A 70,151-nucleotide genomic window follows, 5' to 3' on the forward strand; every position below is an offset into this window, starting at 1 on the left:
CTGTGCTGGTGTCCTCCCTGTGCCATCTCATTTTGGTCATGGACAAGGCAAGATTTGGGTTGAAATCCTTCAAATTCTTCTTGTAACCAGATCCCTGAGCTAATCCAGCCCTTATCTCCAAGGAATCCTCTCCATCTCCACACTGGGGAGGGACGGCCACTTGCAGATCTGTGCAAACCCCGGGTGAGGACAAACCAGCCCCCAAGTGATTCCTCTCAGCTTTTCTTGTGTGGTTAAACAAGTTTGAATCACAACCCAAACTGTTTATTAAACCAATTTCACTAAAATGTGCCAGTCCTGGAAGCAGCCTGTGCTCCAGTTCCCCCCTCTCCCACAACCCTGAAGCTCACTGAGGGGGAATCTAGCACTGCAGCCACTGACATTTCTAAATCCACACACCAAACCTGGATTTGTTCTGTTTCTGTTTGTCATTTCCGTAAGCCATCCCAATAGGAATTGCACATTCCTCATTGCTAATTTTATCGGAGAAGGACTGCACAGATCCCGGGCTGATATCAGGAATGCTCCTATGGAAAGAGCATCGTGTTTTTCTGCCAGCCTTGTGCCTACACGGAGTGGCTCTTCCTGAGAGGAATTGCAAACAGATTTTTGTTGTTTGGTTTGTTTGGAGTTTTTCCCTCCTTGCTGGTGGCTGAGCAAGCAGCTGGCACAGCCTCACCACAGATGATTCACCGTGACCAGGCAAAGGCGGCTCCAGCTCTTCCTGGCCTGTCTGCTTGTGACGGGAATTTTGGGTTCAGGTTGGGAGGTTTTGGGGATGGGCACCAGCTTTGGGTTGGGTTGATGCAGCACGAGGTGGATGGGAAGGGGAACATGCAAAATCCCATTTTGCTACTGCTATAACGTGGTGATCTTGGGATTAGGGAGGGATCATGGGATCAGAGTGGTTTGGGTTGGAAGGGACCTTAAAGCTCAGCTCGTTCCAGTGGGGCACCTCCCACTGTCCCAGGCTGCTCCAAGCCCCATCCAGCCTGGCCTTGGGCACTGCCAGGGATCCAGGGGCAGCCACAGCTGCTCTGGGCACCCTGTGCCAGGGCTTCCCCACCCTCACAGGGAACAATTCCCAATTCCCAAGATCCCATCCATCCCTGCCCTCTGGCAGTGGAAGCCATTCCCTGTGTCCTGTCCCTCCATGCCTTGTCCCCAGTCCCTCTCCAGCTCTCCTGGAGCCCCTTCAGGCCCTGGAAGGGACTCTGAGCTCTCCCTGGAGCCTTCTCCTCTCCAGGTGAGCACCCCCAGCTCTCCCAGCCTGGCTCCAGAGGGGCTCCAGCCCTTGGAGAATCTCTGTGGCCTCCTGTGGACTGGCTCCAGCAGCTCCACTTCTGATGTTGGACTCCCAAGCTGGACACAGCGCTCCAGGATGGATTTGCCATTGGCACTGAGGTACATTTCCAGCTCAAAATAAGGTTCAGTTGCAGAAACTCCCAAAACTTGTGTGAAAATCCCAGGTTTGTCATCAGCACCTCAGCCAGATGGGATCCCTGCAAGGAGCTGCTGTGTCCTGCTGCAAGGAATGATTTCTTTGAGCTACAGAACATATTTGGTGGATGAGGTACAAAAATGAGCCTCAGGCTCCAGATAAGCCACAGCAAATCCTTCCAGAGCTTAATGAACCTCACCAATTAACACCTTCCTCACTGCCACTCTATTTCTTCCTCACTGCACTCTATTTGTTCACTGATCAGTTTTTGCCTCCCAACCCTTCATGGCCAAATTTCCTTTCCCCGTGGAGGAAGGGAGCCTGTGAGCTGGATAAATCCTTTCCAACACACAGGGAGAGAAATGGAGCTCCCAGTGCTTCATTCCAATAATTTTCCTCGCTTTCTCCTGAACTGCTGCCAATTTTGCAGCTCCTCCACTTGGGCTGTAAATATTGGTGCTGTTGGAGCCCAAAAGCTGTCACAGCTCTGGGATGCTCCTGCTGCTCCCGGTTCACTATCCCTGATTTTCACCCCAAAATCAGAATTATATTAGCAGAGCCGTGAGACCAGGCACCATTTTTTGGTTGTTATCCTTGTTTTACTGGGGAGATAAGGATGTGTACACATTAAACCCCTGGAAGTGACCAAGGCCAGGCTGGAGGGGGCTGGCAAACCTGGCATAATGGAAGGTGTCCCTGCCCATGGCAGGGGATGGAATGGGATGAGCTTTAAGGCCCCTTCCAACCCAAACTCTAAAGGATTCCATGACAGATCTTCCCAAAACCTGGCAAACTCCAGGGCAGCACCAAACAGAGCCTCACACATCTCATCCTAACAGAACCATCACATCTCATCCGCCCTTTGGAAAGGCACCGTGGGTGCTGGGGGTCCCAGGGGGCCTTGGGAAGCTGCTGGCATCCCACAGAACCCACATCAGCCTGGACACCGTGGGATCCAAACCCTTTGGCACATCCCAGACCAACGTTTGGCACGGCCTTTAAATAGGTCAGCAGTGACAGAGATTTCCAAATCCAGCTGGGAAAGGAGCTGGAGGGTTTGGATTCACACTGAAGGGCATAAATCCATTGCTTCACACCAGCAAAGTGGTTTTCCCCTGTGTCACCCAAGGGTGGTGACAAAATCGCTCCATTTGATCCCTTTTCCTGTGTTGATCCCACCCAGCCAGAAGGTCCTTGGATCCTCAAATCCTCCTGCAGCTCTGTGAGTGCCACTCTGTCACTTTTACTCATTTATTTGGCATTTCATCCCCCTTTCTCCTCTTTCCCTTGCTGGCAGGAAGCCCCTGCCTTCTATTTTTATCATCGGGAATTGGCTCTGCCATGAAAGTGGGACCTCACAAGAGCAACCCCAGGATCCAGAAAAGGGGAGAGGGAAAAATAAACATCCATCTCACCCTGTGCCAGCAGCTGAGCCAGAGCTGGATTTCATGGAGGAGGGAAAAGTCAAACCAGGGCTGTGCCAGCTTTGTGCTGAGAATGAGATTTCCCTCACTTGCTATTTTTTGGGGGGGTTTCGTGATGAAAACCCAGCATGATGATGCAGATCCCAGTGATTTATGGGGAGTTCTCCTCCAAGGAGGACTTTCCACTTGGCCAGACTGGGCAGTGCTGAGGAGAAGAGTTTGGAGGGGTGGAAACAGCAGCTGGCAGGGAATTGGGAACAGGTGCTGCAAAACACCTTCAGTCCAGGCCCCAAAGGGTCATCTTATCCCAGGGTTTGGGGCACAGGATGGGGACACGGTGCCTCCAGGTGCCTTTACTGTCCCCAAAGTGCAGCCACTGTCACCAACCCCATTTCCAGTGTCCTGACCCCAAAAGAGCAGGATAGATCCAGCTGGATGAGGCTCTGCAGAGCTTTTGCACATCATTAAGATCCAAAATGACCCAGGGTAACTTTTGATCCTCCATGTTGATGTTCCCCATGTTCCGAGGAAAGTGTTTGGGATGCGTTGGGGAACCGCTTGCAAGGGCTGCTCACAGGAAGCAAATGCCCTGAGCTGTTTGGGCAGGGCATCCCACCAGGCTTCCCACAGGATCCTGATGGTCCCAGCTCCCATCTTTTGGGTGTGGTGTCTCCAGGGAAACCCCAAATACCATCCCCAGTGTCCCCCATCCCACTTTCCTGGGAAATGTCTGGGAAACAGGTGGGGAAAGGTGGCAGCAATGTGGGAAGGGGTTTATTCTGCCGTGCTGGGTTGATCCTGGCTGAGGACTCAGGGGATTGGAAAAATGAAACATCACAGTGGCGGTGGGGCTGGAAGGAGCAGTCATCCCATCCCATCCCATCCCATCCCATCCCATCCCATCCCATCCCATCCCATCCCATCCCATCCCCAAACAGGGACCCCCAATGTGTTTAAGGCAGGCTGGGAAGGTTTGGGATCTGGGATTGCACTTGGGGAAATTGAGGCAAAGATGGTGAAAGAGGCCAAACTTGCCAAGAGCTCCCCAAATCACAGATCCCGAATCCCAAACCTCCACTGGGAGATCCCTGCCAGCTCCTTGTGCCCTTCAGACAGGGAGCAAAGCCTTTTCCTGCTGCCAGATCCCCCAGCTTGGCTTTCTGGATTAATTCAGCCAAGGATTCTGCCCCTGGAGCAGAGCCCCCAGCACGAGGACAGAGATGCCAGCACCAGCTGGGAATTTTACAGGAGCAACCAGGACAGGGAAGAGGAAAAACATAAAAACCCCCCAAAAAATCTCAATGTGGGGAATTTTAGTTTTATTTTTTCTTGCAGAGGATGATTCCCCGCTCCAAAAGAAACCCTTCTCTGGCAGGGTTGTAGCTGAGCAGACTTTGGTCTCCCCTCCAGCCTTCCCAGCCTGCTCCCAGCTCCCTCCAGGCCCCTGGATTTGGGCTGGGAGCCGTGGGCTCGCTGGAGGTCTGTGGTGGGCACGTTGGTGGTCTGCCCAGAGCCAAGGCCAATGGCTCTGGCTTCACCTCGTGCTTTCCAGCTGGGAAATGTCATTAATGGGGGCTGAAAATCCACAGCACCGCTCCTGCTGTGCCTTTTCCACTGTGCCGGAGCTGGAGTGGCAGGATGGGGGATGGAGGATGCCAGGGATGAGCCCGGGAGGAGGGTGGAGAGTTTGGGATGGTGGGAGGGCTGGAGGAGAAGGGGAATGTGGGAAGGCAGTTAAGGAATGATTGTGGAAGAGGAGGGAGAGGCTGTCCTGGGTCCATCAAGGGAAAGTCAAGCTCAGGGAATGGGAAACTGGGAAATTTACCCCATGGAAAGGTAATCCTGTCTTAAGGAAAAGATAAGCTCAGTTCAGCATGGGCAGGCTGGGAGTGTCCTCCTCCCTTCCCAAAATGATGCTGAAGGCAGGAGGGAGATGCAGCATCTGAGGAGCATCCCCACCTCAGGGATGGAGAATTTTGGGGAGTACCTGCACTCCAGTGATGAAGTTTTTGGGGAGCATCCTTCTTTGATGGGTGCAGAATTTTGGGGAGTATCCCTACCCCAGGGATGCAGGATTTTGGGGAGTATCCTGGCCCAGGGACACATCAGCTATGGGAGTGTCCTGACCCCAGGGATGAAGACCTTTGGGGAGCATCCTCACCCCAAGGATGAAGCATTGAGGGCAGTACCCCCACCCCAGGGATGCAGAATTTTAGGAAGCATCATTCTTTGATGGATGGGGAATTCTGGGGAACATCCCTGTGCAGGGATTCTTGGTGAGCATCCTCTTGCCAGAGACGCTGCGCTTTTGGGGACCATCCTTTCTGCAGGGATGCAGCAACCTCAGAAGCATCCCTACCCCAGGGATGCAGAATTCTGGGGAGCATCCCAGGGATTCTTGGGAACCGTCCCCTTTCCAGGGATGCCACACTTTGGGGAGCATCCCTACCCAGGGATGCAGAATTTGGGGCAGCACCCCTGCCCCGGTCTCCCCACGAGGCCCTCAGGCTGTTTGGCCTCGTGTCCCTCAGTCCCGAATCCCTGCCCTCCGGAGCAGCCTGGCACAAAGGCTCATTGTGGGAGCGCCTTTCAAGCGAGGCCAGGGAACGGCCGCGCTCCCGGGAGCGGGGAAAGGCCGCTGGAAGAGACGAAAGTTGCTGTTGGACGAGGTTCAGAGGCCGGGGCTTGGCGGGAGGGAGCCGGGGGAGGAAAGCAAACAGCGGAAAGTGCTGACTCCGAAAGGCAACCCCGGCATCCCACGGCAGCACCCCCGGCACGGCCAGCCCGGGAGGGGAAACGGGCACCAAAGGTGTCCCAGTGCTCCCAGGAGCCCTAAATCTCCGTTCAGGAGGGGGAATGGGCACCAAAAGTGTCCCAGTGCTCCCAGCAGCCCTAAATCCCCATTTGCCTGGTGTGACGTGCTCGCTGTGCCCGGGATCCACCAGCGGGATGTGTGGAAGGGTGTGCACACCCCACAGGGAATCGCAGAATGGTTTGGCTTGCAAGGGATCTTGAAGATCATCCAGAAACCATCACCCAGGAAGGAGCCAGGCTCATCCCCTGCTGCTCAGCACCCCATTATTCTCCTTCCCCCTCTCCCTCTGCATCTCTCTACTGCCCCCCCATAAATTCTTGCTTCTCCTCTTTCACCGCCTCCTTCCACCGCCCTGGGATCTCAGGGATTTCCACAGAGCCCTTCCCTCACTTCAGCCTTCAGCAATTCCTGTTCCTGCTTCCATCTCAGTGTCCCTCAAACACCGATTTCAATGTCTCATTTCAAGACACCAACCTGAAAATGTCCCTTTTCCTCGCTGGTCTCCCCATGGAGCAGCAGCTCAGGGTGTTTCCAGCCCAGAAATCCCCTCCATCCCACAAGGATCCCTCGGGATACGCTGCCTCCTGCTCCACTGCACTGCTGGATGTGTGCATCCCTGGATAATCACATGCTGGAGTCTGGGGAAACCCTTCTGCCCGCTCTGGCTCTGTTCAGTCCCACACCTGAGCAGCCACACAGCAGCCAACACACCAGAAAAATCCTCCTCCAGGTGCAATTCCCCACACAGGCAGGATTTTCTTGCTGGGGAGGGCATCACTCCCAGCAAACCCCTTCCTCTCAGCTCAATTCTATCATGAAGCTGATTTATTCCATGATTCTACAAAATGATTTGACTTGAAGGTCTTGGAGCAGCCTGAATTGCAACTTGAGTAATTCTATTCTATTCTATTCTATTCTATTCTATTCTATTCTATTCTATTCTCTGAATAATTATATTCTATAATATTATATTCCATTTTTCCAAATTCCCATGTTTTTTTCTGAAAACCCTGGTTGGAGGATGCTGCAAAGGGGACAGATTTGGGGGGAGCAGAGCTGTGGCTGTGATGTTTTTTTCCATGGGAAATGCTCCGGCTCCCTCCCCAAACTCCACTTCCCCATCCCAAATCTCACTGCAGCCGGCGGTGGCATGGAGACCCTTGGGAAAAGGAGGGGTGGGGACAGGGCAGGGGCATCGGGGGGGCACATTTGCTCCGTGTGCCCCCCCTTCCCACCCCCCGTGCTTCCTCTGGGGGAGCAGGGGGCGGTTAATGGGGTTAATAATTAACGCGGGGCCGTTAATGGGCGCGGGGGCTGCCCCGGCCCGGGCGTGTTTTTGATAGGAGCGTTCCACAGGCTGCAATCCCTGCGGAATGCGGAATTCGGGCTGCGGGGGGCGACCTGCGGCATCCCCAGGTTCTGCAAGGAGGAAAAATCCCCGAGAGCTGGGGCACCTTCACCCTTCCGGGGTTTGGCTGCTCCCCCAGCCGGAGTCTCCGCAGCGGCTGGGAAAGGAGCGGAAAGGAGCGGAAGGGAGCCGAAAGGAGCCGAAAGGAGCCGCTGGATGTTTATTTTCCCGGGACAGCCGGGCACGAGCCCCGGCGGCTCCCGCTGCGATGAAAAAGCCGCGCCGGGATCAAGGGCCCGCGACCGCCCCAGCGATCCCGCTTGGAGCTCCGCGGCTGCAGGGAAAGGATGGAGCGGGCCGGGCGCTGTCCCAGGGCTGTCCCCGCTTCGGGTCCGTCCCCTCCGAGGTCGGGGATCGGCTGAGCCTCGGGAATGCAGCGATGTCCCGGGAGCACGCCCCGGCTGCCTTGAGGATCATCAGGATTCTCCATGCTCATCCTTCGGTATCCCGGGATTGTTCCCTGCATGGCTGCAAGTTGTTTTAGAGAGAGTTCCTTATCCTGGATCTGCATCCCCACCCGTGACTTGCCCACTGTTCCTGGTATCCAACAAACCCGAGCATCACATTCCTGAGCAATGGCTCTGACCCGATCCGTGCTGATTCAGCCAATCCAGCGTCACTGGCGTCCCTTGGGAACTTCCCATCACGCAGACTTTCATGGATCAGCATCAGCTCCTGGCCCGTGGACGTCTCCCAGATGCCTGATTCATTAATCACCACTTCCAGAGGTCAGGCTCCAATCCAGCCCCGTCCAACTGGGCACAGCACAGTTTTCCTCCTGGCTTGATGAGGGCAAGGAAACATCAGAGCCAGCATAAAATTCCCTGGAAAAAGCATCCCAACTCCTGTGCAGGCTTGGGAGCTGGAATCGTGAGTCCTTAAGGAGCTGGAACAGAGGCTAGATGGAGTTCAGAGGAATAAAGTAATAAAGTGGATATTTATTGAAGTGCCTTCAAAGGCCACACCCTGGCAGGACCAGAGCCACAGTCCTGGCAGTGCCCAGATGGCTCCAAGATGGAAGCACAAGAGGGCTTGGCCACGAGATTTCACATTTTCATAAGTTTTAGTCCATTTGCATACAGGAGTTAACTGCCCAATTAACAGCTTCAAATGATGAAGTTTCATCCTCCTTGCTTGCTTGCCCACCCTCCTCTTTTCACGTTGTTTATGCTTTGGGCCTGAAGTTTGAAGAGATTGGCCTTGAGTCTCCAGCTAGAACAGGATTGTTTTGTCTTCACCACCCTGTGAAAAGATCCTGGTAACACTGAATATAAAGCTAAAGCTGCACACCAAAACAGAACAGAAAAACTCAAAATCCAAGGTATCATTCCAACCCAGGATATTCCATAATGGATCCAAACGTGTTTTTTTCCAGGATCTGAAGCACAGTGTGAAGGACTTGGAGAAGGCCAAGGTGGATTTCTTCTCCCCATGGGCCACAGCCCAAAGTCTCCAGGAGGAAAGCAGATTCCCAGCACATCTTCCCGTTGGTGGCCATACCCATTCCCCGAGATCCTGCTGAGGAAAATTCCCCTCTCAAAGCTCATTTGGACGGGTGAACCACAGATATCCCATGCTCCCAGTGAGGACTTGGGATGAAAGAGGGTTTGGAAAGTCTGGGATGGGATCCACGATCCTAAAGTGAGAGGGGCCGTGTGGAGCATCGCCCCACCATGATGTGAGCCAGGCCCTTCTTTCCCATAAAACCCCAATTTCAATAATGGGGAAAACAGAGAAATTGCTGGATTTTCTACATTTCTTGTTTTCCCTCTTTCCGCCCCAGACCTAAAGAGGAAAGGCAAGGAATAATCACACGGACACCAAGGGTTAGGAATTATTCTTCTTTTAATTCACATGGTTTAAAATACGATATGAAATAAGGCTACAGTATATAAAAAACTCTCCAGCAAAATGATGTGCCAGCATCAGCAATTAAAACAAAACCAATTCCCTCCTTCTCTAGGAATTCAGTGGAGGAGGGATTTTTTTTTTTTTGAATCCTTTAAAAAAAACCAAACGGAATCAGACACAACACACGGACACACACACACATCGCTACATCTCTAAGCTACCTCAGCTCAGGTTTTTTTAAAAAAGCACCTGCTTTTTCCTTGTTTTTTAATTTTTTTTAAATCTCGCTTTTAAACTTTTTTCCCCCACTTTTAAAAAATATAAATTATATGAAAATACACGTTGGAAAATAGTCAAACAGCACAATATAACAATCTCTTTTTTTTTACTTCTTCTAAGTTTATCAGCTTAAAAATGTGTAAAACCAAAATAAAACAAAAAAAGACTTCCTTTTTTTTTTTTTTTTGTTGTTGTTGGTTTTTTTTTTGTTTTTGTTTTTGTTTTTTTTTACTGAGGCAGTTAATTCCTGGAGATATTCCATTATAACATATATGTATACATAGATTTATCCTTTATTTAAACCTCTTTGGAATGTAGACAACAGCTCCTGGGTGTTACACAGACCCTACCAGGGAGCAGAGCACACCAAGGCATCCCAGTTTTCCAATGTTCACAAGGAACCAGCAATTGAATCCTAAAACCTCAGCGAAAACCCCTCCAAAAACTCAAAACTCAGAATGTGAAGATGTTTCCTGCAGCACCTGGATTTACTGCTGCTTTCTGGGACTGTTTTTTGGAGGAGGTGTTGCTTTGGGAAGACAGGAGAAAGTGAAATTTTACATGACTCTTTATTTGTTGCCCTGTTTTGTTATTTCTCCCCTCAAACAATCCCATCTGGACGGGATGGTGGGAGTGTGGGAGTGACATGGATCTCCACTTGGACACACCCCAGGGTCCAAGGATTCTGGTGATCCCACCCATGGAGATGAAGAGGGACCGGCAGCAGGAAAGTGCTTATGGCTTTTGTCATTATTGGTGTGGGGTTTATCATTATTGGGGTGGTTTTATCATTATTGGGGTTTTTCCCTTTATTTTTGAGGTCCTAAGTATCAACTGTTAAGGCTCCCAAAGCTGTTTGCAAGCAGTGCTCAGGCTCTGCCAGAGGGGCCAAGGGAACATCAACCCACCTGGAAACAGCAGAGACACAGGACACAGAAAATATCCCAAAATCTCACCCAAAGCACCTGAGACATTCTGAACCAAGACAAGATGACCCCATTTCCAGTATCAGCAAGGGGGAAATTCACTCCTGTGTGGAGGAAACAGCACAGGAGGGAGTCCCAGCCCTGGCAGATCTCCATCATCCCTCTCAAATCCATCCTTCTGGGCCAGCAGGTGGGAATTAACCAAATTTTCATGCACTTGAAGGAGCTCAGAGGGCTCAGAGGGTTGAGCTCGTCCAGCTCAGCACAGCCCTCGCCAAAGGCCAGCAATGAAAAGCAGAAGGAAAAAGGAACCAATGCAAAAGAAACAAAGAGAAATCTGCACATTTCCAGTGTATAAACAGCACCCATCTCTGGGATGGCCTCTAGAACGGGAATAAAAGCAAAGGAAAATAAGAAATGATGGAGTTGATGTGTCTGGGACTGTTCACAGGCTGTGAGCTGGGAGGGCAAAGGGCTGGGAGAAACGATGGGGAAACTCCAGCCAGAGGCTTCTTCCAAAAATCCAGAGCTGCTTCCCATGGCTCACCCTTCCTTACCTTTAACCATCTCCCTAAAATCACTGGGAACACACAGGCTCAGCTTGGAAACCTGGAATAAACAGTGCATGAGGGACTTAGCCTGGCAGGGGCATGGGGTTGTAGCCAAACCTGCAATTCCTCCTATTGGAGGGAAATTTTGTCCCATTCTTTTCCTTTTTCAGCTGGAGCGTCCAAGCACAGCAGGAGGGATGTCCTGGGACACGGCCCATGCCAGGGGCAGGAGCTGGGATGTCTGGGAGTCCCTTTCTAAGGGTGGAAGGGGAACTGAAGTGACCCATGATGGGCAAGCTCAGGGCACTTTGCAGCAACCCTGAACATCCCAAAAACCCCTCTGATTGCTGTTGGGATGCTCGTTACCCTGTGTACTCTGTGCCCTCACACCTCTCCTGGCTCCCTGTCCAGCTGCCCAGCTGTGGCTCAGGCTGGATCTGTCCCAGAGCCTCACCTCTGGGGGTCTCATCCATGATATCCCAATTTTCCTTTCCTCCCTCCAGCTTGGCCAGGCTGCCTCCATCCTCCTTCCTCCCTGCCCAAGGAGATAAGCCCAGGTTCCATTTCCCAGTGGGCAGCATCCCTTTCCTCCTTTGGGGTTCCCTTCACCTTCCTTCCATGCCCTCGTCCCTCCTTTCCCTCCATCCCACCCTTTCCTTTGGACAACCCGCAGCTCTCGAGTGTAACAACCTCCCTTCCTGGACCCCCTCTGCTTCCACCCCCTCGGCAGGAGCTCCCTCCTGGCCTTCCCATTTCCCTCCAACTCCACCTTTTATAAGGACACAGCAATTCTGGGGCTGACTTTCCCTAAAATGCCCAGTTTTAGGATACAGAGGTGCTGGGTCCCCCCGCTCCGGAGGCAAAGGAGAGCCCAGCACCTCTGGGCATCACTTTGGGGTTGGGCTCCCCTCCAGCTCTGCCCCTGTGAGGAGGGGCTGTGCCTGAATCTTCTGGGTATTTTACACAGATTCCTGTCCTGTCCATTGGGATCAGGCAGGAATCACTCTGCAGCACCTCTGGAAAGGCTCTGACCCCCTGACTCCCAGAGCTGTCCCACAGTGCCTCTGGAATGAACTCTGTGCCCCGACACACAGACAAAGCACACTCAGAGGAGGGATTTTGGTAAAGTACAAAATGCTGCCTTTAAATGCAAACACCCAGGGCAGTGAAAGATTCCCTTGGGAGGCCAAATCTGTGGGGATCTGGCTCTGGGGTTGTACTGGGATATGGGAACAACCTCTGACCCTCCCAGTCCCACCACTGCACCCGAGGGTGGTGGGACCTTGTCCTCAGGCCCAGAGCATCCCAGGGAGCACGGGGAACAGCAGGAGTGACCCCCCCAGAGAAAACCAGCTGCAGGAAGGGCTTGGAGGCCAGAGGGAGCAGCTTCCCTGGGCCTGATCCCACAGCCACCCCTGGTGACACCGTGCTCCGTGCCACTCGCACCCTGAGAGGATTGCTGGCAGCAGCAGCCCAAGAGCCATAAAGAGCCCATTTGCAGGGACAATTTCCTTTCTGCTGTGCCCACACATGGCCATAAAGACAGAGGTGCTTGAAACAGGAAGGAAAAAACATTTCCCTTTGGGTTTTGAACTTTTCCCTGATTTTTCCCCTCAATTAACTTACATATTTTCCATTTACCACATTGAAAACATGGGAATTTCTCTCCTTTCCCCCCTCCCAAAAAAAAAAAAAAAAAAAAAAAAAAAAAATCTGTAAGCACCAAAGTGTTCCTTGAGCAAAAGAAGTGATTTGGAAAATGCCAAAAAGACATTTTCCATGGAAATTTTGAGAGGATTTGTGTAGCCAGACATCAGACATAAAAAAAAAAAAAAAAAAAAAAAAGGCAGGGATTTCAACCAGCATTATCAGCACAGCATGTGGGGCTGGAAACAGGAGTGGCACCCCCAGCCAACATCAACAGGAGCCACTCTGGAGTTCACCTTCCTTCCCATCCCAGTCCCAGCATTCCAATTCTCCAGTGGGGTCTACATAAACTAATTCCTCTTTTTCTCTTTTTCCTCCCTGGGATAAAACTCTCTGCTGGCAGAACAGAAACAAACACACACAATATTGCAATACTGAGACCATCTTAGAGCTTAAGACTATTTAGAAAAAAAAAAAAAAAAAAAAAAAAAAAAACAAATACTGGCACAAAATTTAATAAAATAAAACTTTAAAAAAAATAAAAAGTCTTGATCCCTCCTAGGAAAAATTCTCTTGTAGAAAAGAAGACAATGGACAGAAAGGTGATAGAATAAGAACAACAGTTCTTGGTTTTTTTTCCTATATTGCCCCTCCCCAAAGCAAGAATATTCACCCATTTTGGTTTTCCAAAAGAAAAATGTTTAAGATTCATCAAATCCTCAGGAATATTGTCATTCCTGACCTGTCAGTTTGTGTATGAGCAACCAAAGGGATCCATTCTGTCACATTTTTTTCTAAACAGCCAAGGGTGGGGAGGGGACTGTTGGTTTTTTAAGTGAGCTACATTTTCCTGGCTTTCTCAAAACTCAGAATTTTCCCCCAGAAAAGCCTTTCTTGGAACTTTCAGGAAATCAACAAAAAGCCCATCCTTCCCCAAAGTTTTCCTCTTCCTCCCCCCTCTCCCCCGACATCCTCAAAGCCTCGAATCTGAGCGGCCCTCAGAAAAAAACGAGCAGAAGAACAGCGAAAATCAATAAGAAAAGAACCACCAAACAAGTCCCGTGGGCTCTCCCAGAGGACAGCGCTGTCCCTGTGTCCCCGTCACTCGTCGGCGTCAGGTTTGACGTCGAGCATGGCGTGCAGCTCCTCGGGGGTGTAGCCCAGCAGGCTCTGCAGGTCGCACACGAAGCGGTACACGTAGCGCTTCCCGGCCGTCTTGTGGATGATGTTCTTGTCGTAGTAATAGCGCAGCCCGCGGCTCAGCTTCTCGTAGTTCATCTTGGGCTTGTTTTTCCTCTTGCCCCATCGCCGGGCCACCTGCAGGCAGCAGGGACAGGGAGGAAAGGTCAGCCTGCCTCAGTTGGTATATCTGTGGGGACGTTCCCTTCCCACCAGGAAGGGGGAGGATTTTCACAGAATTCACAGAATTCCTCATCGTTAAGAACTGATGCTTGGGAAAATCAACCTCTGTGCAATGGCAGAACATGGCGGAGCATCCCATGAGGATTTATCTGGGTAGTTTCATGTGGTGTCTCAGATATATCCTCATATCCCAAGTCCTTCATCCCTTTCCCAAGGCTCCTCCTCCACCTTCTGCCAGTTCCAAACCAGATGACACCGACATGCAGTGGCCCAGTGCCAGTCACTTTTGCACTTAGGCAGGCTCCAGTCACTCATGGAATTACTTAGGCTGGAAAAGCCCTCTAAGATCATGGAGTCCAACCTTTGCCCAGCACTGATCCATGTCTCCCATGCCCCATCCACAGAGCTTTTAAATCCCTCCAGGGTGGGGACTACATGGGCAGCTGTGCCAGGAGAAATGGAAGAAATTTCCATTTGGAAAGATGGAATTTCCTCCAGTGGAAGAAATTTCCATTTCTTCGTTTCCATGAAGAAATGTTCCCTAATATCCAACCTGAACCTCCCCTAGTACAACTTGAGGCCACTTCCTCTTGTTCTGTCACTGGTACTTGGCAGAAGAGACCAACTCCCACCTTCAGTCAGGGGAGGGGACAAAGATCCCATCTGTTCCCCAAAGCAGGGGACAGTCACCCCTCACCTGTACCCAGCCTATCTGAAGAGCTTTGCCACTGCTCCTCTTCCTAAGGTGTTCCAGCTACTGCCCACCAACTTTGGGCACAAACCCCTGCTTCCAAAAGGTGACTGCATCCCAGTTTTCAACAAACTTTCAGTTAGACTCCGATTCCTTGGTTCCCCACAGCATACCCATGACCGGAACAAAGTGGCTGCCCAAAGGGAGGAGGAGAGGCTTATCCACACCAATATTTCTGAGGAATTTGGGTTGTGCACTTAATTCCAGGGCACTTTACCTCATCTGGGTCTGAAAGTTTGAATTCCCAGCCATCGCCCGTCCAGCTGATGAAGGATTGACAGGACTTGTCAGTGAGCAGTTCCAGCAGGAATTGCCACAGTTGGATGGGTCCACTGCCTAGAAAGACAAAGGAAACACAGGATATTAATGCCAGGAAAACACAGTTTGTTCTATCACAGAGGGGGGAAAATTCCCATACAAAAGGTGCTCACTGAATCAAATAAAGCCTTCCCCTGTCAAAAAGAGCCACCAGGAGCCACAGGGCAGGAGCTGAGCTGGGAGTTAATCCCTACAGGTAACAGAGCTTCCTATTTGCAGGAAGAGCTGAATATTCATGCCCTGGAATGCTTCATGTGGAGTTACATAAATAGGATTATTTTTCTGGCACACAAACAGGAGGAGTCACTGCCTTGGCACAGGAGCAGTGCCAATCCCTCAGTGCCAAAGAGCCGCCGGCCACGGCTGAACTCCAGCAGACTCCGCTTCCCGACCGTGACTCTTTGCTCTGTGCTGCTGATCCAGATAAGGGGGACCCAGGTATGAGAATTCCTTGGCCTCTTTCCAGGGCGTGTTGCTGCAGGAATGGGCTCTGCAGGCTCATGGGGAGGGCGGGGCACACAGAGCTCCCCAGCCCAGGACCTCCTCATTGGCACAGCCTCAGCAAACTCATAAGGAACCTCCCTGGGGCTGCTGCTCCCCTGGCCCAGCTGGAGAGGCACGAGGTGATGCGGAGCATCCCATGCCATGGGCATTCCACCTCTCCTTCCTCACCTGGTCTCCACCTCCCCTCCAATCACTCACTCTGGCCATCACCAATTTGTCCCAGTGCACCCAGTGAGAGCCTGAGGTGGGGTTTGGCTGGAGTCATGGAGGAGTTTTGAAATATTTATTTCTTCCTTGGGCTTGTGTCCCAGTCCAAGGTAGAGGAGAAGCCCTGGAGCTAAAATCTCTTTGATGAGCAACTTCCAAATGTGGCCACACCCCAAGTATTGCACTTAGCTGTGGGTAAGGTGTTTTGGGAGAGACCCTGCCATGGTTTAAACCTGGCTTGGAATAGATCATTAATAATGACAATAATTATAATGAGACAGACAGAGGAGAGAGGAAATTATTTATCCCACAGAGAATTGCACAGGCTGGATTAGCTGGGGTAATCCCAGTGCTGACAGCACTGAGCAAAGCTTCAAGCAGGGAAAAAATGAGTTGTGGGCTCAGAAAAAGGGATGGAGCCCAGCCTGTTTCCAGGAATGACAATGGATGCTGTCCGAGCTGTGGCTGTGGGATAACCCACAGGGGGAAGGGAGGGCTGCTCCCCTTGTCCACAAAGTTTGAAATGAGACAAAAGCTGCTGGGGAGGAGGAAATGAGAGAGCTGGCTCCAGGACACGGGAATGGCCGTGTCCCATCCAGCCCTTCCCAAATTGTTTCCCTCCTGTTATCCCTGTGGAGCTGCTCCAGGGCTTTGTCAGCGCCAGGCCTGGGGTTATCACAGGCACAGGCAGGGCAGGGCAGGGAGCTCCCAGCTCACTCTGCTGGAAATGGGAAGGGACTCGGCGGGGAAAGGCTCCAGCTCGCTGCTCCTCTGGAGCTTGCCAAGATGTTGACTCCACAATGGCGCTCTCCAATAGGGATGGAGCTGGATTATGCATGCCAAAATGAGGGAGGAAATTCAGATGATGCCTTCACCTCTTGTTGAAAGGGAGGAGTGAAAAGCCTGGCCTGAAGTGCCACCACATCTCCAGGCTCAGGCCTATTTATAGCAGTGAGCTCCAAATGCAGAGAAAACACTAGAAAAAGGTTTAGTAGCTGCCTGAGGTCTTCCACAGGTGAATTCCCAAGGGGGTGAGTTCTCTTGGCCCATCTGGCCTTACACCAAGTCCCCCCACACAGCCAGGAAGCATCCAACACCTAAATCGAGTTAACAGAGACACAGCCCAAGTGTCCAAGGCCAGGTCCATCCCCTCCCATTGATTTCTCTCCTGCCAACTGAAGAATAAGGATTTTTAGTTGATTCCTTCCCCAAAATAAGAGGGATGGAAATTCATCACCTGAGTATCAGGTTCTTGGGTTCTGCCCTCAAAACATGCCTGGGCCATCCTGGCCCTGCAGGATATTTGGAGGTTCCAGCCTCACTAACCCTGAGCCAATAGCCAGTGCCATTCCTGTTTGGTTGCCAGCTGGCATGAAGAGGTGCTGGGAAACCCAGGAATTCTTGCCCTCTCTGCAGCAAGCAAGGTAGGGCTCCTGCCACCGCCCCCAGTGCCACCCTGCTGGGTATTTTGGGATTTCCAAGGAAGTGGTGTCATCTTTGGAACAGGGATTCCCAAGGTCTGTTCTGAGCTGCCTGCAGGACAGGTGTAAAACCCCAAATTCATCTCGCTGGACAGGCAATTATGTGAGGAATGTGTTTGTGCAGGGCTCCAGGCATGTCCCAGCTCCTGTAAACACCCCCTCCCTGCCCGAGGGGGAGGCAGTCGAGCCTGGCAGATGTGGCACCGCTCCGAGAAGGTAGCGAGATGGCAGCGAGGTGGCAGGAGCCAAACCCCGGCACATGCCCAGGCCTGTGCCCCAAATCTGCACTGGCAGGGAGGAGAACAGAGCAGGGAGCAGTGCTGGAGGTCAGGGCATCATCTGCTGCAGCTGTAATTAGTGCTGGGAGGGGGATCTCCACAAATGAGCCACTCTGCAGCCAGCAAGGAGCAGGGAATATCTTCCCACAGGATTTCCAGGTGTCTCATGCAGCAGTGCCTCCCCTCAATGTCACAGGGCAAGCAGGGCTTGTCCCTGCACCCCAAACCTCCTCATCCACAGGAGCTGGGAGCAGCGCCCATTTTCCATCCCTCGTGCTCCAACCCTTCCCCTCATCCCAGCCAGGGCTGGAAATCCCCATCAGCTTGCCAGGCTGGGATCACTCCATGGGATCCCATGGGTTGGGATCACTCCACACAGCAGGGCTGTCCCAAGGTCAGGGGGTGCATCCCACCACGAGATCTGCTGCCTTGGTTATCCCAAAACAACCACCTGTTCCCACAGCCTGGATTGGGACGCAGCTCCAAGTGTGAGGTGGAGGGGCACAAGGCAGCTTTTATGACATTGCTCCCTCCACACACATCCAGGGGCTTCCCCTGGCTGGGAATCAGGGGCAGCCCCTGCTCCACAGACGACAAGGGGAGGACTCAGAGGGGTGGGGGTGTCCTCCCACCCCGCTGTGACCTCCTGCCCCCACGGGGCTGCTGAAAATAGCACCCACAATGGGGGCCCTGTCTGGCCTTCGTGGCACTTAACAGGGTCCTTCAGCAGGGACTGTCACACCACAGGAATTCTGCAGCGTCAGGGGGAAAATATTCCTCTTGGGCCGGGTGTCAGTTGGAATTGTGGGAACTGGGAGCCGCTGCCCGAGAGGGGCTCCCTCAGCACCAAGCCCTGATGGTGTCCCCAGAGCGAAGGGTTTGGTGCCACACCATCCCTGTGCCACCCTTCCTTGGTCAGGGCAGGTCCCTTCCCAACCACGGGGATACCAAACTCTGCCGGGTGGGGCCGTTCCAGTGGCACAGTGACGGTGGCACCGCCCGGCTGGGGCAGACGGGCACCGAACAGGGAGGGCACAAACCCAGCCGTGTCATGTCTCTGGGGACGGTTTTACACATCCACCCCTCCCAACGGCCTCTGTTTTGTTTCCCTTGGTTCAAACAAGACAAGAAGACAGAAAAACCCCACCCACCACCCCCCAGCGAGGCACCTTTGCCCGGCGCTCTGCGGTTTGTGGTTCCAACCCCACAAAACAATCGGCCCTGGCAACGGCTCCAAAACATCTCCTGCCCCACTCACCTGCCCACCCTGCCCTCCCCCTTGGATGGCATCACGGTCCCCAAATCCCCCAGAGTGTTGGGAGTGCTGGTCCCCATCACTCCCTCATCAGACCAGTTCCCACAACTCCTGCCCAGCTCCTGCCCAGGCTGGTGCAGGCATCAGCCACTGCAAAGTGGTGGAGCTTGGATGGAACACCTCCAAAGAACAGGTGTGAAAAAGCAGGGAAGGACCCAGGAGGCTCCTTCCTCCTTCCGTAGGGAGCAACATGGCCATGGCTGCAGGCAGGAGAGCAGCCAGGGGGCCAGTCCAGGCCAGAGCTGCTTCCCTGCTGCAGCTCCTCTGCTCTCAGGAAGGGAGTGCTGGGAGGACTGATCTCATAGAATCTCACGAGTGGGAAGAGACCCACATACACCATCAACTCCAACTCCTGGCCCTGCATGGGACTCCCTTTGCCCAAGAGTGTTGTCCCAGAACTCAGAGGCTGACTCCAGAGGCACCTGGCAGAGCTCAAGGGGTTTTGTGAGCTCCACATCCCCCTGACGGTGGTCCTGCAGGCCACGAGCTGCTAAGCAGCACCAGCTGGGTGTCCGGAGGAGACCCAGCCAGAGCTGCTGCCCCCCTTCACCCCCCGGGCTGGAGGAGCCCTGGGGAGAGCTGAGCTCTGCCACGGTTGGGCAGCGGCGCGTGGGGCTGCGTTTGCTCTCGTTTGCACGTTTGGCAGGTGGGGCAGGAGCCACTGAACCGGCCCTGGGCCCACCCTGAGTCCCACCCTGGGGAAGCCAGAAGGGATCTGAGCCCACTGGGCCCTGCCTGAGGCAAGAGGGGGCAGGAGCTGCTGGGCGGTCACCCTGAAGTCACCTGCAAGGGCAAGTGAAGGACATGAGCCAGGAGGGGCAGGACACGAAGGACATGAGCCAGGAGGGGCAGGGTGACACCATGCATCCGGGGAGGGCCAGAGGAGCTGTTGTGCTGCTGTGCACAGGAAGGGGGTGCCTGCATTCCCAAACTCCTGTGCCGTGGCTGCAGATGCCCACATGGACACTCTGCTCCAGCAGTGCAGGCAGAGAAGGTGCTGGAATCCAGGAATGCTGCAGCACAGGCTGGGGGAGGGAAGGCAAGGACAGCCAGAGCACTGGAGCGTGGCAGGAAAAGGGGACAGGAAGGCAGCTGCTGGCAGACTTTTGGGTGCTGATGGGCACAGCACAGGGGGGATCTCGCCTGTGGAGGCTCCAGAGCAGCAGCACAGCAGCAGGGGGAGGGGCAGCAGCACCTGAGCTGTCCTGAAAGAGACCCACTTTCCTTGGCATCACCTCGACTTTCTTGCAAAACAGCAGCTGTGCTTTCACTGCTGGGTCACAGATAAGCATCACTCTCAAACAGAGCCTGGGGAGGCTCCAGGCTCTGCAGCACAGCCAGCTCACACACTACATGGTGCTGAGGCGCATTTGGGCCCCGTGGCACAGCCCTGTGGGTGCTGATAGTGAGGCTCAGCCAGGTCTGGCCTGGGCAGGTCCAGCTCAGCAGAGAGAGCACTCAGGGTGGGATAACATCTGTGAAGGAGGCTGTTCCTGCACTGCCTCCTGAATTCCTACTGCCCAGCAGGATAATGGGGATGCTCGAGGGACATTCAGGGCATGGGTGACATCAGCTGGAAGGGGCATTAATTCTTTAAGTGCTGGGACTGGCTTTAAAGGATCAGCACTTCCCTAACCAGGCCCAGAGCAGAGGACAGGCAGCAGCAGCCATACAACCCCAGCCTTGCATCTGTGGGATCAGGGCTTGCTGTGATCACTTCGGCTCTCCCATCCCTCTCCCCTCCCCTCTGGAACATGAGGGATGTCCCTGCTGTGTGCTCAGTGATGTGGAGCAGCAGTTCTGGGCCATGGCAGCGCCGCCACCATGGATGGAAAGCCCCGGGCTGTCAGTCCTGCCCACCACAGAGCAAACAAACCCCATAACTTGGCTGCCAAACCACACAGCTGCTCAAGGGAACCCAAAACCAGCTCAGTGCTGAACGGCCATGGCGAACCAGCAAGGTCCAAGCCTCCTGTGGCCCTGCAGCACCGGGGGAGCGGCAGCACGGGCTGCAAACACCAACACAGGGCACAAAGATCCAGCTGAGTTTATCTGCCTGCCAGGGCTCCTGCAGGATGCTGGTGGCCATGGGAATCACCAGAGGCTGCAGGATCCAGCTAGGGCACAGCCCCAGGAGATGTGGAGGCAGAGCTGAGCTGGCTTTGGCCCAGCTGGGCTCAGGTACTGGAGGGATCTCTGCCCACTCACAGCAAACATGGCTCTGCTGCTGAGCCACGGAGCTTAGACTGAGCTCAGCTGAGCCAGTGGGAGGTTTAACAGTGAACACATATCCTGAGCCACCCCTTGCCTGGATTTCATGGATGCACTGTGTCATGGCAAAGAAAATAAAATCTGGCTCAATGTAGAATCGCAGAATGAGAGAATCTCCTGAGCTGGGAGGGACCCACAGGAATCCATTCCAGCCCCTGGCCCTGCACAGACCCCCAACAACCCCACCCTGGGCATCCCTGGCAGCGCTGTCCAAAGGCTCCTGGAGCTCTGGCAGCCTCGGGGCCGTGCCCATTCCCTGGGGAGCCTGGGCAGTGCCAGCACCCTGTGGGGGAAGAACCTTTCCTGATCTCCAGCCTGACCTGCCCTGGCCCAGCTCCAGCTGTTCCCTCAAGTAAAATTCAAGCTGTCCAAGCTTTGAGCCAGCTCCAAACCCAGGTGTCCAGGGCTGGCCCTCCCTGCAGAGATGGAAACTGAAGTTCACCAACTCCTGAGCAATTACATTTCTCCTTCAAAAAAAAAGATAAGAAAATTGCATCAACTTCTCTGTGAGCAACCATGGCAACTTGTTAAAATAGGTCAAGATGTGGGGGCAGATAAGGCAGCTCTGAAAGGCTGCTCAGAGCTGTGTGAAGAACACATCAAACGCAAACGGAGCTTCCGCCAAAATGCACCTTCTCACCCCAAAAGGCGCCTCTGGGGCAGATACCATCAGAGATGTGCTGGGGCCACCTCCCTGGGCACCTCAGAAACGGGCCCTGCTAACAGAACCTGAACAAGATTGCCGGGTCCTTAAAGTCAGGACAGAAAGCTCTGGGGATGAGGGATGCAATGTCCCTCTTCACCCTGCCAGGTCTGGCAGGGCCACCACGAGGAGGGGGCTGGGTGCTGGGTGTGTCCTCAAGTGGGAAATGGAAAGCCAAGGTCTCGGTGTCTGGGGGTCCCGGGCTGGCAGAGCCCTGCTCTGCTCCTTGGGAGGCTCCACCTCCTCAGCAGAGCCACAAGCAGAGCTCCTCTGCTCTGGCTGCCAGACAGCACTTCCTCCCCTGAGTAAAGTAAGAGTAAAGCATAGCAATACACAAAGAGGCCTGAGCTCTGCCTGAGTCCCCACTCTGAGCTCTGCCTGAGTCCCCACTCTGAGCTCGGCTGGCCCAGGCCAGACCTCCAGCACTTCTCAGTGGGCAGCCTGAGCGGGGTTTTCCTCACTGACACAGACCCAGAGAGTGGGGAGTGCCCAGTTCTCCTCCAGTTTGAAACCCAATATGTTCTACTCATTCTCCCCAAGCCCTGATCTCACAGCAACCCAGCTCCGGCTCCCTTTGCTTGGAAAACCCAGAGCTGAAGTTCTGGAGCTTTAAAATGGCTCAGAGGACATCTCTGGAGCCACTGCCTGCCAGGATCACCTGTCCAGGGACCTTTCCCAATGGCAAAAGCTGGCTCTGCTTGCTTGAGCACTGAATATTGCTCAGCAGCCTTCAGAGCAGGCAAACAGAGCTCCAGCTCAAGAATTCCCAGTGATTCCAGATTTTCCTCTCCACATTTAAAGCCTATCAAGTGAAGCAATGCAAAAATAAATTTAAAAAACAGGCATTCCCACTTACTGATCCCACCAAAATGCCTGGGCCGAGGGATTCTATTCCCAGCTCCAAGAGGGGCTGGAAATGAGAGGAGGGAAAATGTTACACAGAGCAAAGCGTTTGGAATTGTGCTCTGGCATTGCATGAACCTGAGTCTCCCCTTCCCGAAGACACTGCTTCAAGGACAGCCTTTGGGGTGCTGATATTGCTTGGAAAAAACACAGGGCCCAGCCACTGACTTCAGCTCCTCGCCTCTCTCCAGGGGTGGTTCTTCTGCGCTCTTTTCCATGAGCAACAGCAAACATGGAGGGAAATACCCAGCTTGGAAAAGAATGCTCCTGGTTTTGCCAGCACCTTGGTGCCTCAGTTTCCCCAGCTGTTCAAACACATCCTGGGCTGCTGCATACCCAAAGCACTTCCAGGTGCCACAGGGAAAGGCATTGTCAGGAGAAAACAGGAATAAAAATAGGAACAAAAAGAGCAACTTGTGCTCAGTGGTGTCTTTTGTCAGGAACATCAATTTCCATGGCACAGCAGAGAATGAGCCCCAGGTTCCAGTCCCTCCTCTCCCTCCCCAGCACAGCCCCAAGCCCCAGTCCATTCAGGAATGCAGAGCACTCTCATATTTTGCATGGACTTGGTAGAGTCTCATTCAGCAGGCAGGGTTCAGCTCTCTAACTAAAGCTACAGCAACAAACCACTTCCTTTTTTACACTCCTAAAATTATCTGCCCACCTTTCCTCCCTGCTGCACCTCTCCCCACCCTCACAAAGACTCACAAAGGTGTCAGCCCCAGATGAGCCGTGCGTGGGAGGACGCTCGGGGACAGCCGCACCTCAGGATCTGCTCTGAACCTGGTGATGATCTTTATCGGCACAAACTCTTTCCACCAGCTGCTCCCAGCTGGGGCACGACAGATCTGAAGGTGCAGAGCCAGGGGAACTGGCAGGAGGCAGCCCCAGAGTTTTCCTCAGAGCACAGGGAAAAGCCATGGCACAGAAGGGCTGGAAAGGATTAGCTCAGCTTTAGCTGGAACTCCCATCCCACCAAGTTTCTTTCCTTGGAGATGCCAGATTGCTGAAGGGCTGTCATAAAGAGGCAGAGTTTCCATGGCCTATCACCTTCTCATCTCTCCCAGCTCAGGGAATGGAAAATGTTTGGGATGGCTCTGGCAGCGCCCCATTCCTGCCTCACCCCTGCTACAGCGGGGCCTCCTCTGTGCCAGAGGGAGAGGATCTGTCCCCACACACAGAGCAGTGCTGGAGATGAGGCTGCTCCTGCCCCGGGGGAAACCACAACCAAGAGCCCACCAGTCACAGCATGGGGGCTGGAGGCTCTGCAGCACCTCCTGTTCAGGAACCAGCCCCAGCTCCTCCACAGCCAGCAAGGGGCAAATGGAGAACAAGGCACTGAGTGCCCCATGCCCAGCCAGGTGCCACATCCCCCATGAGCTGTGGGATGTGTAGGATGCCCATGCTCGAAGGAGATGCAGCCCTGGGCTGAGCCCAGACACCCCAAAACCCTCCCTCACACCCCTGCACCAGCCACAGCGAGCTGGGGCAGCCCAGAGTGCCCTGAGACTCTGGCCCTGGGGACGGGGAGGTGTTCCCTAAGGTGCTGGGGGGCACAGAGGGGTTCCCAGGATTCCCAGGACGGTGCCCTACCTGTGTAGCCAGCCAGGGCAGCAGCAGGAATGACAGGCTTGTCCTTGTTCATGTCGGCCCGGTCCCGCACATAGTCCTTGAAGGTGCCCTTGGGCTTGTGGCTGGGCAGGGTGGCAGGGTAGTCCTCGGAGTCAAAGCTGTCATAGGAGGGGACGCGCTGCAGGCTCTGGAAGGAGGACTGGCTGCTCCAGGACTGCGTCAGGCGGTCACAGCTGTCGTAGCTCTCTATGCTCTCGAAGGAGTCCTGGCCTCCCAGCTTACCTGGGGGAGGCACAGCAGGTGAGACAGGCCTGGCAGCACAGCGTGCCTCACCTGGCCAGCACAGGCTGCCTCACCTGGGCACTGTGCAGGCACAGGGCAACTGATGCTGTTCCTTTACATCCCGTCTCCAAAGTAAGCACAGCCCAGAGCTGCAATATTTTTACCTTTGCCATTCAGAGCAGGGCTGAGCCCTGGAAGACTTCAGGCAGAAGAGCAAGGCAGAGAGAGACAGGGGGAAAACCCAAATCTGGCCTCTCTACCCAAGACTGGTGCCTGGGGCTGACTGGAAAAAGTCCCTCAATTCCAATTTCAGAGACATAATTCATTTTAGATACTCAAGGCTGAGCTCAGGAGCCTAAAAATGGGCACTCCAAGTCCTCTTTATTCAGAGGGTGGGGAGGCCCTGGCACAGGCTGCCCAGAGCAGCTGTGGCTGCCCCTGAATCCCTGAGAGTGTCCAAGGCCAGGTTGGACATTGAGGCTTGGAGCAGCCTGGGACAGTGGAAGGTGTCCCTGCCCATGGCAGGGGTGGAATCAACTTTAAGGTCCCTCCCAAGTCAAACCTTTCTATGATTTCTGTGATTCTCTTGCTGCTGAAGGATATTGGAGGTCTCCAATAAATCCCCCACTACATCTGCCAGCCCTATTCAAACACTGCTCAGGCACACCCAGCTCCTTGAATGTCTGTGTTTCTTCCCAAACTACACAGCAGCCTTTTGCTGCCATCTGTTCCAGCCAGCCCCAAATCCCCAGCCAGCAGCAGGTTTGATGGAGGAGGAGAGCCAATGGCTGAGAGCTCCAACAGCTTTTTCCAGCTCTGGTAAGGTGAGCACAGCTGGTTTGTGTCAAAGTCACTCTCTGGGGTATTTTTAGTTGAAGCCAGAACATGAGAGCCAGATCCTCAGCAGTGCTGATTTACATCCCCAGAGCCAGCCCTGTACTGAAACAGAGCTAAAAAAGGCCCCAAAGAACAAACTGAAATTGCAGCCTCTGATCTCCCTACTCTACTGATTGCTCAACATCTTTCCTGACAAGCTACAAGCGTAACAGGATCATTCAAGTTCACTAATTTCCCAAACCCAGCTAAAAACAGCTGCTGGTATTGTGCAAGAGCTCCTGGAGAAATTTCCATTGGCAGAGCTACCCCACAGCCTGGGCCCAGAGAGCAAATCCCGGGGGACAGGGAACGTGGAAGGGCGCTGGCACACGCCCCCAGATATTTGTTGTGTTGTAGTTTGAAGAGCACTTGCTGTGAAAAAAGACTCAACTACTGCAGGCCTGCCCTGATTGCTGGCCTGGAATCACTGGGAGCTGGGATCCATTGGCTTCATTCTGCTGGGACAGCCCTGGTCCAAACTCTTTTCTATTTTCTTTTTGGTTTTTGAGGATTTTCACGCTCCAATCCTTCCCTGAATCCTGCTAAGGAGAACACAACACTGCTCTGTGTGTGTACATTAATTGGCATAACCAATTCCCTGAGCAGTCCTGCAGCACAGGCTCGTTTAGAAAAGGAATTAAAATCTGACAGAGATGTGATTTGTGTCAATCCAGTGAAAATTCACCTAAATTCCACCTAGCTGGAACAATCACGCCCTGCACTTACTCAGGACAAGCTTAAATGAGTTTGGCAGCTCCACTCCTGAACCAGCCGCCCTCGCTGACAGGGCAGAGAGAAACAACTCCTGTGGGACCCCAAAATTTCCTCCTAAAGGCCCCACAGAAGGAGAGTGTCTGCAAAACCTTCACCCTGAGGTGATGCTGAAGGGCTTGACTTTGTGTCAGACTAACCTTGTAAGACAGTGCAAGGTAAAGAGGGACATAAATATGAATTAACTGGGCTCTGCTTTGTATTAAGGCTTTCCCCCGGCCCTGGGAGGATTTGTGTGCCCCAAAGGCCCTTCCATGGCTGAAATGCAGCACTGGTGTGAGCATAGCCTCTTGCAATCAGCGTTCAAGTCTTTGCTAACAGCAGCAGCCAGGGCTCTCTGTTCCCTCCCCTGAAACCATTAGGTTTGCCCCTGAGAACAGGCTCGAGGTACAGTTGCAAAAGCCTTCCTGAACCATTGCACTGTGAGAATGATGAAATCACCTGTGTTAAAGAAAAGGTCAAGAAAAGGGAAAGACATTACTGAAATTTAGGCAGAAAAACAACCCCAAAAAGAGAAGTTTACCCTAAATTAAAACCCTGCTGCCCTTCTGGCTCAGGTCACCTCTCTCAGAAGGAGAGGCAACAGCACGAAAAACAACTTCCCTCTAATTGGCTCTCCCAGCTTGGAAAAAGAGTGAGAAAGTTCAAATGAGCTGCACGTGCCATGCACCCTGGAAAGCAGCTCTGCCTTTCCTGGGAAGGCAGCTCATCCTCAGCTCTCTGGATAAATGGGTTTAACTGCTGCACGTCAAACCTGGCTCACAGCACCACGTCACTGGAACGAATTCTGGGGCTGAGGACGCCTGGCTTCCATTTTAGGGGATGGCAGGGTCACATCTCTTCCCTGTGCCTCAGGTTCCCTACCTGGAATCTGGAGATAATGATCCCACTTGTGAGGGACTTTGAGCTCGATGGATTCAGCTTTTTGCTTTGAATGGAGACAGAGCCACATGCCCAGCCTGGCATCACTGATGTGATCACAAAGCAATCAGACATGTGGGCCCTACGTGTTCCCAGTCTCACAGCATTAATTGGGAAGGTATTTGGGCTCAGATCCTCCCAAGTGCTCAGGTGTTTAAATCCCACCATCTCAAATATGAATCGTGTACCTATCACTCTTGGAGAGGAGCATTTGGGGGTCCTTAGCTCTGCTGCTGCCCCAGCCCCTGACATCTGCACCTCGTATCCAAGCTCAGGAATTGGCTACAGCAAATATTTCAAACAAGCAGCCATCAAATCCCTGGACATAATGGACAAAGACTTCGGATCACAGAGTGCAAAACTCTTCAGAGCCTTCAACAGCAATTCCTGATGAGAAGTTGTGAAGAATCTGGGGGGATTTGCCTGGGCTCCTAAAAATGGGATTTCTACAAGCACCCAGCAGTTTGTCCTCCCTCATAACATAAAAGCTCAGTTCAATTTCACAGCACCAGAAACATGGTGTTTCTGCAGAGGATGTAAAAGCAGGGAGGAGAGGAGAGGAGAGGAGAGGAGAGGAGAGGAGAGGAGAGGAGAGGAGAGGAGAGGAGAGGAGAGGAGAGGAGAGGAGAGGAGAGGAGAGGAGAGGAGAGGAGAGGAGAGGAGAGGAGAGGAGAGGAGAGGAGAGGAGAGGAGAGGAGAGGAGAGGAGAGGAGAGGAGAGGAGAGGAGAGGAGAGGAGAGGAGAGGAGAGGAGAGGAGAGGAGAGGAGAGGAGAGGAGAGGAGAGGAGAGGAGAGGAGAGGAGAGGAGAGGAGAGGAGAGGAGAGGAGAGGAGAGGAGAGGAGAGGAGAGGAGAGGAGAGGAGAGACCTTCCTCGAGTTTTCCCTGGAGAGAAGGGCAGGGAGGACTCAAAGCCACCAGGGAAGCCAGCATGTGTTGGGAGAGGGCTGTGTCGGCACTGCACAGCTCCCTCAGTGCTCCCAGAGCCATTCCCTCGGGAGGGAAGGGGAGAACAGCAGGAATCCAAGCCAGCCCCTGTCAGACAATACCCTTTTCTAGAACTTTCATACTTCTATTTCTCCAAAGTACCTAGTTTTATTTACAAAACTATCCTTCAAAACGTTTTTCCTAACTCCATTTCTCTCTCAACAATATCTGTCCTATTCCACGATGTTTCTAAGTCAGCATTTCTCATCTCCAAGTTCACCTACAAACACATACCGTGTAAGCCTTACGCCCTAAACACTCTCTCCAAATTCATTTCCCACAAGGCCCGGGTTTAAGCCCAGCTTTACCTCGGCTGGCACGGCCCATGCACATGTTGTCTGGAGTCACCACCTCCTGCTTGATGGAGAAGTAGTCGGTCTGCAGCGAGTCCTGGGGCGGCTCGCGCAGCAGCACCGCGGGGTAGTCGTTCTCGTACTTGAGGGACAGCAGCTCCTCCGAGCTGATGGGGTGCAGGGTCTGGTAGGACTCGGTGATGAAGCTGGGCTCGGAGAACTCGGAGGGGGGCACGCACTGGGCGTGCTCAATGCCGTAACCTAGGGGCACAGCAGGAGTCAAAGCCCACCCAAAACCAGCCCCAAGGACCCAGAGCATCGCCCACCCCCACCCTGAGGCACTGCTTTGGGTGAGGGGTCCAGAAGCTACAGAGATGGGGTCTAAAAATGCAGCAATTTAGCAAAATGAGGCACCCCCGACCATCCTCAATGTTCTTTGCACCAAACTCCTCCCAGGGGAGTTGCCAGAAGGAAAAAGCTGGAAAATCCTGGGGAGTGGAGTCTCAGCAGAGGAGCAACAGGGTAAAAATGTTTCATTGCTGATTGGGAAAGGTGAGTCCCTTGCACAGCCACCTCTCCCCAGTGCCAGAGCCTGGAATCCCAATTCACAGAGTCATGGAATCCCAGAATCTCAGACGGTTTTGGATTGGAAGGGAACTTAAAGTTCATCCAATCCCACACCTGCCAGGGGCAGGGACACCTTCCACTATCCTAGGTTGCTCCAAGCCTGGAGCAACCAGCCTGGCCTGGGACAATTCCAGGGATGGAGAGTCCACAGCCTCTCTGGGCACCCTGTGCCAGGGCCTCCCCACCCTCACAGTGAAGGATTTCTCCCTCACACCTCATCCAAATCTCTCCTCTTCAGGTCAGTTAGGCTTTTTGCTGGGTCATGAAATATCTCCCAGATTTCCAATGCCCTTAAAGAACATCCCCAAAGCAATGGCAATGGGAAGCGCAGGAGTGCAGGTGGAGATTAATCCCTTTCCTTGCTAGGCCTCCCCCGGCAATCCAGAATTAAGCCTTCTCCTCCCATTCCCTCCCTTCTTTAACAGGCTTTTTACAATTCCCAAACTCAAGTGTGCTGAGGCTGCTTTCAAAGTCGGCTGAGTTACAGCTTCAGACAAATAGTGCTTGAAAAAAAATCAGATGTTGGCACACAAGGCAGCCACCAAAAAAGTACAGGAGGCTTCCAAATCAACCCTGAACCCTTGGGAAAACAACTTCCCCCTTTGCATGGTGCAGTCCTCTTGTGGTGCAGACAAACCTCTGCTCAAAGGTGCTTCCAGGCATGATAATGGTGATAATTGACACTGCTAATTGAGACTTACTAATGAAGTAGTCGGAGGTGTAGCGGGACTCGGGGTATGTGGTGTTCACTCCGTTTGCTGGGTACGGTTTCACCTCTTCTGCAAAGAGGAAAGGAAGGAAATGTCACCAGTTGGAGGCACATGGAGCTGTGCATGACTTTCTGTGACACAGAGAGCCCTGAACTTCCCAAAATGTCCTCCCCAGGTTAAACTGGGACGTTCTGAGCAACAGAAATTAATTCAGAGCTGAAATCCCACAGAAACCTGGGGCACGTGGGGTTCTTTGGGAATTCCTGCTGCAGGTATAGCCAAACTTAAACAAAACCAGCCCAACCCAAACAGCAACAACTTTCTCAGCCAGGGCTCCAGGAGGCTCTGAGCTCGCAGCTGCATCATTTCCTTGCTTGCCTCAGGCTTTGTCACCTCTCCTTCTCCTGAGGGTTGTTGAGCACACTTCCATGTGTGAGTTCCTGGAAAAACTCCCCACACAAGGACAGTTGTTTTCCTGGAAAAGTCTTATTTTTAGACCAGCAGTAGGTGTATATGAGGGAGTGGGTGACCCATCCCAAACCCAAACCCAGCTCCTCTTACCCCAAATCTGTGTGAATTCCCAGCCTGTGCAGCGCCTGATGCAGGCACAGCATTCCATTTGAAAACTGCTTTGTCTCACTGTCCCCGACCCCACTCCTGACACAGACTCCTCCATGTATGTATGGTCAAAATGCCAAATTTCAGCTTTCCATAGGCATAACTCACTGCGAGGGAGCATGGAGCACGTCAAAGCATGGATTCCCTGTTTCCTGTGGCTTTTCCCAAGCATTTTGCTCCTCCTGGGCTGTGCTGAATTTGCTTTCCCATGTAAAAGCCACCCTGCCCCTACCCTGAAATTTTTTTCCATGAACACCTGACTCATTCCAGCGTGGCATTCTGAGCAGGGGTACTGGGATGGGAGATTTTCTTTCCTTTAACCAAAGCAAGGCCCCTGGGCAGATCTGGGCTGGGTTTGTTTCTGCCCTGGCTCTGGAGAAGCCAAGCACAGATAACGCACGTTCGCCTGTGAGGAGCCTAAATTTGGCCCTCTCCCCTGGGGACTGCAGGCTGGAAAATATTCCCTAACAGAAGGAGGGGTTGTGCAAACACAGAGGACTAATGAGAAATGCTCTGTTCCTCTCTCCACAGTGTCTGCCAAGGGGCAGGGGGTGACCACAGAGCAGGGGAGAACCTTCGGCTGTGCTTAGAGTCAAGTGCAGGGCACTGCTGACTGCTGGTAACTGAGGAGGTTATTTTAGGAAGAATTATGAAAAAGTGAGCCTGAAAATACCCAAATCCATGCAGAGAAAAGGTACCCATGTGCTGTTTTTAAACCCTGAGCAGCCTGTGGTATGTGAGTCATGCAGTGCTCACAGGGGACAGTGTCAGCTCAGGGGACAGCAGGGTCACAGCCTGGCCCAGCACAACCCCAGGCCAGCAGCACAGGTAAAGCCAGGCATTTCGGGGTTAAGAACAACTCCCAGCACCAACACCCCCAGTGATGATGGTGGGGAAGATGGAGAGACAAGCTGGAGCCCTGGCTGAGCCCGGAGACACCTGGACACCTGTGACACCTGTCCCACGTCACATCCAGGCGCAGAGGGAGAGCCCCAGCTCCTCCTGCGTGGGCAGTGACGTGGCAGGGACAGCTCTGTTCTGTCTGTACAGCACCAGCACAGCTCTGGTCAGGGCTGCAGATGAGCCCCAGCACCCACAGGGAACAGAAAGCAGTCCTGGGGGGAGGCTGGTTATTTCTTGGGACCCACCAAATACCTCACTGGAAATGTGTTCAGAGCCCACCAGAGGAGCAAGGGCCCTGCTTGTGCAAGAGTGACAAAGCCACCAGCAAAACCAAACAGGCAACGGAGATTTCTGGGTTCCCAGGGCAACACTAACAGTGTGAAGACAGAAATTCAGCTTTATTCATTTTCAGCCTTTCAAAAGAAGAGTTGCAGCAGGCACAAAGATTTTCAGCCTCTTTGAAAAACTCCTCCCTATCCTAGGCCTTTGTACCATCAATACTGCAGTGTCTGAATACCCACATGTGTCAGTGCTGTCTGAAATTATGATTCCCCTCTGCCATAAATGTACAGCATCACGTCCATCTCCATGTGTGGGGAATCTGCAGGAAGGAGGTGCAAACCCAGCCCTGGTGCCTCAGTCAGCACCTGCAGCACATCCCACCCTCTCCAGTGGGCACAGCCCAAAAAATCACAGACTTACAGAATCCTAGGAGGGTTGGGTTGGAAAGGACCTCGAAGACCAGCTACTCCCAACCATGGGCAGGGACAGCAGGGAAAGAAGGGCTGTGGGAAGGTGCAAGCAATGGCTCATTGCAAGGAGAAATTGGGCTGACCACAAGGTTTGGCTTTGTTTGGTTAAACTGCTCGGTGTTGATCCAAGCACTCCATTAAAAATATGCAAAACAAAAGGGACAGACCAGATTTAGAGCCCAAGAGCAGGAAAACAGCCTGGCCTGCCCAGAGCCCGGGAAGGGCCATGTTTACCCTCTGCAAACCACAGGTAGCAGTAAAATTAGTAATGGGCAATTAACATCCATTTGTCAATGGTTTCCTGGAAGGAATAACTGGGCTCCCCCTCCCCTTCCTGCCACCAGGGTCAGTAGGACAGCACAGGGGACATTCCAGGAAAGCAAACAGCTCTCCAGAGAAGGGAGCTGGAAAAAGAGCCCAGGTGTGCTGCAGCTTCTGCTTGTGGCTCAGGTAGAGGTATTCAGCTCCTCACCTGCTCCTTAGAAACCATCCCAGTGCTCCTGGGCATCCAGACATGGAAAATCAACACCCTAAATCAAAGTGTGTGTCCCCAGCCACTGAAAGTTAATGCCCTTGGATGTTGTCATGCAGGGAATGCCACAGATGGCTTCTCCTCACAGAAATGTTGGTTTTGGGGATATGGAACACCCTTTTTTTGGAACATGGAACAAAGCAAAGCAGCTTCCAATTGCCACTGGGAGATTTGGGTAGGATTTTGGCTGTATTCCTGTACCCAGTTCCAGTGGAGGAAATAGTAAAATTCACAACAGAAGCTGAACAGGCTGAGGAAAAATGCTTTGGAAAATCCCACCATGGATTCCAGGCAGGCAGAGTGTCCCTGCCCACTGGGGATCCCTGCCAAGCAGCCGGCACAAACACTCTGCCTCTTTGAGGCACTGCCAGGATTCGCCTAGCCCGCTGCCGTTGGGATGCCCATTTGGAATCCTGCTGAAAAGCTGGGCTTTGGAAGACATTTTTCCCAGGATTAAAGCTCAAGGTGAACACTTCCTGGTCTATGGAAAGCCCCAGAACCAGGCTGGCCAGGCTGCCATGAATTGTTCACCCAGGACACCCCAGGACTGACCTTTCTGCAGGATCTCCAGATGTTCCCAAAGGATATCTCCCACAAAGTCAGGCGCCAGCTCCAGGAAGCACTCCTTGCCCAGGGCACAGAGGGCAGCCCCATTCATGCAGAACTTCTGGAAATCCACTTCCTTCAGGCTGAACTCGTTCACTGCCCACATCACCCAGTCCCGCACGTGCGTCTCCGTCCACTGCTGGGGGTCTGCAGAGGGATCCAGCAGTGAGCACTCACAGGCAGTTCTCCCAGGAAAACAGGACACAGACAGTGCTGCAGCTGCCCTGCACTAGCACAGCCTCAGCCCTGCAGACTGGCAGCCCACTGGCAGCAGGGTGTGAGGAGCACCGTGCCCAGTCTGGCTCCTCCTTAACGTGGAAACATTTCGTCCAAGGAACAAGCTTTGGATTTGTTTGGGATTTCTAAAAATTCCATCACTTTCCTGACCCCCTTCTCCCACCCATTGCTCCAATTTTCTTGGTTTCTCCCTGTCACCAGCCTCTGGTAAAGGGTCCCTGCTGCTTCTCTGTTTAGTTGTCCACGTTTTTCCAGCTGAAGCTTCCAAGAACCAGCAGGGGAGATGTCAGACAGGGAATTCTGGGCAGCCTGGCAGAAGGACACAACCCCTGTGGGTACTGTGGTCGTTCATGGGAAGCCATGTCTTACCTTTGGGAATTCCCAGCCGCTGCTGCTCCTTGGCAAAGCCACTGAACGTGGCTTTCAGTGCCTGGGACATCATTTCTTTGCTGCTGGGTGTTAGTAAAGGCACATCTGCACATTCCATGTCTGAAAGAAGCAGGAGAGAAACACAGCCATGAGCACATGGGGCTGGGAAAGATGTCAGGGAGTGCTAGCCATGTGCACATGGTGTCCCTATACTTCTGGAATGTGTTACTGGATGATGATATCAAGGCCTTTCCAGGCATTAGCCTGCTGGGCTTCAGCATTCCAGGTGCATCTGGAGCCTGGGAAGTGGCTCAGCAGCTCCAGGCACTGAGGAAGGCAAAGAGTCCCACAGCAGGGTGAGCAAGAAAGAGGGAGAAAAGCATCCCTGAATTACCACTCTGTCATCCCAGTGCAAAGAGAAGCAAGGAGAAAATTAAAGAATCCTAGAAAATTCTTTATCCTAGGAAATTTTTCCCAGTGGGGGTGGAGAGGCCCTGGCACAGGTTGCTCCGAGAAGCTGTGGCTGTCCTTTCCCTGGAAGAGTCCAAGGCAGGAGGTGGAGTGGGATGGGCTTTAAGGTCCCTTCCATCCCAAACCATTCCATGATTCTGAGACTCCATGAAAAAGTGAGCTGACAGCAGGCTGAGACAGGATGGAGGAGTGGCAGAATACTCATTTGAGGGGGGAAGGGAAACAAAGAGCTGGAAAATCCCACATTAGCCCAGAGTTATGTCATAGCACAGAGCCACGGGTGAGTCATGGACAACGCCAGCCATCCCATGGGACAGCGGGGCCAAGCCAAGAGCCAGGCCTGGAGTCAATCCTGACAAGGACCAAACCTCTTCCTTTCCTTTTTTAAATCCCTTTTTCTAATTTATTTGGAAGGAGATGAAGCTTTGTAGCCAAAGAGTCTCACAAATAAAAGCAACTATTTGAGGCAAAATATCTGAATAGAGGTTTGGCTCTTTTCCCTGGACTTTCAGTATTCCTGAAAAACATCTTTGATGGAGAAGGAAAGTCTTGAACAACCACCACCCTAGAAACTGCACTTGGTCAGCAGAGATGGAAATCTTCCACCTGAGGTTGGTTTAGCTCTGCAGTCTAGTAGAAATTTTCCATGAAAACTCAGTGGAAAAATGACACCATGGGCGAAGTCTTTGGTGTTCTCATGAATATCTGGACGCAGACATTGAAAATCAAAGAATTTTGTGTCTTGTGGAAACTCAACCACCACAGTTTTCCATCGCTCCAAGCTTATTAAACTCCTGATTTAATAAACCTTTACGCCTGCAAAACGCTGCTGAGGGCCTGCTACAGGTAGTGTTGGTGTATTCCTGATAAAACACGGAGTCAGGGATGGAAGCAGCGCTGCAGCCACTGGGAAGAGCCAGCCCAGCTGCCCCAGTCTGGAATTCCTGCTCCACTCAACTCCTCCCCAGCCAAACTCATGGGCATCACTTAAAGGCCAAACAACCCAACATTGGGTTTTTTTCCAAGTGGGAATCTGGGGGTTGGGTCAACAGAATTCCAGGGCAGTGGTGGAGTCACCACCCCTGGAAATGTTTTAAAAAGCTGTGGATGTGGCTCTTGGGGACATGGGTTGGTGGTCGCCTAGCAGTGCTGGGGAATGGTTGGACCCCATGATCTTGGAAGGCTTTTCCAACCTAAACAATCCTGTTTTTCCATGGAAAAACCTCCACATGCAGCTCTGTAACACAGGGTGAGGGTGACAATGCTGCAAAGCATCCCCAGATCATCCCCTGGATGCTCCCAATGCAATTCCACTGCCAAGCCGAGCAACTTCTCTGTCCCCACTTCTGCCCCTTCCATCTCTCAGCCCCAGTACAAAAAATCCCCCTTCCCTTTGCACATCCTCCAGCCAAGCCCCCAAGGCTCTCCAGAAATTATTTGCAGACTCTTGGCTCAGGTAGGAACAGTGAAACTCCCGACACGGTGAACACAGGACACAATTCCTGCCCTCAGCCCACCACACAAATCTGGGATTGCCTCTACAGTGTCAGGATCAGGACCTTTGAAAGCAAATCCCACATCCAAAGGCTATTTGGCAAATTACACTTCATTATTTGGCTGGAGAGGGCACAGAAAATGAGCAGCCACCATCGCTATCTCTGTTCCCCATCTGCTGCTTGAGATAACACTGGGAGAAAGTGGCTCGGTGCCCCTTTCCCTTCATCCTCAAGTTACATTTGAATGCTCTGCTCTCCCTGCTCTGTGGTCACAGGGACCACCCAGGAATCTGCTGCCTCCGCCTGCCTCAACAGCAGCTCCTGCCTGCCCTGGGAAGATGAGTCAGAGCCAGGCTGAGAAAACGGTTCTAACCCCAAGTTTAACACTGAATCACCATGAAGACCTGTGTGGAGGTGAGCTGCTCAGGCCAGACACCAAGAGCAGGGTGAAAAATGGTATTTTTATCTCTGCAGTATCAAGGGCCCATCCCTGATCCTGCTGTTTGGTCGTGCAGGATCCATGGGGTTGGCTTTGCACAAACCCAGCAAATCAATTTTTCAGTAGCGGGAGGATAAGATTTCGGTTTAGGAAGGTGAATGCTGATCTCTGCACAAACAACCTGTCAAAACAGGGGAGACTTAAAAGTGATTCACAGGGAGAGGTCACAGGGAAGCAAACAATCTGTTCCCAAATGAAAAAAAAAACATGCCAGAGGACAGTTTCTATTTAAACACCCAAATCAACCCAAATGTGCATTTCAAGGCTTCTGCAAAATATATTGTGCTCGGCAGATGCAGGACTAAAACATCATCTGCTTTTTTCCTGTGAGGTTGCAGCCACTTGTTTGAATTTCTGCTGAGGACAGAGCAGCCCCAAAGCCCTGAGCCTGCAGAAGCCTTGGTTGGGTCAGCAGTGTCCCAGAGCTGGGGAAAACTCACCCAGGGGAACCACACGTGTGTGTGAAGCTCTGCAGACGTGTTTGGAGACAAGGCTTGGCTAGGTTGCTTGAGAAGGATGGGGTGGATGGACAGTTCTAACTCTAAATTCTGGTTCTGCTGCTTTGGGGGTACTGAATTTATTTAAACAATTCAGTATTTATTTTAAAACAGAGTGGTTTATGTGCAAGGAGCATGGTGGGCTTCACCTAGCTCTGTGCAGGGCCAGGACTTGGACTTAGTGAATCCCTGCCACCCTGGAATATCCTATAACTCTATGAACTTTGCTGGTGGAGGGAAATTCCTTCCCGTGGAGGCAAACCCTGGCAATGTCCTCCAGCCCTTTGCCTCCAGTCTGGGATGCCTAAAGGTCAGAGTTGAGCAGAATTTCAGGAACAAAAGCAACAAGCCTGGCTTAGCTGCCCCAGTATCAGCTTTCAGTGCCATCTGAAACCTGTTTGCAAGATTTTAATCAAACCTTGCACCAATAAAACCTCTTCTTTAGTGCTGCCCACAGAGCACAGGGCTGCGTGCAGGGGCCGGGGCGGGAGCCAGCACCAGGCCCAGCTGTTCCACCTAAACCCAGTTTAGGAATGCCGGGGCTTTAATCCCAAAAGCAAGCTCAGCAGCAGGGGCCAGACTGGGATTTCTGGCTGGTTTTTACAAGCCCATCAAAGCCCCCCTGACACAGCTGCCACGTGCACCCGGCTGTGTGGATGCCATGTCCTTGTCCTGTGCCGACAGAGCCGCCTCTGATTTCCCTCCTGGGAGAGCAGGCAGGGAGCTATGGTTTGATTTTTAAACAGTGCCAGGAGTTGCAGTCGCCCTGGAGAGTTATGTCAACAGCATCTGCAGCATCTGTGGAGCAGAGATGCAGGATTTGCCTTGCATGGGGACAGCTTTTATCTGGCTGCAGCTTTCCAAGGCAAAGAGGGATCTGGAGGCTCCGTGGCTTCTCCAAACCAGGACCCTTCAGCTCCCTGACATCCCTGGGGATGGGACTCAGAGACACAAGGATAAAACACCCTGACATGGCCCTGGATGGGTTCTGTGCTAATGGGGACATGCCCAGACCCCCCAGCCAGGGACACGTGGAGCCTGAGAGAAAACCAGGAGCAAAGAGGCCAACACCACCAAGTTCATCTCCCAGCCAAATTCCCACTCTGCTCCCACCAGGCCCTGCATGTCTAAACTATTTCCACACATCTGATCTTTTTAAAGGACTCGGATTTACAAACTTTAGGGATTTTGACCTTCAAATGCACAGAACTCCTCTGCACGCCAAAGCCATTTACAGCTGATTGCAGAAGGAAAATAAATGGCAGACAGGGGGGAAAAGGGATGCTCCGAGCAGAAGGATGGGAGCAAAGTCATTTTTCAGCCGAGTTTCCACTCGGGGTCAGTGACTCCTCCAAGCTCCCCTCGGCCACTCACTGTTTTTTCCAGAGCCCCAGTGTGTCCCCGTGTGGGGTTTCACTGAGTAGCTGCTGGAAATGGATGTGGAGAGGGTCAGAGCGGAGGCACCTGACCCCACAGCACCTCCTGTCCCTGCCCGGATGGATGGATGATGGATGGATGGATGGATGGATGGATGGATGGATGGATGGATGGATGGATGATGGATGGATGGATGGATGGATGGATGGATGGATGGATGGATGGATGATGGATGGATGGACACCAAAGGGCAGGAACCCAAGCTCTTCTCAGCCTCCCCTCCCCAGGCCTGGAGCACATGGATGTCATGGAGATTCCAGCCCTTGTGTGGCTTGGCAGAGGCAGGGGGACAAGGGGGAAAGGCTTTAAAATGAAACAAGGTAGGTTTAGATTTAGATTTAGGTTAGATTTAGATTTAGACTACATTTTAGGAGGAAATTCCTCCCTGTGAGGATGGGGAGGCCTTGGCTCAGGGTGCCCAGAGCAGCTGAGGCTGACCCTGGATCCCTGGGATTGTCCAAGGCCAGGCTGGACAGGGCTTGGGGCAGCCTGGGACAGTGGAAGGTGTCCCTGCCCATGGCAGAGGGGTGGAATCAGATGGGCTTTAAGGTCCCTTCCAACCCAAACCATTCCAGGATTCCATGATTAAATTAGGGGGAAGATGCATGTTGGTTTCACACAAGATCATTTGAAGGGACTGTGCATCCAAGGGCTCCATTAATTCCTGCCTGTGTCCCTCAGAAACCTTAATCCTTGAGCCCTGAGGCAGCTGAGATCCCTCTGGGGCCCCCATCCCATCTTTCTGGAGCTGGCCACGGTCCAGGATGTCCCCCCACTGCTGGATGATGATGGAGCAGGAGTTTCCCAGAGGGGTGACAGGGGTTCACTCTCCCACCCTCCTCCCATGTGCCCACAGTGACTCCGTGGCCACCAAGCCCACAGTTCCCCCCCGCAGCCCACCCCGAGCTCATCTCCCTGAGCCCCTCTGTCCCAGCTTTCCCCAGGATCCAAAGCAGGGCAGAGCTGGAGCTGGGGGAAGCTGGAGCTCAGATTTCCCAAGGTTCCCCAGCTGGGAGGGTTCAGCAGCCCAGAACCTTTCTCAGGATCAGAGGAGGCTGAGGAGAGGGGGGCTGGGAGCTGAGACCCTTCCCACGCTCCCCAGCAAGGACGTCGGGCACCACAGAGCCACCACGTCCCCACCAGGTCCCCCCCACGTCCCCAGCTCGGGTTTCCAGCACCCCTAGGCACCTCCAGCCCCTTGGGCAGCTCTGCCTTTCCCAGGTGCCCCCGCCCTGGAGCAGGGACACCCAGGCTAACAACCCTGGCTGAGCCCCCTGTTATTTAGGCAGGATTAGGCAAAAATTTGTGTGCACTTTTGAACTGTTTTCACAAGCGTTGCCTCTCACTCCCACGCAGGAAGCAGGAGAGGAGCCGGCCTGTTCCAATTAGGGCTCCTCGGACCCAAAGGGCAGTGAGATTCGAGGGGGGGAAAGGGAAAGTGGCTCAGAAAGCTGGAAAAAAGGACCAGAAGGAAATCTGGATGTGGAGCAGGGATAAGCACAGCAGGGGTGTTTGCTGGGGCTGTGGGGATGGGATGGGATGGGATGGGAGCAGATGGGGGAGATTTGGCTGTCCTTCCTGCAGCAACGTGCCAGAGACCGGCCCTGCTTCCCTCTGCAAGGATGGCACAAAAGGTGCAGACATTTGCTATTTTAATTTAAAATAAATACATTTCTTAAACAAAAAAATAAAAAAAAAAGAGAAGAAAAATAAGTCTTTTTTTTTCCCTCCTTCAAGCAGTGAAAAATAAATACTGTGAGATGAAAGCTGGGCTTCAAGAGAAAAACAAGAGAGGAAACCGAAAGCCCACAGTGCTTAGCACTGCAGAAAGCCCAACAAAGCCGGCTTTTTTCCGGCCCTCAGCAGTTTTCTTAAGGAGATGTGGTGTGCCATGGGGGCCAGCTCTTCCCCTAAAAAAGGGGCCTGAACACTGTCCTCCCTAAATGCAGATAAAAGCATTTTGTCCCAGGTTTGGGCTCTCAGCACTTGGAGCACCAGAGGGGAAGGTTCAGCTGTGGGTGAGGGCTTGGGGTGCTTTGCTCTGCTCAGCCCTGTGTGCCATGGACAGCCTGGCCTGGCAGAGACATGTCCATGAGGAAAAGTGGACACAGAGCAGCCACCAGGTGAGGAAGGGCTGGTTTGGCTCTGGGGGTCTGGCAGCTGTGAGGAACCAGGCCCAGGGAAGGGATTCTGCAGCCACCATCAGTCACAGCCTGCCCTGCTCAGGCTGCAGCTCCCTCTCCTCCCTCGCTCTCCCTGCTTTGTAACGTGGGCGTTGGATGGCAATGCTGGGAAAGCAGCATCCTTGAGCGTCCCAGGAACTCGCAGGGGAGCAGCCTGGTGGGCAGCTCACTCCGTCCTTGGCTTTTGTGGGAGAGATGAGGGAATGAAGTGCTAGAGAAAGGCCAGGGCTGAAGCTGAGCTAAACCACAGCCCTGAGTCAACGCTTACTGCGATTATGGGAAAGCTCCCCCAGCTCAGCAGGGCCAGGGCCCACAGCTCCTCTTCCTTCAGCAGCTCAGGGGCTTCCCTCAGCTGGGGATTAAGCCCATCCTCCCCACTTCAGCTGCTGCAAGGAGCACAGATGGATAAAGCAAACCCTGGGGGGATTCAGCCACCTCTGAGGTTGGGGAATGTGGCCATGGTTTAACAGCACTCGTTGGAACCACCAAAGAAATCAGAAACAAGGTTGGTCATCAATCAAATTCTATCAGCTTTGCTCAGAGCAGCTGTGGCTGCCCCTGGATCCCTGGAAGTGTCCAAGGCCAGGCTGGACAGGGCTTGGAGCACCTTGGGGTAGTGGAAGGTGCCTGTGGATGAAATAATGAGATGAGCTTTAAGGTCCCTCCAGACCCAACCCACCCGAGGGTTCTAGAATGAGATGCTACAAGGCTGGAGTTCAGCTCCAGCAGCACCAGCAGCTCAGCATAAGACCCTCCCGCTTTTGAATCAGCTCTAAGTGGCCTCTGCAGTCCCTTCAGATTTAACAGCATGACAACATAAAACTTCCACCCGCCTTTTCCGAGCCTGCTGGCCTGAGAGCAGAGGCCAGCTTAATTAAACCCCTGTGGAGGCTCCAGGCTGGAAACAGCCAGGCCAGGAGGTTGGAGACAGCGAGGAGCAACCTCCACCTGCCCAAACCCCTCCTACTCAGGAGGCAAAGCCTCTTCCAGCAGGCATCGGGCCCTAAGAGCCCTTCCCTGCCTCTTTCCCAATGGAATATCCCAGGAGCGGCGTCCCCTCTGGAGCCAGGATTAACACCTCACCTCCGGGCTGGGATCGCTGCTCAGCAGGGCTGGGAGGACCCTCCCAGGCTGGCGCAAACCTGTGAGCCAGGCTTCCCCCGATAATCACCCTAATCCCTGCTAACCGCGCCTCTAAAGAGCTCTAATCCTGGGGCAGGGCACACACGCGCCTGGAAAAGCCTGTAATGGACACCCAGCCCGGCTGGAAGCAGGTCAGGTGGAACCAGGAGCCCAGGTCATGCCCCACCTCCGGGAGATGCTCCTTTCAAGCAAACCCTGCTGCTCACACCCCACAGAGCTTGGGTTGCTCACAGCAATGGGGAAAAAAGGGAAAAGTCCCTGCGGAGCCCCAGCACTTGGCACCAAGCAGGTGAGCACAGCTATTGCCCTGCTGCTGGCACAGAGCCGGGGTGCTCACGGGGCTCACGCCTGCGAACAGAAGCTGTTTGAAGTTCCTCACTCTCCCCAGGCTGGGCTGGGAGCCCTCAGTGCCAGCCGTGCCCCCGGAGCCTTGCAGGGCTGCAGGAGCCCAGCCTGAGCCTTCCAGAGCAATCCCATGCTGGGCTCCAGCCCTTAGGGAGCTCCAGGTCATCCACACCCACCGTCCCTGGGAGCTCACATTCCCTTCCAGCCAGGTCAAACTCAGGAATTCTGCTGTTCTCTCCTCAGCTCCCTGGCTGATGTTGCCATTTCTGGCATCTTTGATGAAGAAGGGATGGGACTGGATGATTTGTCCCTAGGGAAGGAGGAACCCATCCCAGAACCCTGCCATGGATTTTTTCTGGATTGCAGAAGAACCCCTGGGATGCTCCCAAGGTACTCCCCGGGCAGTTCAGATGGAACATTTCTCCATCCATCCAAAAAAACCCTCAGACTCTTCTGCAGATATTCATCTCTCTCTCCTTCATCATCAACCAGGAACAGGGACAGACACAAAGGGGATTCAGCTCCAACACCTCCAGCTGCTGCTGCTGGCTGGGGCTGCCAAAGCATGCACCAGAGTCTCCCAGCAAGGGAGAGCAGGGATGTAGCAAGGCCAGGTTGAGGATAACTGGCAGAACATCATGTGGGGAAGATGCTGTCAGGATGGGAAGTGTGAAAAGGGAAGGCTGAAATCTCTTGGCAGGGCTGTCCCTTCGCAGCAGGAGGAAGGCCAAGGAACCTTCACTCAAGCTGAGCTCTTTCATCACTCACAAAGGATCCCAGCCCTCCGAGCCGGCTCAGATACTCCTGAAGAACAAACTGTGCCAGCACACTTTGTGAGCAGCCATGCATGACCTCACAGCTCGGGATGTTTTCATCCCACAATCCCAATGATCCATGTGAATGACTCCATGCCCTGGATAAAACCCCATCATTTGTGTGCCCATCACCAGGACACGAGACATTTCTGAAGCCCATGGACTCCAGAGCTGGCCCTGCTGCTGGGAAATCACTGGGAAATCACTCACAGAAGCCTCAATTACCCTTGCCTTGGGAAGGGATTAGGCACAGAGATGCTCAGACAAACACCTCCAATATGTCTGTCCCAAGGAATTCCCCAACCTTCGCTTGATTTCCCTGCTCAGACTGATCCCTCTGTGTCCAGGCCCAGCCCCTGCCCCCAGGCCGAGTCACGCCAGACACGAGGCAGCACATGGCAGGACAGAGGCATTGCCCTGGGGCTGGGGTGATGTTCAACCCCCCAGATACGTCCGTCCACATCAAAGCCTCTGCTGCGCTCACCAGCTCCCATTCATCCTCCGGGAAGGTTTGTGAGAGCTGGGCCTGCTGCAGAGATGCCGTGGTGTGTCCCCGCACTCATGGGGAAGGTCCCTGGGGATGTTCCTACGGCTTCCTGGAGCCCAGAACATCCCCACAGGACGCTGCCAGCACGAAGGCGGCGGCGCGGAAGGATCAGAGGATGACGAGCGAGGGAAGGAGGGAGCCTCGGCAGCTCCGGGTCACCTCCCCTCGCTGCCGCGGGCGACGGGCGCTGGGCGAGCCCTGCGCCGCTCGGCAGCTGCAGATTCCTGCCTGTCCCACCCCCTCCTCCGCAGCCTTGCCGGGCAGCCCTTCCCCGCAGGGCAGCGCCAGCCAGACAGCCGGGATTGCTCAATGGCAGCGGCAAGTCGCATCGCGTCCCGCGGCTGGCACGGGCACCGCGGCTGCCGTGCCCCGCCAGCCCCGCTCCTTCCAGGCTGGGACAGCTTCCCCTCCTTCCACATCTGGGAGTGCTGGGCAGCGCTCCGTGAGCGTGTGCAGGGCAGAAGGAGGAGGAAGAGGAGGAGGAGGAGCCCAAGAACTCCTTCACCTCACAGGAGCCCTGTCCTCACCTGTCCTCCCCATGTGCCCCCCTCACCCCGCTGTGCCCAGGGAAGTCCCTGCACACGAGGACTCCAGAGCTGCCCTCCCTTATCAGCCCGAGCTGTCCCGGTGCCAGTTGCAGTTTCCAAAGGCGGAGAGGGAAGATTAGGATATTTAGCTTTGAAATCAAACAAATAATTGCACAGGCTTTCTGCAAACAGATCAGGGTTGGGAGGTCAGAGAGCAGCTGGTAAATCTCAGCACTGTTTGCTCTGCCTAAATAATATTAGACCAAGGATAATCAATCATTTTAATCAACAAAATTATTTATAACTCTTTAGAACAAACAGTCAGCTCCACTGGCAGCTGCCAAAAGATGGCAGGTAATGATCCACATGTCTCCAATTCCCCTGTGGTTATGGATTGACTCCTTTGCATCCCTGGATTTACTGCCCTGAAGATTTGCCCTCACAAGTGCCATGACCCTCTCTGAGGGTGTCCCTGGCCAGGGCTCACAAGCACACACTCAAAAACACACTCAAACACACACAAATACACCCAGCAGCCCCCCTGCAGCTGAAGCCCCCTGCCCAGGGCAGCTCACAGGAGTCACTGCACACTCCAAGCACCTTCCCGAGCTGCATCTCCCAGAGAGGGAGGAGAGGGAGAACCTGCTGCACAGGAGAGGGAAAAGGTGCTCCTTCTGCTCTGCCACCTGAGCCAGCCCCACCTCCTCGGGCTGTGGCTCTGCTGATGCCACCACCTGACACCTCCATGGGCACCACTCATGTCCCACATGCTGCACATTCCCCCAGCCCTGGGACAGGCCCTGCACAGCAGCAGATGATCCCAGCAGCCACAACAGGACAGGAGCCTTTTCCAGGCTGGGCTGGAAGCCATGAAAGCCAAGGAATTGCTGAGAGGAGAACAAGAGTCAGCTTCCCATCTGGGACCAGGAGGGAACCAGGACAAGGCCATCCCTGGATGCTCCTGCCAGCCCTGCACCACTTCACCTCCCTGTCCCCTGTCCAAGCTCAGCTCCCCCAGTGATGGAGGCCAGGAAGGGCCTGGGAAAAACCTGGGAACCAAAGCTCTGGAGCCCACACCAGACTCAGGAACAGCGGTGCCAAAGTAATTTCATTTCACAACTTCCCAGGAACAATTCTCCTGGTTTTAGTAATTTTTAAGCAGACAAGAAAACCAACCAAGGGGATTTTCCAGGAGAGCCCCAATATTAATCATCTCCATCCCAGGCTGAGCACAGGGCTCCTGAGCTTTGCCCCGGTGTGTTACACCGTGCAACATCCAGGTGTATCCTCAGGCACAGGAGAGAGGGTTTTCCCAACCCCCAAGAAGTTCTTTTCCAGCTCCTACTTCTAGGAAACTTCCCACCAGGGAAAGGACCAGTGCAGGGATTGGGCCAGACCAAGCCCTGGGAAGATGAAGGTTGGAGTGAGCTGGGAAAGGCGGCCAAAGATGAGCTGGGCTGCCCCATCAGCCTCAGTCATCCCCATCCCAGAGCCAAGCATTGTCCAGGATGGGATTATGTCAGCTCCTGGCCTCAGCCGGGAAGAGCCAAGGGCAGGCAGGGATAAATGCGAGCACCTGGAGGTGCTCGGATCTGCCCAGAGGAAGCCTGAGCTTGGAAACCTCGGCGAGGGCTGGGGGAGAGAGGCTGAGATACTCCCAGGCCTCGCATCCACCCCGCGAAGCATCCGGAAGCTATTAAGGAATTACAGCCTCCCTGGCCCCAAGCCCTCCCCGGCAGAAGTGCCTGGGAGCAGATGGTGAAAGGGCTGATTGAATTCGGCTGCTCACGCCAAGAGGTTCTTTAGGAGAGACTCCATGGAGGAGGGGGTGGAGGGGCCGGCATTTGGGACTCAGGAGCTGGGAGCTCTTGCCAGGAACTCCAGGAATCCTCCGTCAACCCTAAGGAGGCTGGAGGAGCTTTGGCAGTGACTTGGATGTGTGGTTTGAGGGGTGTGAGATTCCCTCAGGAGCTTGGCCCCGAGCTCCTGGTAATCCAAGGCTGGTTCCTCTCCCATCATCTCCAAGGGCACCGTGCACTGGACCAGCTCCCTTCCATGGACCTGGCATGGTCCCAGGAGCTGAGTGATCCCAAGCCTTGATCCCAGCTGAGAAGGAGGCACAAGAGCTGCCAGCCCAACAGCCCTGCCCATCCCCGGGGCTTTCCTCCCAGAAAAAATGCCTGTTTGTAAAGATCCTTAATTCTCAATTTGGGGTAATCCCACCCCATTCCCAGCACCCATGGGAAGGCACTGGGTATGGGACCAGACCTCCCAAAGAGCCCTCGGAGAGGGATGGAACTCCAGTTACTCTGGATGAGGAGGAGGTGGGGAAAAAAGACCAGGATGAGAAAAATGTAGGATGAAAAAGAGCCAACAGGAGGGGGGGAAAAAAAACAAGGAAAATGTGCTTCGAAAGTCATCCTCGGTGCCAGCCCTCCCGGGGGTGAGGCGGGGGTGATGCCAGTGCCTCGGCAAAAACAGAGATGGAGGAATCAAAATTGCCTGGGGATGAAGGAAGGGTTTAAACCCTCCCTGGAAAGTGGAGAAGAAGAAAAGGAGGAATGCCCCAAAAACCAAAACAGCCCCAAGCTCTGAGCTCTCAGCCCTGGCCAGCCAGCTCCAGCTCCCCATTCCCTGTGTCCCAGGGGGACAGGCATCGGCTCTGAGGCCCCCGTGCCATCCCCTATCTCTGAATCCATCCCTGTTTTTCCAAGGGAGAAAGCTGCAGTGAGTCCCCTCAGATCCTTGGCCGGCTGCCAGAGGTTGGGAAATCAGGAGCCTGGTCAGGCTCTGCTGGAGGGGCCGGCACGGAGCGCTCCGTGACCGTCAGGGGATCTTTGCGGAGCAATCTTTTCCGAGACAAGTCATGAGATTATTTCTTGCCTGGAATTTGCTCCCGCAGCTCCCATCGGCCCCGGACTGCTGAGTCAAGAGACCGCCGGGGCTGTGCCCTCCAGATGAGTAAATAAATTGCCATGGGGAGTGCGGGAGGCCGGGGGGGCTGGCGCCCGGCGGGGCGCGGGATGGGGCAGGGAGGGGACCCGATGACTCCCGAGCCTTGGGCTGGGGATGGATCCCGGCTTGGCAGCCGCGCACGGAGTTAGTCACCAGATTAGCGAGCAGTTACACACGCGGCTTAAAGGCACATCACCCTCCCCTCCCCTTCCCTTTCCTCCTTTTCCTCCTTTTCCTCCTTATCTCTCTTTTTCCTTCTTTTCTTTTTGAAATTACTTTCAGCCGAACTTTGGCTCTCAGTGAGTGCCTGGGACGGGCAGCCGGACAGCCACGGAAGGCAGAAGCCCTTGAAGACGCCGAAGGGGGGGAAAGGGTCCAGCCCGGGGGTGACACAGCTCGGGGCAGCCCCTCCTGATTCCTCCCCTCCCCATCCCGCAGTGCCGGGCAGTCGAGTCACTCTATAGGATCCATATGGCCCCGGCTGCTCCGGGCTCGGCTGCTTGGAAGCGAGAATGGTGCGAGTCATCCCGCTCGAAGGCAAACAGGCGCAGGGCCGGGGCCTTTCATGTTCCGGCCTTTGGAGCCAAATTCAAATCTGGAGCCGCTTAAAGGGATGGAAAGAGCCCCAGCGAGGAGCGGCCCCGCCGGGCCGCGGCTACCGGGACAGCTCCGCATCCCAGAGGCCGCTGCTGCCGCTGGAAAGAGAAACTTTCCCAGCCTTCCCAGAGCCCGGCACAGCCTCGGACATCGAGCCCGAACTTCCTGGCAGCCCTTCACAAAGATGGGCTTGGGAAATGCCACCGATGCCGCTGCCAACCTGTCGGGCTCCTCTGCTGCCTGGGGCTGATGCCAGGGCTTGAGCAGAGGAGTTTTTCTTCATTTCCAGCTGCAGACCAGGAGGAATTGTGTTTGCTGACCTCATGGAGCAGTCTGAGGGATGGAGCAATTGGGTAACGTGCCTCGAGCACTTGAAAAGAGAAAGCTCTTGGCATTGCATTTTCAAACCGCTTCTAACAATAATGGGTAAAAAAAGAAGGGGGGAAAAAAAGACCCAAATTTCACGTGTCCCATTTCATCTTTTTTTAATTTTCCAGTGGAAAAAGCCAGGACTACTCAGCTTTTGCAAGTTGTTTCTTCAGAGGGTTCAGGTTTCAGTAAACAATTGCTCAAAACTAAAAGGTAAGAAACCAAAAATCCCCTTTGCTGCTTCCAGAGCAGTGACCAAAATTCAGTGGCTTTGCACAAACACATACAGGCACCTCTGAAAAAAAAACTTTCATGTGGGTCAAAAAGCCACAGTTTGATTATTGTGATAAAAAGTGCTGACAACGGGGGCTAAACAACAGAAAACAACCCCCAAAGCACTGCCCAGTATCCAGCTTCAGCTTTTGGGGTCTGCTGCTGGCAGGGGCAGCTTCCCTGAATGAGCAGGGTTATCCTGCAAGGCCGTGCCAGGAGAGGCAGCATCCCGGGGGAATGGCAGCAAGCCCCATCCTGCCGTGCCTGACACTTGGTTCCCAAGGGATGCTGAGCCTGTCCCAGTCACCCAGCACCCCCAAACTGGGAATTCCGGGAGATGGATGGCTCCAGGCCTGCCTGCTGCTGTGGAGGAGCAGGGAGGAGCCAGGCAGTGGAACACAAAGCACGGAAAACGGGACTCCTGCAAGCAGAGGGAGACCTGGAGCACCCAGCTGAGGATGCTCCCACCTCCCTGACACGGCAGAATGGGAGTGCTGTGCCTCAGCTTCCCTAAAAACGAGGTCTCATCAAAACTTTTCTCAGCATCTTTTGGTGTGCAAGGCCCCAGAGCTTTAGAAAGAAGATTTTAAAGAAAGCTCAGTCCCTGGGCTGGCTTCTCCTGCGCTCCCCACCAGCCATGTGAAGAATGCCTTGGAATCACGTCAAGTATTTGAGATGAGATGGGGGGAGAGAGAGGGGGCACAACGAGGGGAGAGGGGGAGCTTTTGACTCAGTGTCTGGCTTCTTTCATCAATCCCACATTCCTGCTCATGCCATCACCCTCCGGGAAAGTGCGACAACCTACAGAACCCATGTGGAGCCAATTTAGAATCCCCTCAGTGTAAGAAAATGCGTTTTGTTCATTAACAAGCTCTGGATGCTCAGCTGGGGTGAGGAGGCAGCCCCATAGCCATCCCAGAAACAGGGATTCAGTGGGAAGATATCCTACACACAGCTACAGCCCAGAGGAGAGCAGTGCTCCCTGCACACCCTCCCAGGACATTGTTCCAGCCCAAATAACCCCGGGGTTCCTGCACCAGCCAGCTGAGCTGGAGGTCTCTGCCTCTTCTGGCTTTATAGGAAAGGTTTAAACATGAGGGGGAAAGCTGGAAAGCAGGGAATTGCTGGAGCGGGTATTGCTGTTGTGCCCAGCAGCAACTGGGAGATCGAATGGGAATTATAGCCCCAGAGGCCAGTTCAGAGCCAGACAGAGCCCGGTGATTTGCACATCCCAATCCACAACCGAGTCTGTCACAATGACTCCAATCCTCATTCCCAAAGCAGAGGGAGCCACAGAAACAAGGGGATTTTCCTCTCTGGGAAAGCAAGCTGCTGTTTCTCGGTGTGTTTGTGATATTTTTCTGGCAGGTTCTATTTATCCATGAACTCCAGGAACCAGATGTGGGACCGAGGGGCTGTGCTGCACCAGCTTCCTGCCTTCCTGCAAACACCGGCTCCACCTGCCCTGCACAGAGCGGGACACAGCCTGGAGAGCCAGGAAACTGTGCAAGGTCAGCACAGCCAGGGGAGGGGACAGGGGAAAACGTGTCACCTGTCTGGTCCTGCACAGAGGGCATTGCTCCCATGAGCTGGGGATGTTCATGGGACAGAGGAGCAAATCAGGGCTTGGATTTTTGGCAGTTGACTGAAAAAAACCTCAAAACCTCAACATAAAAATGCAGAGTTTCAGTTCAGAAAGCAATGGTAGTGAGAGAGCAGGGCTTGACCCATCCAGGGCTACTCTAAGCCAGCCACCCCTCTGGAGAGGATGAACACCTTGGAGCAGCTCTGAGTGCAGCACCAGGGGCTCTGCCTCCACCTCAGCCCCGCTGTGCAGGGCTCAGGCTCTGCAAGGCAACATTTGCAGCCTGTCAGTGGGTCAGTGGCTCCAGAGCCGGGGGTGGCTGCACTGACACACCACGGCTGAGCCCTCGCACCAAATTACAAACTGAAACCACCCTGGCAGTGCCAAGGTCAGGCTGGACAGGGCCCTGAGCCACCTGGGCGAGGGTGAGGTGTTCCTGCCCGTGGCAGGGGTGGAACTGGGTGAGATTTAAGGTCCCTTCCAGCCCAAACCATTCTGGGATTCAAGGATTTATTTTTTTCTTGCCATCTCTGTGCACTTGGCCTCCAACTGTGCCCATCCCAGATTGTCCCTCCCCTGTTCCAGGAGATATTCAGGCACATAAAGCAACTGTAGATTTCCACATTTTCCCATCATTGCCACGGAAGCCTGCAGGCACAAATCCCCAAAGCTGGGAAAGCTGGAGAGATGAGAGCAGCTCTGCAGGGCTGTGCTGCAGGACCCATCCCAGCTTCCCAAGGGGTGGAAAGGGATCTCCTCTGCAGGACGAGATCCCACTCCAGGCCCGTTATCTCCGGAGCCATCTCCCAGCTCTGCCATGGGCAGCACTCAAGTGCTTCCCCCCCCTCAAATTCCACTGCACCTGGGAAAAATGTAGGAGCTCGTAGGAGAATCAATAAATATTTATTGTTTAACCAGCAGTATTTTGACTGGAGATGTAAGCATGGCCCTCTGCCAGGGAAACAAGAGCCTTCTTGGCCAGCGCTGCAAACAAATTTTTGTCTGTATCTCGTTGGAAGATTATAAACTACACAATGAAAGGAAAAAAAAGAAACACAGGCAGCAAGCAGCTTAGTCACGGAAGAGGAACAAAAGAGCTGAGATGGATAACTGTGGCATGGGGTTACAAAAAAAGGGCTGCAGGCCTGAATTTTGGCTGTGAGACAGCTGTGCTGCTCAGATCAGCTGCAGATTGTGCCACTGGCTCCTGCTGGGATGGGACTTGGAGCTGCACCAGGAGGCTCTGGAGAGACACTGGAATCCACCAGGAACTCCCAGCCAAAAAGCAAACTGGGGAGTCAGGGCTTGGCCTGCAGAGGCACAGCCTTGCCCCTACGGAATACCCCAATTCCCACAGGTATCCCAGGTACAGCGGGATCAATGAACAGTCAGGCCCTGGCTCCAGGGGAATTTTAGTGCTCAAATAAAGCAGATCCAGATCATCCCCTCCTTGTGCACCTCCCCAGTGTCCTGGCACACTCCTACCCACCACAGGTGCTCCACCAAGCAAGACTTGTCAGCCTGGAGAGTGCCAGAGCTGCATCCTTTGGCTCAGGGACAGCAGTGACACTTGCTGTCCTAAATCATGCCATTTCCTCACCTTGTGCCATGCAAGGACCGGCTGACAGTGCAAAAAGAGATCTCCTGCCTTATCTGGGACAGATTTACTTGGATTTGTTCCCTTCTTCCCCAAAATCCTAGCAGATCCTGGTGCCACGACTGACAAGAGCCATTTAGGGTGGCAGCTCTGCCAGTTCACATCCCTGAAATGTACTCAGACAGTCTGGTCCTACTCACACCCACCTGAGGGTTTAATCTATGGGACAACCTGTGCACTCTAAGCCTGATCCAGCTGCCCCCAATTCCTGACACAGCAGGATCCATTCCAGAGGAATGTGACTGCAGATTTCCACATTTTCCCATCATTGCCACGGAAGTCTGCAGTTCCACAGCAGCAAATCCAGAGCTGGCTCCCAGAGCAGCTGGGGCTGCCCCATCCCTGGATGTGTCCAAGGCCAGGTTGGACAGGGCTTGGAGCAACCTGGGCTAGTGGGAGGTCTCTCAGGTGAGATCTTTAAGGGTTTCAACCCAAACCATTCTGGGATTCTGTGATAATCCCGTGCAAAGCTCACTGTGCCACAGTCCTGCTGGAGTCCCAGCCACTCGCTGCCTGCCAGCCAGCAATCTGCTCTGGATTTGGGAGCACAGGAAGTCTTAGGATGTCTCGGCAGCTCGCTTTGGAGAGCTGGAGCACAGCATTCCAGCGTGAGCCTGTGTTATCCCTGCATTCTGTAAGGCCTATCAAAGCACGGCACGCTGTAATTACATGGCAAATTAGGGGCCACTTCATGTAACGACACTGTAATTACACACTTGGTGTGTGCTTTGGGGAGTTCGGGATGGAAACGTGAAAGGAACGGGGTTTGCTCCTGTTCCCTGGAAATCTCCTTCCCTGTACCCAGGTTAAAAACCAGGGATGTGCTTTGTGGATGTGTCCCTGAAGGACAGCTCCGTGAGCTGCCCTCTTCCCACCCCTTTTCAGAGCTTTGGTGTGAAGTTGACACTAAAAAACTTGAAGCTGGTGGCAGCCAAGTGCAGCCAGTCCCCCCTCCTGGGAAGCTCTCATTCCCGCATCCCGCTTGGATACCACAGTAATGGGCATTTTGTCAGCGCATACAGAGGTAATTGCTGTTCTTCAGCTGAGTTCTCACCTCCTCCGCAGGCAATCAGCACCGAAAACGCGAAAGCGGCCCCAAGCCCTCCATTCCTGAGCCTCAGCTTCGCTGCTGATCATTCCAGCCCACACAGAGCATCCCCAGCCGAGCCCAGCTCTTGCCTTGGCTGCACTGCAGAGCAAAGCTTTCCAAAAGATGCGGGTGCGATTCCCTGCATCCCTGAAGACGCCAATCAGTGCTTTCCTTTCCCCAGGCTCTGGCATCCCGTGTGTCCCCGGGAGGACAGGTGAGCGCTCTCCCAGGCCCACTGAGGTAGAGGGAGGACAGAGAACGTGCCAGAGCAGGGAGGGAAATGCTGGAGATCCCGCATGAAAAGAAAACGTGGCCATGCAGGAGCCAGCGCCTGTCAGCAGCAGGGAAACTGAGTCACACAGCAGCTGACACAGCTGGAGGGCTCAGCCCTGCGAGGATAACACAGGATCAAACCTGTATTTTTGAGAATAATGAGAATAATGTTCCAGAGCACTTTTACCCCGAGCAGCTCAGCAAACTGACCCGCCTTGGTCGGGCTGATCCAGCTGTGACTCCATTCCACGCGCACCTGGAGCCAGGGATGGCTGCAAACTTGTCCTCCCTAGACAAGGTAGAGGACAGAATGAAGGATCCCCTCCTAAAACCTAAACAAGGGGGATTTTCTCTGCCACTTGCCCGCAGCGAGGCTCTGTAGAGGAGCTCTGCATTTGCCAGGCTCGCTTTCAATGAGAACTCCCTTATTTGTCGGCACTGAAAGTGAAAGCAAAGTCTGACCTGGCTGTGGGAAGGGGGGGAAGCACGATTCAGGCAGGTCCTACATCCCAAAGCAGTATGGAAGCTGTGTAGGAGCTTCCCTGTACCCTGCACCACCGCAGCAGGAGAACCAGAACCTTACAGAGGTTTGGGTTGGAAGGGAAAATCTTGCTTCAGCCCTAACTGATGTTGTCCCAAATCCTAAACAGAGGGAAAAGCTCTTGCCAGATAAAAACACACCCCTGGGATGCCACCCACACACAGGCCAATGGAAACAACGTGTCCATGTCCCAGCTGTCCTCAGGGTAGGCATGGGAAGAGCCAAAAAGCCCGGATTTCTGTGCTGCGTGTGCACTGAGCAAATCCTTCTTCTAGGAACAAATCCCCCGCTTCTCCTGTAACACACCTGCAGGGAAAGGAGGCAGAAGGAAGGCTGGATGCAGGATGGGGAGTTTGGCATCCCTGCTTCACCTGGGATGCCCAGGAATGACACCTGGGATTGCAGCCCTGCTCTGGTACATCAGGGGAGGCAAATTTGCAGCTTCCTGAGCAAAAAAATGAGCACTGGGAGCCCCAGTTACATCCCACAGCTCCCAGCAAGGGCTGGAGCTGCTTCCCACTCTGCCCACAGGCAGCAAATGCAGCTTGGCTGAGCTGCAGGAAACAAAGTGATTTGTGGAGGGCAGCCTTCATCAGCCCCCAGGTGAAGTTCCCTTGGGGTTGAATTTTGCATGGTTTGGGGTTTTACTGTCTGAGAAAACGTCTCACCAAGCCATTGGTGGATCAGCCACGTATGTACAACCACGAGTGATGTTACCACCCTTCCATCACATCCTCATAAAAATATCCACACACTTAGAATTGCATCCTGAAGGAGAACCTACCCCCATGGGATTCTGGCTCTGACCTGCTCATCTCACTCACACACATTCCTGCTGGTAATAGCGGGGGCGGAGGGGGAGGGTTTGGCTTTGAAAGCTTTCTACAGATCCACATCCCTTCCAGATTATTTTTAAACCCTTTGGACACACCACAAATCTCCCGGGAGTTTTGCAGGCAGAGGTGTGGGGTGGAGCAGGGTTTGGTTTGGGGGGTGAGAGGGGGCAGAGTTTCACGGGGCATCAGACACCTGGCACATCAAACATCCTGCACGACCGAAACCCTCTGGCTGCAGGGCCCTCCCTGCCCAAGGTTAACCCCAAGGATCACATCGGCACGGCTGCTTTGTCAAGGGACAAGGGCTGGAGTCCTTCTCAGCCCATTTTGGAATTAAGGACGACGGTAACACTTGGTGGTAGATTCAGGACTGAAGGAGCCATCGAGGAGCAGATGAGCCCTCCAGGAGCAGAGAGAGGTGATGTTCCCTCCTCCCCTGGCTGGATCCCAGGAACACAACCCAGCAGCATCCACACTCCTTCCCTCACCATCAATCCCACCAAACCAGAAAGCTGCAGCGTTCTCTGCGACTTGGAGGGGAAATGAGGTTAAGCCAGCTAATTGACAGCGCTGACCTTTGTGGCTCCCAGCGAGCGCAGCCACCAGCACAGGAGCGGCTGCAGCTGAGGCCGATGGGGGGGAGCGCTTTTCTACCTCTTGGGTTTGTGTTTTTCAGCGCTCTTTCTGCCCAAGCTTAAACTTCGGGTCAGCTCTAAGAGCTGTTTGCTGACATCAGCTGCAGAAGAGCTTTCAGGGACAGAAGAAAATGAACTTAAGGCAGGGTGAAACTCCGAGTCCTCCCTTCAGGCATCAGGGAATTGCACTGCTCCAGGCACCCAGAGCACACAGAGCCTCTGTGAGAGCTCTCACCCACACCAGGAGAGTGCAAATTTTAACAGATACTTTACTCCGGAGTGAAAAATAAACTCCACCCCACCCTCATGGTCCAGGTGTTTATTCCTACCCTGTTTTCCCCCTCCAAACAAAGAAGCTGCCTTCAGGGGCTGAAGGACAGGAATGAGTCTTCTCCAAAATTTTCGGAAATAGGCACAAACAGCTCCACTCCAGCCTCTCATTTCAGCTGTGTAGGTGCATTCTTAGCATCCCTCGAGCATTTTGAAGCCAGGCTCAGCCCTGCTGCCGGGGCAGGGAGCACTGACACCCTCTGAGCAACACAGGGTGCTCCCTGCGGCCAGGGAGGGCGGGAGGAGGGATCCCAAGGGAGGCTCCTGCACTGGGCACCCCGGAACCCATGGACGGCTGATGCCCAGGCGGGTGCTGCCTTCGGAGCTCTCTGCAGCCCAGCTGATGCTGCACCAGCATCTGCTGAAGTCTAAGCACTATCCCCTGTGCGGCTCCAGCACTCAGCTGTCATTTTATTTCCACATGCAGCCCAAAATCCCAATGCCTGCGGGAGCTGTGCCTCCCTTCTGGCTTTCCTAGAAACTTCCTAACCGGCAGAGAAAGGTACAACTCAGTCTTTAATTTGATTTTCTTCGCCGCACCGGTGCTGCACAAAATTCAGCAAACTTCCAGTTTGGCGCAGTGGGAATTGCAGCAGGGAGAGATGAAGCAACAGGACTCGTTTAATTCAGAAAAAAGGGTTGTTCTTTTGTTGTTGTTTTTGTTTTTTTCCTGCGGGTCCTCCAAGCTCCATCCTCCACCTCGCCTGGGCAGGGCAGAGAGGAGTTGAGCGCCCGGGGTCAGCGAGCAGCCAGACGCCACCAGTGTGTGAACAGCAGCCCTTATTCTGGTCAGGGCTCGGCTCGGAGCAGTAACCACAGCCAGCAGCAGCTGAACTCACCCCGCTACAACACACAAAAAACCCTTCTCGCCTCCCTTCAGTAACGTGTTGCTCTCTGCACCCCCTCTCCACCCATTTCTCCAGCTGCAGAAGGGCGAAAAAAAATATCAAAGCGGCGGGTTTTCCTGGATTAAACGTGCTAAATCCAGAGTATTTAGCACTGGAGTTTTGTTTCCCAAATACCACGAGTGCTTGGACCACACAAGACATTTCCAGCCAGGGATGGGGAGAACGCATCAGCTAAGGAGCTGATCATCAGCTGGGAGAACCCAGCTAAGGATGGGAACAGGCGGGGAGCCCCGCGGAGCGCATCTCTCCTGCCTCTTCGCCGGACGGGTTTCCCTACATCCCGGCAAGGATGCCAGGAGCGTAAGGGAAGGAGGCTGGAGGGGTGGCGGGATGGATTTTAAGAGAAGGAGGGGGATGGAAAGTCGTAAAAGCGCTCGGAAAGTCAATTCGCCTTCGCAGCGGGCAGAGCCCGGGCGGCGCCGCTGCGCTGCGACTTGGGGTGCGCTGCGTGTTCCCTTCCAAAAGACACCCCCAAAAAACCCCACAGCGACCTCTCTGACCACCCCGTCCCCAGCGGTCGAGCCTCTCCCCCCCGGCCAAACCTCTCCCGCCACCGCCTTCGCAGGGAGAAGGGGACGGGGCTGCGCGGAGCGGGGCGCGGCGGGGACACGGCGCTCACCGGGGGACGGGAAGAGCTCGATGTCCACCTTCTCCGTCTTGATGATGGTGAGATCCACCGCCGCCTTCATGGCTGGGGCAGCGCCGCGGGGGCGTCGCGCCGGGAGCGGGGGGCGGCGGCTGAGCCCCGCCGAGCGCGGAGCGGGGCTCCCGGGGCAGCACGGCCGGCGTTGCCTCCCTCCTCCCGCTGCTCTTCCTCCTTTTCCTCCTCCTCCTGCTTCTTCTTCTCCTCCTCCTCCTTCCTTCCTTCCTTCCTTCCTTCCTTCCTTCCGCGCTCCCTCGCTCCGCTCCCGGCTGCGCTGCGCTCCCCGCTCCGCTCCGCTTCGCCCGTCCCCGCCGCCGCCGCCCCGGCCGGGCTGAGCCGAAGGGAGGGCGTTGGGCCGGCCCCGAGCGGTGACAGCGGCGGAGGGACCCGCCCCACCCCGCCCCGGAGGCGGCCCCCGGCCCCGGCGCTACGGGGAGCGGAGCCGGAGCTGCCGGGGGGGAACGGGGGTCCGGGGACGGAGGGGGGGCAGCGCATCCAGGGCGCCTCCGCCCTGAGCTCTGCTCGCACCCCGGCCCCCAAACAGGACGGGTTAAGAGTTTGAGCACGCTGGCTGCAGGCAGCCCTGGCTGGAGCCGCTGCCCCAAACCGATGGTTCTTGAAACCAGGCCAGTTGTGTTCACCCTGCCTGTCTCGACATGACCCGCTGCCTTTCACACTCACCCCTTCGGCTCCCATCACCCCTTCATGCTCACATCATCTCCCCACATTTCCATCTCCCCTTCATATTCCCATCATCCTGCCTGGAGCAGCCTGATCCTCTCACGTCCACAAGCACATCCAAACTCAGGGGCACAGCCAGGGCAGAGCAGTGCACACTGCTGTGGTGGGTGGCAGCCAGGGGTGGCTGTTCCTGGCCTGCTTGGTAGAGGTGGGAGGCCAAAGAGAGTTGGGAACTGACTGGATAAAAAACATCTTGAAGATGCAAGATGAGTGTCGTGCCAGTACAGCATGGAGTTAACAGAAGAATATCGGTTTTCACATGAAATCTGTTTGATTGTATTTAGGTAGCACAAACTTGAGACCACAAACGGCACAGCAGAAGGAGAGTATGACTCACAGATGTCAGCTTACCGGTACAGAGAAAAAAAGTCATTAGCAACCAGCTCTTGTGGTTCTGTCACTCCGAAAGTCTTTAACAGCTTCCAACTCTGGCACAGATCAGGCTGCTCTCATCAAAGATGGGCTCAAGTGAACATAGGCTCTCAGGAGCAACTGCCTGGGGTCATGGTCACTGTCCAGCCCTTAGGATGGACCAGGGTCCTGCTTGCAAACACCCCTGAAACCTCCCGAGGCCCTGAAAGATGAGCTGCAGATGCAAACGCTGCAGCTCAGATCATTTTGCTTCTGCAGCAGGGCCTTTCTCAGCCACCACGGCATATTTATAGCAGGGGAGTTTGTGCAACTGAAAGAAGCTGCGAGGTTGCCGGGGCCAGACGAGGAGAGGCGGCTCTGGCTGCACACACACGGCTTTGCCAAGGCAGGCAGATCGAGCAGCAGGAGGGCTGAAAGCTGGCAAAACTGGGCAGGGAGCTCCAGCCCCAAGTTCATCTTCTTCACCCAGTGACAGCCTCTCACATTCCCAATTTTACAGGCAATCTTGTTTCCAATTTACTTGAAAGCTGAGTTCTGGACAACCTATTCCTGCAGCAGTGGAGTGGGAGCAGTGATTTGCTGCGATGAAAAACTTCCCTCCACTGATTCCCAAGGGCTCGGGAGAACCTGAGCCATGCTCAGGCAGAGCACAGGGTTGGAAACCTCAGCTGGTGGTTTGAAACCTACCACAGGAATGAACCTGGAAATCCGAAAGTGGAAAGAGGATTGCTGCAAGGATAAAATGTGGTCCCTCCCCGGGACAGGATCATGTCCTTGCACCTGCCCTCGGTTTGGGTTTCTTTCTTCCCCGCACAGCAACGATTGAAGGAAGAAACCACAGAGAGGAGATTTAATAGAACATTTCTAGTTGAAAATCAGAAGGGGATTCAGGAGAAACAGCTGCCTTTCTATCTGATCTCTGATCCCTCCAGAGCAGGCTTGGGCAGAGAAACCTGATGCAGTTATCAGCGCCCCCAGCCCTTCCCTTCCTGCACTCCCGGGCTGGGATCCCGCGGCAGGGAGGGGAGGGGGCTGCCTGGGGGTGCCGTTTGTGCAGCTGCCTGACCGAGCCATCAGAAAGCACCTGCGGTCCCAACCGTATGGAAATGACCCCCCGGGTGGATTGTTCGCCCTGCTCGGAGCGCGGCTGCAGCAAACCACAACCCCCGGACCGAAACAGAGGAGGAGGCGCGGCGAGGTCACTGGGACTTGCCCAAACACAGACTGGGACAGGATGCTGGTGGCACACAGCCCAAAGCTCTCCTGGGCAGAGAGTCCCTGGATGGAGCTCCCACAGACTGAGATGCAGCAACAGAGGAGGCAGCGGTGCCCTGAGGTATCTCTGCTTTAGCCTTGCCCCCCTGGGCTCCCCTTTTGGCTCCTGCAGTGCTACAGTCTCGAGGACTGGCTGAACTCCAGGGCACCTGTACTGTACATCCTGCTCTTCTGAACCAGCACAAAGGCTCTAATAAAGACGTTTCTCCCAGCTTGTGGGATTTTTATTAGGAGACATCCACACTCTCCTGGCATCCCGGCTGAGCCCTGATCCCACAAAGCCAATGACACTGAGCCCAGCTTGGTGCAGGATGGCTGCAGAGGAGCTCTGAGCTTTGCCTCGCCCCCTTGTGCCTCCCCAAACCTGTGTTCCATTTTGCTGGTGCAATGCATGGCAACCCCTACACGCAGGGAAACTGGAAATGCTTCCAAAAGTAACACCAAGGCAAAAATCCCCAAAGGGGAGGAAGAGAAGAGAGTGGCTGCGGACAGAGGTTTCCTCCCAGGGCAGCTGAATCTTTGCTTCAAACTCCATCCCAGCAGCCGCCTTAATTTGTGTTCACTTCAGAGCTGCAACATGAAAGCCCTGGCTCTGAGCTCCAGCTGAGCGGCTCAATGGCTCAGTGTTCGCAGAAGGCATGGAAGGAATCCATTGATTAGTTTCTTCAGCTGGGATGTGACCATTCTGAGTCCAAGACCTGCCAAACATGACTTCGCCTCAGCAACTGGTTCCTATTTGCTGCTCACAGGCTTTAGGAAAATCTTTCCTCTTCCCCATCCAAGTCTCACCCTCGTTTTCCACTGTGTCGTTACCGAACGTGAATATCCATTGAGGCTCTGTCCGGGAGGGAGGATGCCGGGCTGGAGAACCGCCCTGCAGCCCAAAGATGGGCGATAACCATCTGCCCTCCCTCTGCAGAGCAGCCCCACTGTTTGCAACTGCTGGGAACAAAGAAAGGATGGGCAGTAATGCCCCATTGTTCCCAGGGCCGCTGACTAACCTTGGGTTAACAGAACAAGAATAATTATTCATTTAGCACTGAGGAAAGTGTTAGGAGATTGAAGCCTTTGCTGTGATTTCCGAACCCGAGGACGGCTCTTCCATGACCTCTCTCCTGGCTGGGATGGCTCTTTCACTTCTCCACGGCCAAATTCACTCCTGTCCCAGCCCAGGGCAGGGACAGGAGAACCAGAGCTGCTGGTTCTCCTTCAGATGTCGTGGAGCTGGGCCAGCTTCTCCTTTCCCTCGCATTTTCCCATTCTGATTCCAGCAGGAATTAGGTGTAACTTCTGGTCTGGAGAGGGAGCTTTTCCGAGCACTGCTGCTACCGAAACATGGGGTGAAACACAACAGCCACGTAATAACGTGGAGCATCCACCCAGCTGTAATGGCCAGGAAATGAAGAACACCATATCCAATTAAAACTGCAGGGGGATATTTATGGCAGAACGTAATTAGCCAAATTGGAGCCTTCCCAAAAACTGCCATGGGATTTTTAATGACCGCGAGCGGTCAGGGATTGGGTTTGATGTTTTGTCAAGTAAACAATACCCAGAGGGCATGAGACAAAAATCAGGAGCAAAGGGAAAAAGAAAAAGAAAAAGAAAAAGAAAAAGAAAAAGAAAAAGAAAAAGAAAAAGAAAAAGAAAAAGAAAAAGAAAAAGAAAAAGAAAAAGAAAAAGAAAAGGAAAAGGAAAAGGAAAAGGAAAAGGAAAAGGAAAAGGAAAAAAAAAAGAAAAAGAAAAAGAAAAAGAAAAAGAAAAAGAAAAAGAAAAAGAAAAAGAAAAAGAAAAAGAAAAAGAAAAAGAAAAAGAAAAAGAAAAAGAAAAAGAAAAAGAAAAAGAAAAAGAAAAAAAAACCCAAACAAACAAACAAAAAAACTGTCCTGCAATTCCAGGGAGAAACGGAGACATGAAAGGATTTATCGTAATGGGGACATTGTTGGAAGGAGCAGCAGCCACCACCACTCCAAGAAAGGAAAGAGCAGGGAGGTGGCCCTGGGTGTGGAGGTGGCCCTGTGCAATGAGAGGAAAGAGCAGGCAGCTGCCGCGGCCGTTCCCCTGGGAGATACCTTTCCTGGAATTTAAAATGATACGAGAAATTCTTTCAAGAGCCGTAATAGCTGGGAAGTATTGGAGTATTTTGGTAAGAGGAGGCTGGGTTAGCCCTGCTGGCTCCAGCCTCCCGTTTTTGGCTCGGGCATGGAAGCAGAGCTCGTTAGTGGCACATCCTGCGTGTGCCCCGGGCGGGCTGTGGGAGCCGGGCCGCTCCCAGATGCGGCGCAGGGTCCCGGAGGTGATGACCGTAGCCCAGATGTGGCCCCTGGGGTCCCCTCGCTGCGGGGCTGGAGGCACGGAGAGTCCCCCAGCCTGGGCGCTGGGGGCAGGAGAAGCAGGGCAGTGTTCCCGCTGGGATCCCCAGCCCTGGGCCGGCCCAGCCCCGAGCCATCGCGGCCACAATGCGCTCCTGTGAGTGACTGTCCCCGGGCTCCGAGCCTCCGCGGCTCCGGCTCTCATTAAGTCCCGGCGGGGAGGGCTCACAAAAGCCGCTTTGTGGCCAGCGGGGGTCAGGGCTCGGCACACAGAGCCCGCGTGGCTGCGGGAGCCACAGCCCTGTCACACGCCGGGGATCCCGAGCGTGTGACAGGGCTCACAGGCTGCTCGAGCATCTCCCAGTGCCTCCCGCTCCTGGCCTCCCAGAGGTGCTGATCCCGCAGCTGAGGAGCTGCTCTGGGCTCCGGCAGTGCCATCCCGATGGGAATTCCGTTGGCAGGGGTGCTGTCACCCTCTCGTGTCCCTGCTGGAAGCAGCGGCTGGATGGAAAATCCTCATAAACTGCTCTGCAGCCCTGTTTGCTCTCCGGACATCTTCCCACTCTGTTCAAGTCACAGCACCGAGCTCTGGGTAAACACATCCTGAAGGATTTTGCTGTTGAACTCCCAGTATTCCCAATTACACCGAGCATGTGCAGCCAATACACATCAAATCCCACCTGCAAGACACCTCTCTCGCCTTTGCTCACATCTCCTGGCTCGGATCTCTCTGTTCTCAGATCTCTCTCCTTCAGAGCACACACAAAGCAGCCAGCTCAGGTTTAAGCAGCACAGGTCTGCTTGTGGCTGGGCTCTTGGCATTCACCAGTCTCTCCTTACTGAACTGATTCCCGGTCGCCCTTGAAATTCCTTTCTCTGGGATACATGGGGGGATTACAAAGGAGAGCCAAAGGAATCATCAGTCATAAATGGTCTCCTGACAGCCAGACTGTGATCACTGACACTTATCTGCCCTTTCCATCCTTCAAAAACCCATCACCACCAAAACACCACCAACTACTTCACCAAACACCGAGGGACAGCCACGTTTCACTTTACCAAGGACCAAGAGACTCACAAGCAGCTCCCAAGGGAGGTCTGTCCAGCTCCCAGCTCTGGTGTAGAGTCCACAGCCTCAGAAGTGGCAGCCACCGGGACAATCCCGTGCTGGCAGCCAGTTGGAAGTGATCATCCCAGGAAAATAAACCACAGCACTGCAGTGACCCTCGGGTTAATGCTGGGGCCAGGACAGAGGGGTTCAAGTCATGGAAGTTTAATTCCTGGCCAATATTTCCACCTTTGTGCCTCCATCCCTTTTTTTTAATGACACTTTCTCCCCTCCCAAGGAGCTGGGAGTTCAGCAGTCCCAAAGGAAACTCTCAGGGGCTGGGGACCGTGATGGGGTCTCTCCAGAGAGAGATTTGAGGGGAGAGCTCAGGAGACAGACCTGGGATTTCCATCCCTTGTTCAAAAAGGACCCTGCAAGGCACAACCCACCAAGATCCAGCAGCCAAGGTCCCTCCAACCCAAACCACTGTCCTGCCAAGGCCACGAGGTGACAACTGCACATTAGAGAGATAATTCAGGGGTGGGCACGAATACCCCACGTACACCGTGCCCGGAGCACGGAAATTCCGGGGTGAGACCCACAGCCCTGGAACTGCCCTCCCCGGAGAGGCTCTGCCAGCAGAGCCACCCTCAGCATTGCTCCTGGATGAGGGATCCGCTGCCAATGCGCCTCAAAGAGGAAAAACTCTCGCCCGGCGCTGGAAACCTCTCCCGCAATAGTCCGCGCTTGGCAACCTGGCCTGGCAGTGAATAAACGCCAGGGAAATATTCCTCCCTACACGTGTTTGGGTTTTTCGGGGTGGTTTTCTTGGCCACCGCTCCTGGCTCCACAACAATGCCCGGCTTGTTCGGCCCCGCGCTGCAGGGCAGGCTTGAATAGATCTGTCTAAAATTATAAGCGGGCAGCCCCTGGGCTCTGCGAGATCACAGAGCCCACGCTGGGGCTGAACAAAGCCCCCGCTATTTCCCAACAATTAGCCCGGCTAAAAGGACATCTATCTCCTGCCATCAGAGCCACCACGTGCCTCCCAGCCAGCCCATTGTGCAGCTAATTAAATAACACGCCTCTCTCCCCGGGAGCGTCTCCTGATTAGCTCGCCGAGGTCCTAAATCCTTGCGGGTGTGAATGGGAACAGACAGCTGCTGGGCAGGGGACTGCGGCTCCCGAGGGGACACGGTCACCCCGGGACAGCCACGGGCAGCAGCACCGGGGATTTCAGGGGTTTAAGGGACCTTAAACCTCATCCAGTGCCACCCTTGCCGTGGGTTCCACTGTCCCAGGTTGCTCCAAGCCCTGTCCAACCTGGCCTTGGACGCTTCCAGGGATCCAGGGGCAGCCACAGCTTCTTTGTGCCAGGGCCTCCCCACCCTCACAGGGATTAACTCCTTCCCAATATCCCATCAAACCCACCCTGTTCCAGGCTGAAGCCATTCCCTCATCCCATCTTCAGGAAGCTGTTGAACAGAGATCCTGGCACCCAAGAGGGTTCAGCACACTCTGCTTCCCTATGCACCTCCCAGCTGCCTGCAGCAAAAGCCATGAAAACAGATGATATATTTATTATTTTTCATGCTTTGCTGGTGGTTGGAAGAAAAAATCAGATGCAAATATTTTTTCTAAATATGTTCCTGGCTGATACAGAGCAGTTTGTTGTAGGGTTTTTTTTTTCCTTTTCCCACACTTCTCGTTGGGTTAAAGCAGTGGAAAGAAAATAAACAAGGAAAATGTTGTGTCATTCAACCAGAGCTACAACTTTCTATTTTTGCACTTTTAATATGGGAAGGAATTGCAGAATGGAAAAAAAAAGGCCTATTAAAAGTAATTTGTTAACAAGCTCTTTTCACCCAGTTAATTCACCTCCTCGAGGAGGATTCTGTGGGAGGGAAAGGTCTTGGATAAGGATGAGGCCAAAGGGAAGCTGGGAAGCTGATTTGTGTTCTGTGAGATGAAGCAAAATAACCTCTGGGGCTTGGAGTTTCCTTCCAATCTGAAAAGGAGTTCTGGGAAGTGAAGAAAGTCTACTCAGAAGATGCATCAAACACCCCAGGGCTGCGTGAAATGTCCTGGGCCACCACAACCATCCCTGGGGGAGGCGGACATGGACCTTCTGAACACGCAACCTGCACCAACTCAAGCCAAAAGCCACGGGAGGATTTTCTCCCCATGCCAGCCCAGTTCCTTGGGCTGAGCTCTAGCACAACAGCCCAGACCTCCTAAATCACTCCAGATGTTCAGCACCTTTCCTCACACGCTCCCAAGACCCGGAAGAAATTCAGTTCCCTTCTGTCAAGGCCCCAGTCAGCAATAGTTACAAATATCGCTTTTACCCTCTTTAAATCATCATTTCCCACCTCTGGCTATTTCAAGCACCATTTTCACACTGGGAGAGCCTGGCTGGAGGACTGGGAAGGTGGGGCAGCAGATTAATGAGCTGATTTCCCGTGGACCTGCGGCTCCAGGCTGGAAGCAGCTGGACCTGCTGCTGCAGACAGAGCTCCATCCACCCAAGGCAAACAGAAAATCCACATTCCTCATCCCTTGTGGAGAGGAGGCAGCGGGAGGAAGGACACAGAGGAGAAGGAGGAGGCAGAGCTTGGTTTTGTTCTAATGGGAACCAAAGTTGGCTCCTGCTTTCCAAACCCACCCCAGGGAGCAGCTGCTGTTGGAGCTTGGGTGGGAAAAAGCTGGGAAGCTTTAGGAATGCATCAGGGAATTATTAATCAGTGTATGTGCACACCATAGGGTTTCACTGGAAAAGCACAGGGATCAACTTGATGCACACTGTTGTTGAAATCATATTTGCCTTTCATTCAGGAAATGCAAAAGTTTTACACCAAATAATCAAATTTTACAGGGATGCACCCATCATTAAAAAGAGATAAAAAAAAGAACATCATTAAAAGAGATGCCATGGCTCACACGAAGGCCCAGAAGGGGCTACACAGGAGTCCAGCCCCAAATCCCGTTTAACATAACCCAGGAGCAGCCTCCTCAGCCCTCTGGCAGCTTCAAACCCCACAGGCAGGTCTGAGAGCTCCATTCATCCCAAACTCCCAAATAAAGGGCAGGAGCCAAGAAAAAGCTACCTCCCCTCACCCAGCCAGTGCCCTCGATCCCAAAGCTCTGGGAATGGCTCCACGGCCACTTGATTAATAAGGGCCCAGGGGGAAAATCCGTTTATATAACCTCGTCTTCTCTAAACTTCCTAAGTGCTTCAGAGAGTGGCTGCCCTGGAAACCCAAACTGGAAACGAAAAATATTATCCTGCCATTTATAAACATCCCTGGTGCTAATGAAGTGAGGAGCGGCAGCGACGGCCAGTGAGGGCGAGGTGCTCTTGGCAGGCGTGGGAGAGCCCCAAAAACCCTGACTTCAGGTGGTTGTGGAGGGGAAAGTCCTCCCACCGTGATCCAGTGCTGTTGGAGCTGTGAGGCACCGGGGCAGGGATTTGGGAAGAGGGACGGTTGTGGAAGCATGGCTGTGCCAAACGCAGGGGCTGGGGGCAAATGTAGGGGGAGAAGGGCAGGGTGATCACAGGCAGGCAGGAGCAGGTGGCTGAAACCTCTCAAATCATTCCCGGAGCTCAGAGTATGGCTGGGGTGAAGCAGCATATCCTGCTCCTGGAAAGCAGGGAGGGAATTTCAGTGCTTGCTGCAGACTCTGTGGGATGAACTGCCCAGGCCAGGCTGCTGGTGCAGGCCAGCAGAGCACGGCTGTTTACACCACTGTGCTCTGAATAAACACTGAGAAGCCCAAATTTAGCTCCTGGGTTCAACCACCCCGCTCCTCGCAGCCCTTCAGCCACACATCCCAAGCAGAGAGCCAGGAGAGCAGAACACTCCAGCCCACTGCTCCATCTGCCTTCCCTGCTGGCATTTCCCATGGAGATTTGTTTGTGCATCAGCACCAGAAAACACTGAGGTTTGGCTGGAAATATTTGGATTTGGTTTAGACAAAATATTGATGATTTCTGCCCAACAATCTGTCTGTTTTGGCAGCAACAAGGAGAAAAGAGGAAAAGAAATGAGAGGTTTTTCCTCGAGATATGGGGACTGAGCTGACACCCAGCCTGGGACTCGGCACAAGGAAAAGGCAAAGCAAAGCTACTGGGCTGCCTCATTATCCTGTCAGTCTGATTACTGAAAGGAAAACTGCTCCTACTTCCACGGATGGAATGGCTGGATGGAAACACAACCAGAGCTGCCAGACACAGGAGGCCTCTGCTCTCCTGGGGTCAGGCAAGGGCTGGATGCAAAGCAGAGGAAGAGCAGGTCTGGTCACCTCTGGAGATGTCACAGATACCCTGGGGTAGTTGGTGGTGAGGAGCTGGTCCAGGGCAGGAGGAGATGCCAGCTTTATTCCATCACTGCCTTCCAGAATTAGTCCTGTCTCTGGAGTCTGGAAAACTGGGTTGAAATCTCCCAAGCGCAGACTCTTCTGCAAGATGCCTGGAACTGACCAAATTAGAATTTTTCCATGAACAGGCTCCCTTGGGGCATCTCTTCCTTTTTTCCTTTTCTACCTCAACGCTGACATCAGTTTGACTGAGCAAGAGCTCCCTGGCCCAACTTGAACCTCAGATGTGGAGAGTGAATCACACAGACCTGGGAGAAAGGCATTCGTGACTTCTGAAACAGAACTGCTGCTGAGTTAAGGAGAAAGAGTTTGGGCTGGATCTCCTTAGAAATCAAATCTCTCCTTTGGTGGAGCAGTTAATTTTCTCCATTTTTCCTAAATACCAGACCCTGGCACAACTTGAGGCTGTTTTCCCTTGTCCAGTCCCTTGTCACCACTGAGAAAAGACCAACCCCACTGGGCTCCACCATCCTGACAGGGATTTGTGGAGATGCCAGCTTTGCATCCCAACCTGCCCTTGTAGCATCACAGGGGAAGGAAAAACATCAAAAGAGAAGTCCTGTCTGACCTTTGGGGACCAGAGGTCTCCGAAGGCAGCTCCCAGGGCACGGAGAAGCTCCTTTCATGAGCCTAAAGCTGGAAATAAGCCCATGTGCAAAGTCCACCCTCCCTCCCAAGCTGTTCCCACACCTCCCTGAAGCCATTTTGGAGTGTCCCATGACTGTCCCCCAGAGGAACCATCATCCCAACACTTGCAGGGCCTCATTATCCCTGCCTGCTTCCACAGGGGCCTGTCCCTCCCAGGACCAGCTGCACAGAGAGGAACCACGTTCCAGCTCTGGTCCGACAGCCAACAACTGACCCAGTGTGGCTTTTCCAAAGCCTATTGATCCCAAAGCCCACGGGGGAAGGTCCATCCGGAGGGCTGGGAAACTCCAGCACGTGCTGGGGACACTGCAGGCAGCTCCAGGGCTGGCCACGCCGGCAGCCAAGGCTCACTTCAGACGTCTCTTTTTGTGTGTAATCTGAAGCACTTGCACAGCCCTGCTCTCCAGGGACCCTCAGCCACTCTCCTGACCTCATTGAATTAAGTATGGCAATAAAATGTGCACTGAATTAATCATCTGCATCTCCAACGTGAGAAACTGCTGTGCAGAGGCTCACAGGAGCGGCTGCAGGCATTTAGGGATCTCACTCCAAGGGAAGGCAGTGGGGTTCAGATGCCTAAAGACTTTCTGGTAAGTGATAGAGCCAAGGTCTTCCAAACCCCAGCTGTAAGAACAGTCTGGTCTCCTAGATATTATCCCTGAGAACCCTTCCCATAAAAAGCCAGGCTGGACAGGACTTGGAGCAGCCTGGTCCAGTGGAAGGTGTCCCTGACCAGGGAACAAGAGGAGCTTTCATGTCCCCCAGCCCAGCCATTCTGGGATTCTCTGTTTCCATGACGATGGGTGCTGGGGAGAGTCACCAGGACTGGGAGCTTGGGTGAATGACCCCCCCCAGCCTCTGGGAAGAGGAGGTTGCCCTGTGGGGTCCTTGAAGTCCAACAGCTCATTGCTGCAAAGCTGGGATGAAGAGGGGTCTGGCAGAGCAGCAAGAGATCAGGAACCCCATATTTCCCCCAGAGGCTCCAGGTAAGGTGAGAAACATCACAGGCACAAAGCAGGCTCTGGAAAAGGAGGTGCAGAGAGCTCTTTTGGAAAGCTCAGCCCTGGCTCTGCTCAGAAAAGGAGGAATCACTTCCATTCCCAATTGACAGCAGGGGCAGTTCGGGCTGATTTCTGTCTCATTTTAGGAGAGCAGAGATGCAATCCCTTACAAGGCTTTCAAGGAATATCCCTCCTAATGCTCTCCTTGCTTCTCTGAGCCTGGCACTTCTTCCTGCTTTTCCCCTCTCCAGCCTGGACAAGCTCCCAGAGCTGTGCTGGGGCACAGGACAGTCCCATCCTCCTGAAAGCATCTCTGTGTTGGAAATAACAATTAAAAGAACCGAAAGACCATCCTAATTGCCCCTCTCCCTCCCCCAAACGTCTGACAGCAGTTTCTCAGGCTGAAGTGATGCAAATAGCTCAGATAAGGCTCAGATAAAGTATCTGTGCTCTTGAGGGCTTATCTGTGCTGAACACCAACTCCAAAAATCCTGAAATTTGCCCCATGGGACTGTCTCTGGAGCCTGATTTCCATCTGAAGCCCTGACCTCCAGAGGCTGCAGAAACAGCTCCTGTTCAAATGCATTCTTGAGATAGCAGGGTGGGACCCGGCAGGTCTGCAGCTCCCCTGCTGTGGCTATCTGGGATTTGCCTCCTGGTGGGAATGTTGCAAGAGCGGGGCTGATGGCTCAAGGAACCGGTGACGGCACCTTTCACCACCCCCGCTCACACTCCCAGGACTGAGGGAAAACCTTCTCTGCTCTGATGGAAAGGTCACTTTCCCTTGGCTAGAGATTGTTCTGTGCTGGCTTTTGCTTTGCAGGCAGAGGGAAGGCTCATGGGACAGCTCAGGGCGCTGGGAATTCCCTCAGGGACCGTGGCAGTGTAGGCATCGGGATAAGATTTGAAGTTCCTGGGGGCAAAATCTCCCAGGGTTCTCTGACAATCCCGGCCTGGCAGGATGCAAAGGGAGTCAGCAATCCCTGGCACAAGGTCTGATGAAACAGACCTGGCTCCCAGCAATGGCCAGTCTCTAATACTCACTTATTACCTGCTTAGCGAGCCAGCCTTTCCAAAAACACACAGAGCTGCAAAAGGTGTGAGACCTGGGAGTGACACCCATTCCCATTCCCATTCCCATTCCCATTCCCATTCCCATTCCCAGTGCACAGCTCGGGATGGGAAAGGAGCTGGAAGTCCTAGGCTCTGAGAAGGATAATTGGGATCTCTTTGTAAGCTGGTACAAAGGCCCCTGGGCTCTGACCGGGGCTAAGAGCATTCCTTGTCCTGTGGAAGCACCAAGGGTCTCCCATCTCCCGGCCAGATCCCACATTCCGTGTGCTCTGCAGACACTGGAGTCAAAGAGAGCAGGAAGGATCCCTCCCTGGGGGGTTTGTGACCAAAGAATCCACGATTATCATTTATACACCTCATGCAAATCTGGCAAGGATGGGAAAATGGAACTTTCTGAAAACCTTTCAAAGCTCTGCAGAAACTGCCCAAATCCTGCTGATCCAAGCAGAGAGAGATTTCTCTCTGCCGACAGGCAGAGTTCTCAGGCAAGGATAACAATGAAATTCTATAGGATGTCTCATAAACCAGAGAAAAAAAATTCATTTCCTATTAAAAATTCCCAACAGCTCATTCCCAAAGGGCCACAGGACTGCTGTGGAGTGCTGGCTCCCCTTCCACCCCAAAAACTGGGATTGAGGGAAAACATGTGGGCAGCTCTGGGCTCCCAGGGCTCTGCAGCACTGGCAGCACCAGGGTGAACCATAAGGTACCAAAACCAGGGGATTGAGGGAAAACCTGTGGGCAAGGTCCAGCTCACAGAACCCCATGGCACTGGCAGCACTAGGATTAACTAAAAACCCCAAAATCCCAGGGACTGAGGGAAAATGAGTGGGCAGGGTTCAGCTCCCAGTTCTGCTATCCCAGAGTGAACCACAAGGCACCGAATCCCAGAGACTGAGGGAAAATGCTCCATTGATGGCACTGGCAGCCCATGGGTTAACCATGAGCCCCAAAATCCCAGGGACTGACGGAAAACGAGTGCGCAGAGCTGGGCTCCCAACACTGGGAGCACCAGAGTGAACCACAAGACACCGAATCCCAGGGTCTGAGGGAAAACACTCTGTGGATGGCACTGGCAGCCCCTGGGTTAACCATGAGCCCCAAAATCCCAGGGATCGAGGGAAAATGAGTGGGCAGGGTCCAGCTCTCAGCACTGAACCAC

The 70,151-nt window shown here is 53.8% G+C and overlaps 1 protein-coding gene across 1 annotated transcript; it reads right to left on the reverse strand.

The window, feature by feature from the left end:
* Positions 1 to 12,945: 12,945 nt before the first annotated feature.
* Positions 12,946 to 56,315, reverse strand: ETS1 (ETS proto-oncogene 1, transcription factor). Its single transcript, XM_053996910.1, has 8 exons — positions 56,118 to 56,315; positions 33,490 to 33,609; positions 32,830 to 33,030; positions 29,464 to 29,541; positions 28,151 to 28,396; positions 24,029 to 24,289; positions 14,673 to 14,791; positions 12,946 to 13,659 (listed from the first exon to the last, which is right to left on the reverse strand). Exons 1-8 carry the CDS (start codon positions 56,185 to 56,187, stop codon positions 13,444 to 13,446), a joined length of 1,311 nt encoding a protein of 436 aa, XP_053852885.1. The 5' UTR covers positions 56,188 to 56,315; the 3' UTR covers positions 12,946 to 13,443.
* Positions 56,316 to 70,151: the final 13,836 nt, after the last annotated feature.

Source organism: Vidua macroura, chromosome 22 (assembly GCF_024509145.1).
Source record: "Vidua macroura isolate BioBank_ID:100142 chromosome 22, ASM2450914v1, whole genome shotgun sequence".
Taxonomy (NCBI): Eukaryota; Metazoa; Chordata; class Aves; order Passeriformes; family Viduidae; genus Vidua; species Vidua macroura.

What these genes read in the sequence shown, in the direction of transcription:
- ETS1 (XM_053996910.1), bottom strand. Translation starts at nt 56,187, where the DNA reads ATGAAGGCGGCGGTGGATCTCACCATCATCAAGACGGAGAAGGTGGAC. An exon ending in TCTGGAGATCCTGCAGAAAG is followed by an intron (nt 29,542 to 32,829) that starts GTCAGTCCTGGG and finishes TCCTCTTTGCAG; the next exon opens with AAGAGGTGAAACCGTACCCA. An exon ending in TGCCCTGGCTGGCTACACAG is followed by an intron (nt 14,792 to 24,028) that starts GTAGGGCACCGT and finishes TTGTCTTTCTAG; the next exon opens with GCAGTGGACCCATCCAACTG.